This window comes from Podarcis gaigeae (assembly GCF_964106915.1).
Source record: "Podarcis gaigeae genome assembly, chromosome: 2".
Classification (NCBI taxonomy): Eukaryota; Metazoa; Chordata; class Lepidosauria; order Squamata; family Lacertidae; genus Podarcis; species Podarcis gaigeae.
Window position 1 is genome coordinate 51,603,426 of NC_139679.1, and position 72,089 is coordinate 51,675,514.

Below are 72,089 nucleotides of genomic sequence, written 5' to 3' on the forward strand. Positions count from 1 at the left end.
TACAGACTCCACTAACCCAGAAATATTACCTTGGATTAGGAACTTTGCTTCTGTATGAGAACAGAAATCATGCAGCGGTGGCGCAGAGGCAGCAGGAGGCCCCATTAGCTAAAGTGGTGCTTCAGGTTAAGAACAGTTTCAGGTTAAGAAGAGACCTCCATATTGAATTAAGTTCTTAACCCGAGGTACCACTGTACATAATTTGTGCCGCGCTTTTCTTCCCCGGAACTCAGATAGGTGTAGATGCCCTCCACCTGCATTTTAGCCTTGCAATTTGGGCATTTTCCTCCTGCTTCTTCTAAAGGTTTTCTGGATTGTATTCCTGTATGCCCAACATGAGTTTGTTCAAACTGCGGGAGGCATGGAAGACAGGAGTGCCTGGCATGCTCTGGTCCATGGGGTCATGAAGAGTCGGACACGACTAAACAACAACGCCCATTCACTTGGGCATCTAACATAATTAGACGTGTGGACCCTATGGAAAGTGTGGTGTAGTGGTTAAGAGACCAAGACCTGGGAGACCAGGGTTTAAATCCCAACCCAGCCATGAAGCTCAGACTAACCTACCCCGCAGGGTTGTTGTGGGGATTACATGAGGAGGCGGAAGAGACACGTACGCCACCCCGAATTCCATGCAGCATGAAGGCGATAAAAAGCAAACGACCAAGCCCCGCACACCTGGCACATTCCAGTTACAGTATAAGGGCTTGAACCGGTTGCTTCAGTCACTTCGAGAAGCCTCTCTTGGACTATACGCTATATTAAACTTTTCTTTCTTTCTTGTCTCCCCCTGCCCCTCCCAACCCCGTGTGTGGCGTGATGAAAACTGCGTAATTCAAAGAGTTGCCTACGGTACTTAACGGGCGGGTCTACTTTTAAGGGGGGGCAAACACAACCCGCGCCTTTCTGCGCATGCGCCAAACCAGCCGATCCCTTCCAAGCCGTTAAGATCACGCACACTTCCTGCTTGTCCTCCCTCCGGGAAACGCATGCGCAGAGAGACGCTTCTCCTCCCCTGTTTCCCAGAGTGCTCTGCGCGGTGAAGAAGCGTCGGTCGCGGGCTGGAGGCATTTTGTGTCCTGGATATCAGCAGCGAAAGAGAGAGAGAAAGAGAGCGAGAGCAAGAGAGAGACAGACAAGATGGCGGCGGCGGCCGAATGAAGCGCCAGGCGGCGGCGGCGGCAGCCGGATCCGCTCGAGCTTCTCCCTCCCTTCCCAGCCCTCAGGGCTGCCTTTCCTGAGAGGGCAGAGAGAGCGCTGACAGCCGCGGAAGCGTGTGGAGGGGGACGTCCGCTTCCTACAAAGGGGCCTGGTTGCGAACGGAGCCTCGGGGACTGGAGTCCTCCCTCCCCCCCATCCTCCATACACGTCCCCCTCTTCTTCTTCTTCCTCCCACCGACAGACCCCTCGAAATCCTGGCTTTTTCGTAGCAGGAGCTCCTTGAGGAGAAACTCGGCAGTCGAGCGCTCGACGTGTGAACAAACTCCCCCCCTCCCCGCTCGCGCTCTCCCTCGGTCGCCATGGCGAGCAGCAGCGGCTCCAAGGCCGAGTTCATCGTCGGGGGCAAATACAAGCTGGTGCGGAAAATCGGCTCGGGCTCCTTCGGGGACATATACTTGGCCATCAATATCACCAACGGGGAGGTAAGGGCCGGCGGGCGCCCGGGCCTCTTCTCCCCCCCTCTCTCCCCCCGTCGCGTCAGAGAAGAGGGGTCGCTTCTCGCTCCTCCCTCCCCCCCCCCCCGCCTGGCAGAGCATCAACTCGGGGGAAAAGCGCCAGGAAAAGCTCCCCGGACTCTCTTGCCACAAAGTCTGGCCGCCCCCACTTCGCCCTTATGTCGAGGGCCGTTTCTGACTTCTCCTTCGCCTTCTCTCCGCTTTAGTGGTTTATAGATAGTAGTGTCGGACTTTTTCCAACTTATTTCTTACGTTATTTTTTTGGGGGGGGGGGCGGAGGACACGATCGTGACAAATCATAATAAGCACCTTCACGGTGTAGGGTTTTGATTTGTATTTTTGTAATAGGGTTTCTATCCTGTCTTGGCAGTGATGAGTCTGCAATGCTTGGTTCAGTTTTGAAAATGTTCTCCCCCCCCCCCCCCCGGACTCTTTTAATCGTTAGCTTAGTAGTGTTTGTAGTACATAAAACGCCAGGCTGCCTGGTAATAGATGGATAAAGAGGCCATTTGTATTGTTTGGGGGGGATCCTTATGTGATCTGTAGAGAAACTGCACCTAAGCTCATTTCTTGCATTCACAATTACCTTGTTCAAGAGGCAATGAATGCACCTTCATCTAAGTGTTTAAACACTTTCTGGGAATAATGGATTAGTGTTAGTATCCCTAGGATGGATATTTACAGAAGCCGGCACTGTGTGGAATATGTTTGCGGAGCTTGTCACTTACCAGGATATTCCTGTGGAAGGCTTTCCCATGCCCTCAAATATGCTGTAGTGGAGAAATGCAGTCCTCTTGCTCCAATAGGATCTCTGACCCATATTCCCTCTTCACTGCAGGAAGTAGCTGTGAAGTTGGAGTCTCAGAAGGCCAGACATCCCCAGCTGCTATATGAAAGCAAACTATACAAGATTCTGCAAGGGGGAGTTGGCATCCCTCACATACGGTAAGAATTATAGCTCTTGGGAGATAAAGTAGTCATTATCTCTTTTCCCCAAAGGATGAGTGTATTTTGTTTTTCACTGCTGGAGGAAGTGATACATATATGTTGTCTGAAATAAACCTTATTATGAGTGGTGGCAAGTTGCATCCAGAAAAATATCTTGAAGGATCCTTCCCTACCAGCTGCTTGTTTCCCTTCCCCATCTCTGCACCAACAAAATTATCTAGTACTTGAGAATATGGCAGTAGTTGAAACAGGAGTACTGGTTACTCTGAGGATTGGAATAGAACAGTGGAAATGGCTGCTCCCTTTTGTGTTTTTGTTCCAACATGTCTTCCTCCTCTGCTCAGAAAATGGCGGATGTCAGTACTTAAACATTCCTAAGAAGTGGAATATATTTCGTTAATTTCCCACCTCGCTCCCATTCCCTTCTACCATCAGTATTGTATCTTGAAAGATTGGGGCTTCTGAGGACTGGGGAGGGAAGGAAGAGTGCAGAAAGTGGAAGCCCCTTACAGTTGCTGACGACATAGGCATCACTGAGCTCTTAATTACGCACTGCTGCTGAAATCACCTTCCTTCCTTTTATTCTCTTCTGAAAATGGAATTTCATTGTGAGATCTACTGGAGAGGTTCCCAGTCTTGTAATGGATGGAACTAGTAACTAGTGGGAGAGTAAATAAAGTAGCGGCTCAGTCTGCTTTTCTATTGTGAAAGTCATAAAAAGCACTTTAAAAAAACTTTATACAAAGGAAAAGATTCTGAGTCAAGACTCTTAGCAGCTCTTTGCTAGTGCTCTAAAACATCAGGCAGTACTGTTAAATACCTTGTATATTTGAAAAAAATAATCTGATTGGGTTTTGCTTACGAATAGTGTTAGTAATAAGTTTGGCAAGTGGAGAGACTACAGTAAATGGATTCAATTTAGGATGGTTATTCTACTTACCTTTTTTGAAATGGTTGGACATTCTGAACTCTTACAGTTCACTTCTGTATGTTGTACTGTGACTTCTGGCATTTGTACCTCATAATCAAAGTGAACCGTGTGTAAGCAGAAAATAAACTTAGTAAAGGCACTTCTTGTAGATATTCCAATTCAATTCTCTAAGTAGTTAAAAACTGGGTTGCAATTGTAAACCAGTAAGAAATGTTGATGTCTTAGTCATAAGAGGCTTCTGCTGCTGGAAGTTTGTGAACTACATAAACTACAATGCCATGTTGTAACCTACATAAGTCCTTTACTGAATGGATACAGAATTATTCAATGACATACTTGTATGAAGCAACTGCCCCCCCCCCCCGGATTTAATTACATTGTGCAACTGTAGGAATAAAGCTGCATTTATTACGTAATAGATTTGGCTGTTCTGCATTCTGTTGATGGAGTTTTCACTTTTGATAAGATTCTATTCAGGCCTGTGCTTAGATGCAGAGCATAATATTATTTAAATTTTTGCTGCTAAGGTTGAAAATTGGATGATCTTGCTTTGAAAGCCAGTATTTTGTTATGAAGAACTGTAGATGTCATTTAAAAACTACTGGATTGTATGAAGTTACATGTTGGTTAGTGAGGCTATTTTTTAGTTTAAATTGTTTAAATTTTACTTTTTGCTTTATTAAACCTGGCAGTTGTTTTTAAATAATAAAACATTAATGAAAGTATATTTTTAGGAAATGCAAAATATACTTTAGCCACCCAATTCCGTAAATGTATATAATGAAGTAATTGGTGACTTCTTTCAGTAAAGGAAATTGATTTGGTTGAGTGATGATAAATTATTATGAGGATATGGAATGTTTGCCGAGGCAACTGTTCTTTCATCTCAGAAGTAATCATTGAAGTTTTTGTTGTCTTCTTTGTTTGCATGTTGCTAACTACACGTGCTGGTTGTGTTTTCACATTGTAAGCTAAACTATGGCTACCTGTGCACAAGCTAATTGTGCCTACTTTTCTCCATTGTGCTTGTGTTGGGTGGAAGCAAACTATGATCCCCTGCTTAGTGTTACATCTGAATCACGGATTGTGATTCATTGGCACCAAGCAAACTGCAATGATAGGTCAAGGAATGTTCTTTGTTTACTGTGATTTGTTGGATTACCATCAGTGTTAAAAACTCAGATATGGCTAGGCACCAAATGGCTCCTTAAACCAGGGTAACAGTTTCCAAAACAGAATACCTAGTTGCAGTTTTGGGGCTAGATGCCTCAAAAGTCATATTTTTCAATACAACTATTTGGTTCCTGAAATTCATTAGGATTGTGCAGATAAAATACAATAAAGTTCTGCTGGATGTGTTGCTAGTGTATGAAAATAGTCAAGATCCAAGGATCCCCAGGCTTGCACCCCCAGTTGGTCAGGTGTCATCCTGATGCCCGGGCATCTTCATTTGGCTGCAAATGGCCGATAACCAGGTGCAAAGTGCTCCTGGCAAATTTCAAACATTGATTACCATGGCATGCACTTGTGATCATTGCATAATTCAGGGCTTGCTAATCTGTGACTCTCCAGATGTTGCTGGACATCATCCCTGACCATTGGCTATGGTGGGTAATGGAAGTTGGAGCCTGACAACAAATGAAAGGGAACAGGTTATCCACCCCATGTGTAGCTAATGGCTGAAGATGGTTCAAACTATGGTTAAAGGAAGACTGTAATTTTGAATATTGTCTGAATTGACAAAAGCATGATTTCAGTCAGTTGGCAGACCAGCAGGCCAAATGGCCAGTGCTAATTGATGTGATGTGATGTCTAAATTGACAGTTACTGTTGCTCTGCCTCCAGAGGCTGCTGCACTGTGAATATGAAGTTAAAACTATAGCTGCATGATTCTGAGAGATTAGAAAATGAAATCAAACTGGATGGTGAAGGTTAATTGAGTTGGGTATGTTTAGTCTGGAAAAGACAATTAAGAGGCAATATGGTATCTCTTCAAATACTTCCAAGGGCTGTCACATGATTGGATTGAGCCTGTTTCCTGTTGCTTCAGATAGTAGGACCCGAACCAAAGGGTTTGAATTACATGAAAGGTGATTTCAGCTAAACATTAGGAATAACTGCATGTGCAACTAGATGTTCAGATCATGGTTTGAGTTCTGCACCTGTGGTTAGCACAGTTTGACAGTGAAACAGGCTGCTCTGGAAAGTGGTGGGCTCCTTCCAGAGGCTGTACTACATGGAATGCTATAGTGTTCATCAGCTAGGGTTGAACCAGATGGCCTTTAAAAACATTGAAGTACATCACCTGGATGAATGAATTTGTGATTTATTTATTTATTTATTTATTTATTTATACCTCCATTGATTTGGTTGGCATTATGGCTCTGCTTTGTAATTTCTGATTTATTTTATTGATTATCTATCCAAAAGACTTTTACTCCGTTCTTTAGCCAAAAGTTCCCAGAGTGACTTAGAAGATCAGTAATAAGACAGCTCCGTTCCTCACATGTAAAATACATGAAGCACAAGAAAGCATATGCACTCTTAGTTTATTCTTGCAGCAAATAGTTTGTGTTGGAGAAACTGAACAGGTTTTCCAGTATGTTTTTTGTTATATTATTTTTTCAAATGATTAATTGGTTTGACGAATGATAGCTTGGATTAAAATTTAGTTGCACTTTGTTTCCAGTGAAATAACTGCGACTTAAGTCTTAACTAACATTTCATACAGTTTTCAGTAGGACCCTAATGCAACTAACTTAGACTGGTTTCAACCCAATATAACACAACACAATTTCACAAATACCAATACGTGATATCTGAAAGATGGCCTCCTGTCCAAAATTAACAGTCTTTATCAGTGACCGTATTGTATGTGGCACCACAAAGGGAGGCTAGGTTGATGGATACCCAGGACAGGGTCTTTTCTGTGCCAGCACCCAATTGTGAAACTTGCCTTCCTTGGAGGTCAGGTTGGCACCATCTTTTCCTAACTTTAGGCAAACCCTAAATACTGTTTTGCTTTGTCTGGCTTTTGATGGATTTTAAATTCAACTCTGTAGTTTTGTGGTGTTAGTTTTAACTGATGTCTTTATACTGTTTTTACAAATTATAGCTACTTGTGGGCAGAAAAGGTATTCATAAATACGTTAAAAAATTAAAAAAGTCTAAATCATAGTCTAGTAAAATCTTGTCAAACGAGATTTGTCTTTGCATCCCCCGTCATGTGTTTATGTAACATAAGAGAGTGCCTGTAGAGAACTAATATCAGAATGAAAATCATGTTAGTTTGATTATAGACACTAAACTTTGCTATTAGAAACTTTTGTCTATCCTAAAAGCAAACTGAGCTGGTTAATATTGATAGGACTTCAGCAAAAGCAGGGCCCATGATAACCAAGAGGGGAGGTATCAGTATGATCAGAGAAACCACAGGGTTTGCAGATGTACAAACAATCCATAAGGAATACAAGAGGGACAGTCCACACACATATCAACAGGGCAGTGACGGCTAAGCATGCTCACTGGCCACAGAGCATCTATGGGAGGCAATTGGAGGGGAATATAGTGGAAGAGGGTATATCTGGCTGTAACCCGAACAGGAACACTCCATACAGCAACACTCCTTTTGCAGGTCCCCCTTGTTCTGTCCTTAGGAGCATCAGGGCAGTTTCTTTCTACATACAGACTTGTTACAGGCCCTGGTTAAAAAGGCTGCACAACATGCTTTGTATGTATGAAAGAATTTCTGAAATGACCCCACCCCATCCCTTTCTGAAACCTGCTCCTAGCACTGTTTGATAAGTTGCTTTGGAAACTCTAGGAACTGACTTCCGCATAACATAAGGATTTGCATTTTATGGATTTTGTGTGTGTGTTTAAGTTGACCTTTGAATATTGGGCCCTGTTCTATGGTTATCCTATTTGCTACCACTTCATCATAAGAAACAAAACTACAGTGGTACCTCTGGTTGCAGACACGATCTGTTCCGGGGTGCCGTTTTCACGCTGAAAAGTCTGTAACCAGAGTGGGGCTTCTGTGCATGTGTAAAGTGCTATAGAGCGCTTCTGCACATGCATGTGTGCACATGCGCACGGTAAAACCCAGAAGTAAACACTTCCGGGTTTGCCATGTTCTTAACCCAAAAAAAGCAACATGATGCGTTTGCAAGAAGAGGTATGACTGCACAGAACTCTTTCAAACTGACCAGAGGGAAGGCATTAAACAGACCATTTTGACAAGGTGGAGTCATGGCATCTAACTTTTGATTGGTTTGGGTTAAGATGCATTTTCATTAGAAAAACTGTGTGCCTTTGCTTATGGCTGTTGAATGAAGGCTATCAAATATTGTCTTTTCTCTTAAAATAGGTTTGTAAACAAAACAAAACATTGGTGGGATTGGTTCTAAATCTCATATGTCCATATAATTTTGGAAAATTGTCATAAGGACAACTTGAATGAAATGTTTCAAATTCATTGACGGTGAACTAGTTCTTAAACATTTCTTAAGTGCCAGTGGCAATTTTTTAGATGGCTTGAGGACTAGGTGCCATTGTTAGAAACTCAGATATATAAGCTAGGTGCCAAGTGGCACCTTAAATCTAGGTTACTGTCATCACAACTGAATGTCTTTTCGTCAGGGGGTTGGACTAGATGACCCTGGTGGCGCTGTGGTGTAAACCACTGAGTCTCTTGGGCTTGCCGATCATAGTCGGTGGTTCAAATCCTTGTGATGGGGTGAGCTCCTGCTTCTTTGTTTAGGCTCCTGCCAACCTAGCAGTTCAAAAGCATACCAGTGCGAGTAGATAAATGGGTACCGCTGCAGTGGGAAGATAAGCAGCGTTTCCATGCGCTCTGGCACTTGTCACAGTGTTCCGTGCTCCAGAACTGGTTTAGTCATGCTGGCCACATGACCTGGAAAAGTTGTCCATGGACAAATGCCAGCTCCCTCGGCCTGAAAGCGGAGATGAGCGCCGGACCTCATAGTCGAATTCAACTGGACTTAAGTGTCCAGGGGTCCTTTACTTTGCCTTTAGTAGATGAACTTTGGGGTCCCTTCCAGGATTACAATTCTATGATCTCAACTACATTGCTTGACTGTAGCTTGTTCTTACAACAATTCACTTGTCCCATTATGCAAGAAGGAGAAACGAGCAAACTGGAAATGGAAGTGGTATTAACTATGGACTAAGGCAGAGGTTTTTAAACTCTGGTCACCAACCTGGCACCCAGAAATCTCCACGTAGTCGCAACACCACTACCAAAATGTACCTGGCTAATTTTAAACACTGCTAGGTGCCCCTGGTTTTTCTGTTCCTAGTCATACAAATATGAAATACATAGGAATGCATAAATTGAGGGGTCAAAAGTGCATCATCTCCATTTGCAGAAGTGAATAATTGGCTCCAGGAATAATTGAATCATAGAATTGGAAGGGACCCTGAGGATCATCTGGTCCAGCCCTTCAATGCAGGAATATGCAGCTGTCCCATATGGGGATTGAGCCCACAACTGTGGTGTTATCAGCACTCTAAAAAACTGAGCTAGTGCCTTGTTTAGGGGAAGGGGATAGATTGCCCAAACAGCCCAGGTGATGGAGACAGAGCATTTCTGGTCTTAAAACCTGGAATATGAAAGCTAGGAGCTAAATGGCACCTTAAACGTAGATTATGGGCTCAACAACGGAATGTCTAGGTGCGCTATTTAATAACAAGAATACAAAGCTGAAAATGAATGAACTGCAGCTAAAATATTATGTTCACTTTTCACATGGTTTGTCTTTCCCCTGCCCACCCCCCAATATTTTTAAGAGGGTCTCTTCTCCAAAGAGAGTAGCTGGAAGTGGGGAGGCAGCGAAAGTTCCTCCTTTCCTTCCACTATGCAGTTTTAATCTGAAATCTTAGGTGCAGTACTGCGCCCAGAGCTCAGAAACGGCTCATGCTAATGAAATTCCCTGTTGCAAAATGTGCCTAGAACAATGGGAGTTTTGAACACTGTGCATTTTTGCTATTCCAGATTCACCTTAGCAGAGAAGCATGCTTGCAAATTAATCATGTTTAACTTCCTCGAGTTACCCTTTTTAAAAAGAAGAAGACTATTTTGTTAAATATATGATGAGCCAGTGTGGTGTAGTGGTTAAGAACAGTGGACTTGTAATCTGGTGAATTGGGTTTGATTCCCCACTCCTCCACATGCAGTTACTGGGTGACCTTGGGCTAGTCACACTTCTCTGAAGTCTCTCAGCCTCACTCACCTCACAGAAGGAAAAGGAGATTGTTAGCCACTTTGAGACTCCTTAGGGTAGTGATAAAGCGGGATATCAAATCCAAACTCCTCCTCTTCTCTATCATGAATTTCAGGAGTAGATACATAGGGTTACATAGGTAATATAGGTATTGGTTCCAGGTGCTGATCAGACCTAAGCCTGCTTTCTTTGGCAAAGCATTCACTTAGCTTGTGAAGGTTTCACCAAGTGTTCACACTATGCCCTCTTGTCCCCGGACTTAGACTTGTATCCAAAGTAGTGCTAAGTCAGTCATTCCGTTAGTGGAAGGATTTCTGTTTTCACAGTGGAACTTTCCCCCTCTCATCTCCCCCCCCCCCCCAAAAAAAAATGTTCTGGAGTTTCCCCCAGGGTGTGTGTGCAGGAGGGGGAAGTTCTGTTGTGTAAGGCTAAATCCTTTGTTAACAGAATGAGAGCAGCTGCTCAGTGTGTTGGAGGGAGAAAAGGTTGGAAATGCATTGTCTTTTACCACTCCTTCCTTCCAAGTTAAACTATGGGCTAAAGAGCCATGATTAATATTGTTTCTCTGAATTTCAGTCAGTTCTCCATTTGATGGAATGTATAGGGAAGTTTCATGTGAACTAGTCTGTAGATGCATTGAGACAGTAGCCTGCTCTGGTTTATTACTGTGTTTTTTCCAACAGTGTCAATGACTGATACCTTATTGTGCATGCATTCTGACCCACAATTGCCTCTTGCTAGATGACTAGTTGCAATGCAGAATTTAGCAAAATGAGGTATGGCTTTACTAGCTTGCATTGCTGAAATATGTGGTTTAATTGTGCAACTACCTTCAAAGGATAGTTGTCACACCTTAGAGTTTGGGTGCGTTTTGTGTTTGACTTCTGACTTATCCTGTCTAGACTTTGTGTTATGTTAAAAGTATAAGAAAAAGTGCTTGAAGTAGTAAAGAGACCCCTGACCATTAGGTCCAGTCATGGCTGACTCTGGGGTTGCGGTGCTCATCTCACTTTATTGGCTGAGGGAGCTGGTATACAGCTTCCAGGTCATGTGGCCAGCATGACTAAGCCGCTTCTGGCGAACCAGAGCAGCACATGGAAACACTTTTTACCTTCCTGCCGGAGCGGTACCTATTTATCTACTTGCACTTTGACGTGCTTTCCAACTGCTAGGTTGGCAGGAGCAGGGATTGAGCAACGGGAGCTCACTCTGTCATGGGGATTCGAACTGCCGACCTTCTGATCAGCAAGTCCTAAGCTCTGTGATTTAACCCACAGCGCCACCCGCGTCCCGCTTGAAGTAGTACTTGAACACAAGTAAACATCACATTTTCTTTTGCTTTCAATGTTATATATATATTAAGTCGTGTTGCGTTAGGTTCATGTTTTGGCTTTTTGGCTTGCGAATGCGGCACACGTCTGGGTTTCGCCACGTGCGCAGAAGTGCTGTATTGCGCCGTGCTCTAGTTATGGACTTTTCGGGGTGCAAATGGCATCCCGGAACGGATTGAGTCCGTAACTACAGGTACCACTGTATCTGGATAATCACAATAGTTTCAAAAAATTCAGTGTTAATTTATGGTGTCAGTTGGGTACATTTTACTTTGACTAGCCCTTTCAGTGTTTTATTTAGGTAAACATGAAGTATATGTAATTGATGCATTTTAAATATAAACCCATGGTGAAATCACTATTGTCAGTCACACTTTCTGCCTGTCTGAAAGTTGCTAGAGATGCATTTAAGATGTGAGTATTGTGTAAGTTAAAACTTACTCTGCATATTATTTCCCTTATCCCATATATGGGATGCATAGCTCACTTCTGCATTTAGCTAATAACACATGCCACAAATGTAAATGTTTAAGATGTTTTAAACATTGCCTTGAATCCTGAGTTGATCTTCTATGCCCACTGACTTCATTTAGTCCCCACTGGGCTGCTCTGGGACAGCCCACCCCATTGTAGTTTTTTGTTTGTGGAAAGATTGACTCATGCCCAATCCTAGAACTGATTTATCAATTGATGTCTACAGACAGCTCTCAATTCCATCTCTTGAGACACTTAAATAGTTTATTCTTGTTAACCTGGAAGTGACCTACCCAGAGAATGTGATGGTTCATCTAACCTTTGTATACTTTAGTGCAGGGGTCAGCAACCTTATTCAGCCATGGGCCGGTCCACCGTCCCTCAGACCATGTGGTGGGCCGGACTATATTTTGAAAAAAATATATGAACAAATTCCTATGCCCCATAAATAACCCAGAGATCAATTTAAATAAAAGCACGCATTCTACTCATGTGAAAACACGCTGATTCCTGGACCATCCGCAGGCCAGACTGAGATTGCACTTGGGCCGAATCCGGCCCCCGTGCCTTAGGTTGCCTACCCCTGCTTTAGTGTCTCTACCTCTCACCTCTCTTCTCAGTCACTCCATTTCCCCCTCCCACCCAATTGTCTGTTCTCCCCTCCCCCAATTCTGTCTCAACATCATGTGCCATAGTGGTCTTATGCAGTTGTGGGAGGGGGAGTTTCTCCTCTTAAGGTTTTTTCCTGAAGAGTTTCTGAGCATCTGTAAATTTTAGACCAATATCTATCTGTAGCATCTGAAGAAGTGTGCATGCACACGAAAGCTCATACCAAGAACAAATTTGGTCTCTAAGGTGCTACTGGATGTAAAAAAAAATTATATATAAATATTTCTGTAGTATACATAATATGTCAATACCTCATGCAATTTTGCATGATACTGAGTACGTATAGGAAGTTTTGAATCATTGCTAGAAGGAATTAATAGTAATACCTGTATGAATCCCAAAGGTAATTTCCCCCTCTGCTTCTCTAGATACATGAGCATCTAAGGAGCATCTAGGGTTGAGTGTCTTCATTCCCACAAGACAAAGAGCCTCTTGGTTCCTCAAGTGCCAGCTGCTTGTGAAGGCTAACTTAAAAGTCAGTTGACTGGCTGTATCTTGCCAGTTTTCAAACATGCAGCCTTCACTTACGTATTTTCCTTCAACTGACCTATATGTTGTCTTCTGCTGGTGCCAATAATTTTATTATGCCCATCTTGATTTGTTGCTCTTTCTGTCTGTAGAAGGCAAGTTGAGATAGTGATTTCAGAAATGTTGACCTTGCTTTTATTTTTTACCCATTCATAAAGTCTGCATTGGTGTGCCTCCCTGCGTTCAGACACTATTTTACTCTTTCATAGAATTCAGCATTGCATTTCAGATTGGTATTGTATTGTGGTCTTTGCTGTGGTGTGTTCCCAGCTGTGTGCAATTTACGCTCTCCAAGTAGTTAGACTCCTCAGTTTTTAAAAAGAAATGATTGAAACTATTTTGTACACAGATTTTTAGACTATCAGTTGTCTGTTCCCATTTCTAAGTGACTCTACAGTGTGACCTTTCTGGTATACCAAATGTTGCTGTCATGGTAGTTTCTCAATTCTAGAGAGTGTTGGAGAAAGATAAAATGCCTAAATATTGTTACATATGCATCTAGGGCGCTTCCTGAAAGTGATTTCACTGTGCATATGTTGTTGCTTTCTGCAGCAGTTGAAAGGATCAGTGTTTTGATTTGGTTAAACGAAAACCACTAGATGCAATCTAACTACATTTCCATGATAATTCTAGATTTTATAGGGTCCTTAAGGAGAGATGCTCACTGTGGGTCTTCCTTACTCCTATTGTTGATGCCCATTCACTTGCATCTCTGGGCTTAGTCAGCACCATTTTCCAGAGGGGTGTGTGGGAGAGGGAGGTCAAGGTGTGCAAAGCTACTGCTCCTTTTCATTGTCTCATTGCTGGGTTTAACCTTTAAAATCAGTTTAGGGGTCCCTTATCTAAAGGACTGCCTTCACCTAAACAATCATTCTTGTTTAAGATCAACTGTGGAGACCTCTGTGACTGCCCAGACATTAAGATGGTAGGCACAAGGGATAAAGCCGCCTTGATTGTGGCCCTGCAGTTAGTAGAGCTGCCTATGAATGGGAAAGGGAGCTTTCAGTACAGGCCTTCAAACATACCTTGAGGATTTATTTCATCCAGTCTGGCCTTTTAACAATGTTTTTAATGCCACTGAGACCTTATAGTTAAGAATCTGTATTCTTTTACATATCTTAGTTCACCTTGACTTTTTTTGCTGCCTTATGAGGTCTATGCTCCCAAAGCCAGCATATAAATCCTTATGGTGTAGCTTCTGCTGTGCTAGTGAGGAGGAGGAACAGGGCCAGGAGACTCCAGGGATTGGCAAATTACCCAGCAATGCTGATCCTTGACTGCATTATGTGGCATTGTGTGTGCTTTGTAAACCATAACCGTCAGATTTTGAAATGTTGTATGGAAAAATACATCTACAAAAGTGGGATTCATTAACTATTAAGAAAACAATATTCAGAAAACAAGTATTTTCTGAAACAAGCTATGAACATTATGTTTGGTTACATTCAATCTATCCTAACCATTTCTGCTTCTTTATAGGTGGTATGGTCAAGAGAAAGATTATAATGTTCTAGTCATGGATCTTCTTGGACCCAGCCTTGAGGATCTCTTCAACTTTTGTTCTCGAAGGTTCACAATGAAAACAGTACTTATGTTAGCAGACCAGGTATGTAAATTTGCAAACATTACACAATGGATATTACAGTGCCTTAAAATGCTGTTCGTTTCATTCTTTCAAGTAGGTCAGACTGTATGACTTGTTATTACATGTACTCGAATAAATATAGAAACAAAAATGATAGAAAGAAAAAGGAATAGTGATAGTAGCAGATTATTTAGTGTATATAACACAATATTAGAATTCTAGAAACTGTTTAATGGAGCCATACAAGCAACTATATTGAGAGTTTTGCCTCATATCTTTACTTGCAGTCTTCATATTAATTTCATAAGACTGAAGTTATGCATGCATCTTTGGCTAGGAAGATCATCCAAAATAGTACAGTAGTTCACATTTCTCAGGTCAAGAGCCTATTGTAGCTATATTTCTAAATTAATTGATGGTAAACAGAAGCTGAATGAAATAGGAAATAGTAAAGCCAACATTCACAGAACGCTTCAATAAGATTCATTAGAATCAACAGATCTGCAGTATGGGCATATAATGCAGAGATTTTCAAAGGCATAGATTCTTACATTTAGAGTAAAATGGCTATTGGATAGCAATTTGTTTCTAGAATAGCTTGAACTGAGTCATCTGGAGGGCCCGCGAGCACTAGTCATTTAATATCAAAACTAACACAAGAAACGCTCAAATACTCCAGAATTGACATTTTAACAGTGTCATTTGTTCAATAACTGCTTGGAAGAAGTAGTTTGCAACATACAATGGGAGAAGTAGTTTGGATCCATAGTAGCTTCATCCATGCTGAACAGAGCAAGTGAAGTATTCCACTGCTAAAGTTAAGTGTTCTTATGGATTACTCCTATTCAGGAAATATGGACATACTGGGTTTAGTAGACAGGTGCTCATTTGTATGGAGACATGCTTTACAAGTATTACTGTGATTCTAAATCTGTTATTTTAGTATACATTTAAATTGCATGATTAAATGTCTATTGTTTTTCTTCTAAGTCATCAGCATGAATGCCATCCATACATGACGAAGCCTTTTAAACCTTTTTAGACTGTTAGGAAGAAACTCAATATCCAATCTCTGTAGAGTAGATTAGTCAGCAGGGGTTTTTGTTTGTTTGTTGGTGGTTTTACACTTGCTAACATTCAAAAGCATTACTAAACTAGTAGTCTTACTGTCTGGTTTGATTTGTATGTTGTAGGTCAGGATAACTAACCATCCCTCTCGAAGCCCATGGGCCTGCTCTTGTTACCCAAGCAGTTTTTTTCTGGACCCTCCAGCAATTATGGCAGCAGAAAAAGAAAACAGTGCTGGGATAGTTGGAAAGGTTTCAGCCCCTTTGCACACCCCAGTACCTTGATGGCAGTGCATTTTACATTTTCCCCAATCATTTGATGAACAGGAAGAGGCAATAACACCCTCCTCCCCCCCCCCAAAAAAAAACCAGAAATCTCATCTGATTTGCATGGATTAGCTGAGGACAAACCATGTGTGGTGTGTGTTTATGTGCACAAGAGGGTGAGAGTGTGTGTGGTCACACCAACTCTTGGCCACCAACATGCAGTCTTTGGGCTCATAAAGATTAGCAACAATGCAGGTAATTGCAAAAACATGCTTAGATTCATGCCTAAGATATTGTTGCTTGAAAAGCTTTGTAATCTTGGTCATTTTCCTTTTGTTCACAGATGATCAGTAGAATTGAATATGTGCATACAAAGAATTTTATACACAGAGACATTAAACCAGATAACTTCCTAATGGGTATCGGGCGTCACTGTAATAAGGTTAGTCTAATACTTTTTTGCATGAAAGAATGGAGGATGCTGAAATGGCAGTTCGTGGAAATGCTGTGCAGCTTGAATTAATTGCTTGTCATTGCTAAACATGTCAATTATTTGCTGACATCTGTCAATTATTTGGCAACAGATAGGAATTTCAATCATAGTGCTAAATGCAGAAGTGAGCTATGGCCCCAACCTTTGGCCATATTTTAATTATGGAATTTAAGGATATAAATAAATATGTTGTCTAATGGACTCATAATTGAGTATGCAAGTTCACTCTGTTCAGTGATACTGATGATTATTCAGAAACCACGAGTTGCAATAGCACCGCTTACCATAAACTGCGATTTCTTTTTCTCAACTGCATTTAGGCCAGCATGGTGAAGCCTTTACTACCAGCTACCTAGATATTAAAATTGGCTGTAACCAATCTATAGAGAAATCATTGACTTCTAATAGTAACACAAGCCTGTTGACTTAACTGCTTCCTTTGCTTTCACAAGCCTGTGAAAGTTCAAAGTGCAGTTAGTGTAGATATAGAATAACAGTCACAGACTTAAAGTACTGTAACTTTTTTTTTTTACTAGAAGGGGATGATTTATTAATTTAGCTGGAGATGCATGTCTTTGTTGGATTTTTTTCTTGACTAGACTGTGGGATTAAAATTCATTAAACTACATTGAGCTTGGACAGACAGGCAGCATTGGCAGTGCATTAAGCATGCTGTTGGATAGAAATTCTTAAGTGCAGGACAAATGTATGTGATTGATTATTTTATTGGGAGCAAGATACCCACCTGGTTCTTCATAGGCCTTCAGTGTTGACTCTTCAGATACTACTAGCTATAAAATGTTACCTTTGTTTGCCTGTATGGATGCCAACTTGGGACCATTACTTTAGAACCAAAAAACAAAACAACCACTATCACTGTTGAATTCTGTTTTAAAGGAGTTACAGTACACCAGTTAGGAACATTGGGGAGGTGGGGTGAGAAAAAACAGCAGCACTCAAAAGTAAGGTAAAATGCCTTCCTGTAATCCTATTTCTGTTAAATTTCATTTATCTCTAAATTTTGCACTCTTAACATTCTATTTCCCTAATGTAATCCAATTCTTTAACTTTCTGGCAAGAACTGGAAATATAGCAAGAACAATTAAACCAGTTAATGCAATTTTTCTTCTTCTGAGTCCCTTTCTCCACACTCTTGACAGTTGTAGTGGGCTGGTATTGTAGCTCCTTGTTTTTCTTTGAAGTGAAAGAATAGCCTGGAAAATGCTGTTGTGCTTTTATTAGGTGAGTTTGTTAGGATCATATTGGAAAATGTAAACCGCATCCCGTTTCTCATTCCCAGGGAAGCACTTGGAGTCTGTACCAAATACTTAAATGGAAAGCAGATGCCCACTATTTAACATTTCAAATAATGCTGGACATAGGAGTCTAAATCCCTTGGTTTAATCTAAGCAGAATTTAAATAAAATTTTGCTTTAGGTCTGTGTAAATAGCAGCACTCTCTCTCTTTCTCTTTTGAAATTTGGTTTTAGATATAGTATGCAGTTTTCTTCCTGTAGCAAAAATGGAGGTAAACATTTTGTCTTTCATGAATTCTTTCAAAACACACCAGTTGCCGTAGGATAGCTTGTTATGGTAATCTTGTTCCAGTAGATTTTCTTCATTATAAATGAATTTAAAATGTAGTGATTAAAATTGGAATGCTGCATTTCTCAAATTTGTTCTTAATTACATATTTAGGCGTGATTTCACTTCTAGCATAAGATCATCTCTGAGCTGTGCTAGAATAAGCCCTGCATGCTTTATAATAGTGAACTTAAGGTGACTAAATGCCTTCTACCTCTTCCTTACTGAAGATTTACTTCCTACATGTCATTTGGGGGAAGGGCAGTTTGTGGAGTCAAAGGATACTTTTGTACATGATATCCAAATTTCCTTCTTATAAAAGCCAAATGTTGCCATTGCTATCCCTTATTCAAGGCAGTGTCATTTTGAAGTGGCTCATGCTCAAAATTTAACTTGCCACATCTTCTAAATTTTTCCTGATAACATTATCTCTTCTGGAAAACTATAGTGCTTGGTGGAAGAAGGATGGCATTTGGCTACCCTATTCTTTCTCTAACGCCTCGGTGTTGCCTGTCTGCGCCAGCCATTGTTGCAATGTAAGCAATACTGTTTGATGCACTGCCACCCTCTATTGTTTGTTCAGTGTTTAGAATCTCCAGTGGGGAAGAGGAAAAGAAGCATGACTGTTAGTACTTCTCAGGACCCATCTTTCTCAGGATTAAACCAGGTCTGAAACTGTCTCCTATTCCAACCTCAATCCCAAACTCTCATGCTTTTTTGTTTTGTTTCGGAAAACATGTAGACTTGCAAAAAGCACCTTTTGTTGGCATATTATTCAGACATACTTGGCAAACATGTAACATTACTAAGACGTTTTCCTTGTGGCGCTTGTTTAAACTATAAGGTTCTTATGCTGTCTGTTAAAATGTGAACAAAGTTAAGTATCACTTAACTACTCTAATGTTCTTGTTCTTGAGAAATAGCCCTGTGTTCAAAAATGCAGCAGCAAGGAGGATGTGCTGTGAGGGAATCACATATACCTGCTTAAATGTACATGGTCTGTATCTGGATGTAGGAGGCCTCTTATCCCGTTCATTGACAGCATGATGTTTGTTTGAAAAAAATGAATTTCGGGTCTGGAAACATTCAAGACAAACTCTACTTCTTCCTTGTGTATTAGTAGCTCTGATGGTTTATTCAAATGTAGAATAAGTGACAAGGGTCATCTTGTTGCCAGTGGTACATTTAAACAGAATTATTTGATCATAGATCACTGGTAGTTTTGTATTTTTTAAAGCTTTGCTATATCCCAGAAAATGGGCACAAGGCGTCTTAAGCAGCTTTTTCATTTGCTTTTTAAGGCTGAACCTTATTCCACTTCTTTAGAGACCTAAGTTTTGAAAATGCAGTAAGTAAAATGGATTATATTTTGATGATGCCTCTTCTTGGGCTAGCATTAACATCTACTTCAAATGGATGTTATTTAGTTTCTAAAGCTACACTGTAAGCCCTGGGTGTTGTGCAATTTAAGAGTTTTAACTTCTTAGCTTGCTCTAAAATTACTTTAGTTGTTGAAAAGGGAAGGAGGAGTTGGGCCTTAAGTATGGTGCTACTCATGAATATTACTACTTATGACTAGTGATGCTTTTGTGTCAGGATGCTGGTGCTGGACAGGAAAATTTAGCTCTGGTGGGAACTTTTATTCCAGTTCAGATAGGTGATGTCGGTCTCTGGTCTGGACTGGGACCAGAGAAGTAGACAAAGTTGATTCTAATTAGGAGCCCCCGGCCTGCTACTTTCTCTACAAAATATAAAACAATAAAAACCTACACTATTTATTCATTGCCATGTCTAATTTGGCCCATAGTACTCCACTTGCAACTGAAGCAGCTTGGCTTCCACAGCCTTATTCCTTGCCTGGTAACATCCCTTTTCAACACCCTCCTCAGCTGTGGGCCACACTCAGCAGAGAGGCAAACTTTGCAAACGAGCTTCAGAAGGTTTATTGCCATGGAAGAGGGTGTGTGGAAAACAAGTCCATGTTTTTTCATTCACCTGCCTTTTGCCACTGGATCATACTCTTTCAGAAATGGTTGGGAGGGGGTGTTTTCATCTCCAGAATTGGGTGCCTCACATTATCCAAATTGCTAATGCACATTGCTTCAAAATATTGCTTCACTCTGTTAGTGAAAATTATCAGAAATGAAGGAATGTATTGCAGATGAAAAATATGCAGGGTCTTGTATTCCAGTCTGCCATGTATCAGTGCGCTAGCCTCACTAAAGATTGAGGTTCCTATGAGAGTAATTTTAAGTGAGTTCTCCCCTAAAAACTCACATGGAAATGAAGACCACCTATTTTGTGCTAGTATGGAAAGAGGCATTTTGGAAAAGCCCCAAACTGCTGTTCTGAAATAGCATCTTCATTTAGATCAAGAACATTTTTTCCCCATTGCATTTATCAGTAAAACTGTTGTCCAGAAAAGAAGTTTTAATAATAAGATTTTGATCATTTACATCAGGCACCCCCAAACTCGGCCCTCCAGCTGTTTTTGGACCACAACTCCCATCATCCCTGACCTGTCCTGTTAGCTAGGGATGGTGGGAGTTGTAGTCCCAAAACAGCTGGAGGGCTGAGTTTGGGGATGCCTGATTTACATCATAAATGCATCTCTGAAGACCCTATCTTGGTACCTGCATATCACAACATTTGAACAAGTTTTAGTGAAGCAGTCTGTCATTTATGCTAGTATTTATGCTTGTTCTCTTTAGCATTTATGCTTGTTCTCCATAGAGCCAAAGCAGTCTGTCATTTATGCTAGTAGTGAGGAGGACATTCAGAGTAGTATTTGATAACTGTGGAAATTGCAAGTTGTGACAATTACTCATTTGGGTCAGTAGTTCATTCTATATGTAGTTGCTTCCAGTTATTCATTTGTGATGGATGATTAGAGAACTTTTGTCTGCATCCGCTCATAGCTTGAAACAATTCTTAATTCTTTTTAAATGCTGCTGTCCTTATTCTTGGCTCTGTATGCCTCAATTAAACTGTGATAAGTGTAGAAACCAAGGAAAATAAATTACAAAGTATATTCGTAAAGGCATTGGCAACCTGAAAAAGACAACTGGTTTGAACTAGTTTTTTTTTGGTTTTTTTAAAGTAAAAACTTGCATATTAGAACTTAGTTTTCTATCAGGTGTTCTCTTCTGAAGAGTTTTTAGGAGAATTATTTCTCCCCATTAATCTGCTGCTTACTTGGTATAGAAGTCTGACTTAAAAACTTAGTATAATTTAAATAATTTGCACACTTTAAAAGTTAAGAATGGTTAAACATATATTGCTGCAACTGTATAGGTCTATAGGTCTTTTCTAACTTGTTCTCCATAGAGCCAAAGCTGATAAATGATTGTTACTTGATTTCTATTTTATTTTTATTTATATTTATTAAGTTTCTCTACCTCCCTTCACCTGAAGATCGTAGGGTGGTTTACAATATAAAAATACAAAAAAAATGCCATAGTAAAAAACAAAATCACCCTCGCCCCATTTAAAAGGCTATAGATTGTTTAAAAATGGGAGCAGGTGGTGCTGTGATCAAAACCACTGAGCCTCTTTGTCTTCCTGATAGGAAGGCTAGTGGTTCGAATCCGTGCAATGGGGTGAGCTCCCATTGCTCTGTCCCAGCTTCTGCCAACCTAGCAGTTCGAAAGCACACCAAAATAGATAAATAGGTACCAGTGCGACGGGAAGTTAAACGGCATTTCCGCGCACTCTGGCTTCCGTCACGGTGTTCCATTGTGCCAGAAGTGGTTTAGTCATTCTGGCCACGTGACCCGGAAAGCTGTTCATGGACAAACTCCCTCAGCCTTAAGCAAGATGAGCGCTGCACCCATAGTCACCTTTGGCTGGACTTAACCGTCCATGTGTCTTATACCTTTACTTCTACCTTTTAGATTGTTTAATTGGCCGAAGGCCCGGGAGAACAGGAATGTTTTTGCCTGGTGCCTAAATATTGAGCCTCTCTGAGGAAATCATTCTACAAGTGAGGATAAGGCCTGTAGATAAAGGGCCTTTCCTACATACTAGTCGAGATGTCTGTGATGAGATGAATCGAAGTTTCAGGAATTGCATCTTGCTTTGGTATAGAAAAGTTGGTAAGAAGTTTATCCTGTGGTAGTCAAATGTTGAATTCTACCATGGATGTATTTAACTACCGTATTTCACCACATAATGGCCACATTTGTATGCCGATTTTTCTTTTAAAAAGTGAGGGTGCAACTATTACACTGTGGCGACTTTTACACGGTGAAATAACAGTAAGAAGCAACAACATGCTATGGACTCCGGTTTCTTTAAGAGGGCAATGGTGCAGTACAAAGCAAATGGCACAGACATTGTCCTTTCCATTCGAGATCTTGCCTTCTCCCTGTGTGAAGTTCTGTCAAAAGAGGAGGCGGCTTCAGTTGTCGATTAAAGTTATTTCTTCCTGGGTTTCTCATTCCCTTTCAATGCTATTCGCTCGTGCAGAGGTGGAGGAAGGAATCAGGGATGGGCGGTGGAGGTGGTTGCTCGTCTGCTGCTTCCTCTTCTTGACTGGGGTGGCCCCGGGGTGCAAGCTCAGGTTGGTGGCAGTAACAGCAGCCTGGGCCTGGCTTTGCCTGTCCTCCTCCAGCTGGCAAGCCAACGAGGGCCCAGACTCCCACCCTCACCCCCTCAGGAGCCTGCTGTGCTGACCCTTGGCTCGCACCAGAGTTATACCCTGCTACTATTATGCGGTGAATACTTTTGGAACAAATTTTAAGGTACCCAAAAGGGTGTTGCAGCTATTATGCAGTGGTGACCATTACGCGGTGAGATATGGTAGTGGTTTTTAAAAAATTAATCCCGCTCTTCAGCAAAAAAGGTACCCAGAGCAGCTTATAAATGACTTTAAAAAGAACATAATTTCTGCCTTCAAGCTTACAGCCTAAAAAGACAAAAGAAAAGGAAAGAGTGGAAGAAACAAACAAACTTAGGTTCAAGTTGTAAGCTACTGTATAATTTTTAGTGACTGATTGGGAAAATAATAACAAAAACATAGGGAAGCAAATTGAAAAACTTGAGTAGATTAGCTGTGAGCTAATAAGTAAATGGCAAAAAAGCAAATTTATTTGAGAAACTAACGCCAGAATATAATTGAATAAAATTGTGCCTCTCTTTTTCCTAGTTCATAATTTTTTTACCTAATACCTAGGTTTGAGACCAATGACTCAGAAGTAAGCATCCAGTTCAATGGGGCTTGCTGCTAGGTAAAATACGTGTAGAATCTGCCACCTAATTCTCACTCTGTATAGTATGAAGTTTTTCCTTAGCTGATTTAGGAATATGAGTGTTCTTTGTTTGGATTAGTTATGATACATACAACAGTGCTCCTTTAAGGCTTAATTATAGCTAAACCTGATTTTGTTAGATCCAACGTTTCTAACAAATGCATTTTAAAGACATGGGTGTAGTTTCCACGCACTGGCTGGAATCCATTAAATCCATTTCTTTCTTTTTTTAAAAGTTATTCCTTATTGACTTTGGGTTGGCCAAAAAGTACCGGGACAACAGGACAAGGCAACATATACCATATAGAGAAGATAAAAATCTCACTGGCACAGCCAGATACGCCAGCATCAATGCACATCTCGGCATTGAACAGAGGTAAGGTCCAAGCAATTTCTGTAATGATGCTAGAAGCTGTAAATATTTGGGATCTTGAATAGACACAACCTAAATGAATTTTAATTTCTAGCTAAAGAAATTAGCTAAGAAATGAAGGTGGATTAAATGTTCTCAACAGTTAGTATCTTCTTGTTAAAATGATTCCCTCACAACAATTTCAGTAAACTAGGATCTGTCAAAGCCTGTTTTACAAATAAAACAATCCATTTCTTTCCATCTGGATGACACAATGTAAAATTCCCCAAAGCCAGATTCTGTTCAGTAGTTTTGGTAAAGTATTATACTGCTAGTGGTTGGGTTTCTATGTATGCCAGTTGTTTTGAATGGGGAGAGCTTGCTCTTACTATGTTTAAAACTATTTTGGTTGTTTAAATTTTAGTTGCCTAGTTCTTGCTTCTAGAAAGATGGCTGAATAATATCATCTAGGTAGATTTCCATGACTCATTGAAAATGCTAAATTCTGCTTAGAGCACATTCCTATCTTGTGGTACTATTCTGCTTCTAGACTTCTAGGTCCTCATTCCCAAAATCAAATGTAGAATCTCATTGAACCTAAACAACTAAATTTGTTTATAACTCAGGTTATGTATTGGTATGTTGGCAGTTTTATTGACTACCAGCTTCCTTTCAAACCATGCTAAGTCCTCAGGTGGCAAGTGCTTTTATACCTTTTAAGCATAAACTAAAAAAAAACAACATACACACAAAAAAAACCCTGCTTCTTCCTCCACAGTCGTCGTGATGATATGGAGTCACTAGGATACGTATTGATGTACTTTAACAGAACCAGCCTGCCGTGGCAAGGATTAAAGGTATGTCGTGAAATTTTACTTGAGGTTTATATTCTGCCCCCAATCCATCACTCCCACTAGTGTAGTAGAGAACACTGCTACACATAGTACTGTATACTTGGCTCAATTGGTAAAAAGTCCTCATAACTCCATGGTGTCAAATGTTTTCTCCACATATCTTGAATAAAACAAACACAGTATGCTTAATGCACAATAACCATATGATGTAGGCATTAGACTGCAATAAATGGCATTCAGCTACATTCAAAACTTAATACCAGATTGACCTTCATTTCCTTTGCAATATATTGTGGTAATGTGGTACCTCGGGTTAAGAACTTAATTCGTTCTGGAGGTCTGTTCTTAACCTGAAGCACCACTTCAGCTAATGGCGCCTCCTGCTGTCGCTGCGCCTCCGCTGCATGATTTCTGTTTCTGTTCTCAACCTGAAGCAAAGTTCTTAACCCCAGGTAATATTTCTGGGTTAGCAGAGTCTGTAACCTGAAGCGTATGTAACCCAAGGTACCACTGTACTTGGAGATTTCATATAAAGCCTTTTCCATCAAGGTTCTGTCCATCTGATATTTGCAGCTGTCCTTGTGTCACATATATTTATCCATGTGTCCCACAGGCTGCAACAAAGAAACAGAAATATGAAAAGATTAGTGAAAAGAAGATGTCTACTCCTGTTGAAGTTTTGTGTAAGGTGAGAGAAAAGCTGTTGTTAAGAACGTAAACTGCTTTGGCAAGGAGCTATCTTTTCATTAGTAAAGTAGCCAAGAACTCTTAGACACAATATAAGTTCTTTTCCTTGTTTTCCCACTCTTAAAAAACAAAACTTGCAATAATCCAGAACTGATGTCTTGCATTTAAGACCTACGAGAATCTTTTCTGTAAGTCACTGTTTGACTAATTCTGTTTGTAGGGTTTTCCTGCAGAATTTGCAATGTATCTGAACTACTGTCGTGGCTTGCGCTTTGAAGAGGCTCCTGACTACATGTATCTGAGGCAGTTATTCCGTATCCTTTTCAGGTCAGTTGGGCTGAGGGTACCACAAAACCTTTGAGCATAACAGTGATAAACTAGCAAGTTCTTAGAACTAGAAAAAAAGTTCTGCTGACTTTTTATCAGCTTTAACAGAAACCCGTAGCCCTCACCAGGATAGCCTTAATCTCTTCATCTGGTTGAGGATTAGCCTGTCACCAGCAGCACTGAAAGCAAATATAACATGCGTTATCTTCAAACACTGACCCAGATCAGAGTCAGTTTTTGTTTTGTTTTTTAAATTGAGTAAATGCATGAATTATCTATAAAAGATCAAATCTAGTATTTCAGCAGAAGAAACTACCTTTATTTCATTGACCACTTCAGTTAACTTGATTTGTCAAGAGCGGAAAGCCAAGCAACATTTAAAGATATATGGCTGCAATAAAACACAGTTCATGATGTCACATTTCCCAGGGCAATGGGGTTGTAAGCAAAATTTGCCCCAAATTTACAAGCTGCTGGATGAACGTAGGCCTTGTGTTTTAGAAAGAATATGGACATACTGGGAAGGGGAATGGTCCTTGTATACTAAAATGGTTTTGTATCTGAAATTTCATGTTACTACCCAAGGTTCAAGCTGGTTTGTATGTGTAGGTTGTACATTAATTACAATGTAAGCTGTCCAAACTGTTTATAAATGTTGAATTGCTCAAAATGGATTATAGCTTTAATGCAGACTATTATAATAGAAAATGACCAAGATCCCAAGTGTCACATGTGATGGTCTGCACAGTCATGCAATTTTTTTGAGTACTCCAAAAAGCTTCAGGTGGCTGCCTCAGAGCATGGATAGGTAGCCAGATGGAGGAAGGGAACTGGGTGCAGAGATCAATTATTTCCTCCCACACTAGCATGTGAAGTGCTTTACACTTCATGTATGGGGCTCTCTGGATCTTGGCCAATACTTTGTAAATGACTGCTAAGTGGCTTTCAAACTTGCTGCGAACAGATTTTTAATTATTAATCCACCTCACTACTCGATCTTCAAGTGTTTTAGAAAGCATTATTAATTTTAGGCTTCAGTAAAATTTGTCTGCTATATAATGGCAATGTAGGTATTACATTGCAGTGAATATTCTGCTTTTTCTTTTTCTGCTCACTAGGACTCTGAATCACCAATATGACTACACATTTGACTGGACAATGTTAAAGCAGAAAGCAGCACAGCAGGCAGCCTCTTCCAGTGGGCAGGGGCAGCAAGCCCAAACCCCCACAGGCAAGCAAACTGACAAATCCAAGAGTAACATGAAAGGTTAGTAGCCAAGAACCAAGTGACGTTACAGTCCAAAAATAATAAACACTAATTTGGATGTCGGTGAAGTTAAGTGTTAGATCAAGGAGGCCATTAAAAACATACATTTGGCTATTTAGTATTAAAGAAAACGGACGTCCTTGGAAAATTTGACTACTAACTTTAAACCAAGTGTCCTTGTTTTTCATATCATTTCTTTGGGGATGTTGGGTCATTTTAACCACTGCATCTTCTGCTCCCGCATTAACCCCTCTTCAAAACTGGCTTGGTGTTGGGAACATGACAAACAGTATGATCCAAAATCCTAGACCTAACACTTTTTCAGACGAAAGCCTTCTGTTTACTTTTTCTATTGGGTCAGCATTTAGAAGCTTTGGTACGGGTACCTTTATTCTTGCATCCAAAATGAAGATGGAAAAGTAGGCATGATCTCACTTGGAGTTCTGCCTAAAGCACTTGTGTGATGGATTTTTATTCCTTGGCATAGATAGTGTTAATTTTCCATCTTCAATTACAAATCCAGGCATGGATTATCCTGTGGGGTGAACTAATAAGGGAACTCTTTAATTTAAATTGAATTCTAACTGTCCATTACGTTAAGTTTTTGCTTTTATTAAAATGTGGATTCAAATGAAAACTGAATTTAATATGTTTTCAACACTGACACCTCTTAAACTGGTTTTCTATGAAGACCAAACCATGGGAGAACTTCTGTCCAAAGCTTAATAAATACAGCCCAGTACTGTATATCCTGGGCTTTTGTGGCTATAGGTGAGCCATGTCCTCTATCAGGTTGGCTTGTTACCCACAAAGGAGCTCACGCTGCTCCTTCCTAGAATGGGGGTTCCAAGATCTCTCAGGGTGATGCACTTCATGAGGCAGCTTCATGAGGTGACATCTACAGAATTGCAAATGGTGGATACCACATCTGCAGTAATTCAGGTTTAAACGGAAGGTGGACAGTAAGATAGCTAGGAGCTGAGCCTGCTGCTAACCTGTGGTGGGAATGCATAGGGTTGTACCTGTCATAGGGGACCATCATGCCAGTCCTTGAATAAAGAGTCTGAAAAACAATCCTAGTGTGGGTGGGGGGGTGGAATGCACCTATTCCAGACAAGAAAGAATGAGGTGGAGCTCACAATGCGCTGAAGGAAATAGTAGAAAATCTCTCAAATTTTATTGTGCGCTTAACACATTTGAAGCATAGCCATTCACTATTGTCTTCTGAATAAGGTGTTAAAGGGGGAAGGGGGACAATGAAGGTCTATGAGTTAGTGAAGACTTCACTCTTCTTGAGAAGCAGAGTCTCCAAAAATGCCAGAAACTGGGGTGTCTGAAGAGAAGAGAAGCCTTCAGTGAAGCAATCTGAGACAAGACTGTGATGATTGTACCTACCTGTACTTAACATGGAATAAAGTGAAGTTACCTGCTGAAATTGGTTTGCATCCTGGTATCCGTGGGGCAGACATGGTCAAAAGATAATAGAATGGAACAAAGAGGTCTGGGCCAAAGGGACTACAAGTCTTCATAGATTTGAGCATCCAGTTCTTGGCTTTAGCAGACAAACAACCTATGTTTTACCATATTCATCCACTGAGTTCACTTGAGTTGCCTTGTAAGTCCTATTTTGTAGTCTCAAGTCCTTGAATACTGCAATTTGCTCAATTCACAAATGGTAAACATTATTACTCTTACCAGCTGAACTTGAATTACTACTTTTCATAAAATGGAAAAAATAGTCTGTCCAGTAATAAGCAAATGCTTCTAAAAAGTCTGCTTAATCTTAAAGTAGATAATCTTGATCAGTGCCTTTACACGAGGAGAGGGAGACAAGACAGCAGAAAGCACTAATTTCGCATTTCTCCACCAAGTACAAATAATTCTGTAGGGCCAGAGGAATGTGAGTTGAACAAAACTTGAGATTGCTGGCTATTTTGTTATTCTGAGGTGGGGCAGAGGAGTGGATGCAACACAGAGAAGAAACTCAAGGCAGGTAGGGAAAGGACAGCTTTGTTTGCTCTTCTTAGCATCTAGGGTTGGTCACAATTAGCTGTTACACGACTTTCTGGCAAATAGAAGGCTCTTATTGGAAAATAAATTCTTCCAGTGTTAAACAAAATAATCAGGGGGGAGGTGTATTAAATGGAAACAGTGGGACAAAGAAGCAAGGCCTGGTTTTCAGAATGAAATGTTGTAAGAAATGCTTCTCAAGAAGAAATGACTTCAAATGATGTGGACCTATGTGAACACTCTGGATCAACTGGTTAGTAAACATTTTTGCACTTTTCTTATTTATTGTACCCACATATTGCTGTGCTAATATAAGCAGAGCATATTGGGGTGGATTGTTTTGGAGTTTCAATGTACAATTAATTACTGAATTTATGGGAATATGTTACTTGCACTCTTGCTGCTGCTGTAGGACTTCTCATATTATTGATCGGCATAAGCAAATACTCTGGTTGAAGATTGTGCAACACTTGTTATGCCATAGTGAAAAAAAATCACTATTTAATTTGCTTTTGAGAGAGCTGACACATTGTTAAATATGAGCTTATATTTGGCTTTTTCCTTGTAAATATTTTGAAGTGACATCCACAGCAGACCAAGCCTCTGAATAAGAACATTGTTGTCCTAAAGGATGGTCACATCCCGTATTCATAGCAAACATTCCTTGTTTTAGAGCAAAACAGCTCCGCAGAATGTAATAGTTTCCCATAAACACAATTCCTACGTGCTTTAAGCATATCCCAGCTCTATGGACGTGTGTGTGTGTGTGTGTGTGTGTGTGTGTGTGTGTTTTAAAGAATGGGTCTGGCAAATTTTACAATTAAAGCAAGTGTACTCAATTACAGAAGTTGACTTTTCATTGTTTTTGTTTCAGGGTCCATATAAGAGGTTATAACTATCCGTTTGCAACATCTACAGCTTCATAGTCATCTGCTGGTGCCACCAAAACCAGCAGTGCTGCAACTTAAATACATATTGGACAATAAACTGCATGCTTCAAACAAGATATCTTCATCCAATTGGAACCATGGATGATTTCATAATAGTAGTTGATGAAAAATGCTCTGTTTGTTAGTGCAACTAACCCTTTTGTGGGTGATCAGAATAAAATCTTTATTGGCACAGGTCAGTAATTATGACCAGGCTTTTATTTCATAAGTCAAAATAACCATTGCTGAAAAGTTACTGAATATGAGTGTGAGTAGTATGCAAAAAAAAAAATAAACAAACAAAAAAACAAGATTGGAAACTTGCTAGCTTGTCTTACTGGGTGGAGCAGCATAATGATTCAGCAAAAAGCTCTTTAGCTGAAAGCAGATGTTGGATTTATTTTTCAGACTATCTGATGTTAGGAACTCAACTTGGGAGAGGCAGGGGTGAAAACTTAAGAGTTTGCAGCAGCCAGAAGCAATTCTGCAAATGTACAGTGCATAAGATCTGCATGATGGAAGAAACATGAAATGCCACAGGTTTTATTTAATGGATCTTTTAGCCTACTGGAAATAAGCCACATTGAATACAGTAGGGCTTCTGAGCAAATATGCATAGATTCAGGCTGTTGATGAAAGAGAAGAGTGTCTGAGATGAAGAAAACACTGAAATTTCAAAATACTTCTACAGCCAACTTGCTTTGACTTAATGAAGAGAGCAGGTGGATTTAAACTAATTCTTCCCCAAGATACAGCTGACGTCAGCTGCTCTGACCTGTTGCACAGTTTGTTTATGAACTGGCCTATTCTAATGAACGTTTTGAAGAAAACAATTACCACACAGATGGAATTAGCAATTTTTCATCATTTCCTGAAGGAAAAAAAGGTAGACTGATTGGAATCTTGAAATCTAATTCATCACTTGTGTTACACAAAGATTACTGATGCTGTCAAAAATTTGGAAAGAAGACCATGATCTTGAAGAAAAATGTGCCAACAGAATTCAGTTGCAATATAAATCAAGCATTAAATTAACTTAATCTTCCTTGCCTATATTTTAACCCTGAATGCGGGTTAGATGCCTGACTGATGAATAAGACATTGGGACATAAGCTTTCTTCAGTAAACTCGCCTGTAATCTCAGCGCTAGAGGTTGGCTATTCAAGGTACATACCTGTTCCTTAACTTTTTAAAAGAAGGCCACTCCAGTGAACTGGTGAAAGCTTTTGTTAAGCATCTGGAGACACAAGTCCCCCCTCCCCAAGAACTAAACCAGCTTTTCACAGCAAAGCCGCCTCAGCAGGTAGAGAGAGTGCTATTGGCTTCATTTGAAATTCGGCAGTCAAAGATGAAAAATGAACTAGGAAATGAAAAAGCAATTTTTTCTTTGTTCCAGTCTATAAATAAGTTGATGGTTTTTATTTGAAGGACATTGTAAATAGGAAATTATACACTATTTGAGTTTGTATTTTAATAAAATAATAGTCTTGGTTTTTTATGTTATCTTTAAACATTGTAAGCAAAGAGTTAATCTAAGCCACTTATTAAAAAGTATAATATGGAAAGTTTCATATCTACCTATATAGTTTTGAAGGTTCTGTTTAGTTCAATATTGCTTAGTTCATCACAGCCACAGACTTGTGGTTTACTGTAATTTTAGAATGAAAGGATTCCGTTAATATATTTAGATAGTGGAATTGTCACAATTGTCAGTTTACCTTCGTCCAGGTACATAGAAAGGCAGTGCAAGAAGTAGTTTTATGCTTGTATTCAACTTTGCATTGTGTATTCAGATGAAATTTCTATCAAACCCAACTCCTAAAACACCTTGACACTACTGTGGCCATGAAGAGTTGGCTTTGACAGTATTTTTTCATCTTGTTTTGCTTTGTTTCTTGACTAGTAATTGTTTCGACTGGTAAACTTCCATCTCCAAAATACCACTGCAGACTGGAGCTGAATCCCCTTAATGTAACAAAATGTATGCACCTTTGGAGGAGTATTTAGTATCACTTCTGATTTTGCTAGTATTTAGTTTGGCTCAGTACCCTCTGTAGAACAATATGAATGTAGCCAGACAAAGATGGTCATGGAAACATAGGAAGCCTGGTTTGCTAAACAAAAAACCTTTTTGTCTATGGGGACATCAGTATCCTAGATACAAAATCTTAGATACTGTGTTTGCGTTTAACCCCTTTTAGGTCCTATACAATAGCCACTCCGATGTGATTTGAAAGTAGCTGGTTTACCTCCAAGAAATTTGTAGGGTTTAATAAAGGTTATACACTATAACTGGAGTATGTCTCATAAGTTCAGTTCAGGCTAGAAAGTGAGTCAGTATATTCTGTGTGAATATCCACCACTAAGTATATTTAAGCAACCAGTTGAGGTGCAGGGAAGCTTTTTCTAGGTAGAACTAAGGAAACTTGCTTGAAAGTATTGCTCAGTTGAGAAGGGAAACTGAGATTTTCTTCTTGAGGAAAAGCTAAGTGCAGCAGGAGCAAAGTAAAGGCTGTGCTGAAGTAATGTGTTAAGAGCTATCAGAGTAAGAAAGCTAATAGAATTGTAGCGTCTAATAACACAATAACAAGCTCTTCTCTCAATATTACCTTTCTAGACAGTTTTCTTTTTGTGGGTGAGAAAGGGGGGATTCTGAATGTGAACAGTAAGGGGAGGGGTATTGAAGGGTGACATCACTTTAACTGCAACATCTCATGATGACATGCACATGTACAGTTATAGAAATTGCATGTTTTCTAATTTCAACTCAGACTGTGCTCTTCAATGGAGGTGTTCACACAGTTAGCAGTAAGCCAGTGATGTGCATACCACTGGGAGTCAGCCTTAATTTGGACATAAATATTGTGCTACCTGCTGCTTTGGTGATTACTTAGTAGGCTTCCCTTTGTTTTTCACATTGGTAGTAATGGGAAAGGCAGTGGCAATGCACTTGGGCAAGGAGCAGTTGGAACACTAGTTCTTGTGTTGCAATATCATTGAAAATCTGAAACTTGGGGGTGGGGGGCGACTTTCTGGAAAAGGTAAAATCTTTAAATGAAGGCTTCTATGTACTAAACCACTACCAGACTCTGATGCTTAAAAGATCTAATGTATGGTGTTTTCTACCATATTTAACTTATTAAATGTCTGTGTCTGCAGTATACATATACTGCTAATTCCATAGTATTCAAGGCCAGGCCCAGTGAGTGGTAATGATGAATTTAGGTTACTCCTGTATATTTACATTTCAGTGGAGGTTTTTTCTTCTTCCCTTTCAGTAACCTTAATTATAGTACAGACAAGAGGTCGCCTCCTTAATTTCAAAATAGAAACCCAGTGGGCCAATTGCTAAGTTTTGGTCAGCATTATACTATCAATTTAAACTTGTAATTGAAAACTGGAAGACTGTCACCTGAACTAAATAAAGCTTTTTTCTTTTTTCTTTGATACCACTGGGCTTGTGCCTCTGCAGTTTTTCCTCACTGAGTGAAGATGACAAACTACTGTATATATTTAATGCCAGTGTGCCTGGAGCTAGTGGTCTATAGTCTCTAACTGCATAATGTCTAGTCAAGCATGGGTTATTGCAGAACAATGAGTCGTACAAGTGATGTTGACTCTTATCCTGTACCCTCTACTATCCACAGGAGCATAGAAATATTACTTGAAAGCTTTTACTGCAGAGTAAATGCTTTTCTCCTAATGTTAGTACATATAGATGCTTTTGTTCAGAATAGCTTTTGCCTTAATTATTATTTTTGGTTTCAGATTAGCGCAGAGTTCAAGTTTTGTCTTACGTATAATCAACACATTTAAGGTAATTTCATTAATAAAACAATTTTGAAATGTTTTCGTACACTTAAGTAGATTTTTGTTTTTAATGCGGTTTGTCAAGTCTTGAGTTACTTTAGTTGTGTTAATTTCTGAACAACGGAAAGCACATTCTCAAAAAACAAATGTCATAGCTGTGTAACTGTCTTGGTGATGGTTCCTCCAGCAGATTCTGTCAAACTTAATTCTGAAGAGCGGAGTTAAACCCAGAGTATTAAAATTGTAAATTGAAACCATTTAACTTATTTCTGAGGGAAGACTTCTATCAGTACTGCTATTAATACCTACGTATCTCATATCCCTTGTATCATACCTGACCTCTAATGCTAAGGCCTATGAACTGGCTGCATATTTTAAAATGCACACCAGCTATATTTGTTATGCAAAGGGTGTTTGTTTTTTAGTCCTTTGAAGTTTAGTAGTTTAATATCGAGGACAGTCAGAATTAAATGACTAATTTAGACCAACAGACAGTGGGCTTGTGGGTTGCTGCCAACTTTCTGATTAATAGTGACTTCAGGTGTGCAACATGCAAATGTGTAGAAGAGTAGAGAGGGCAAATGATAGAAAACCTGAAAACTTCCAATCTCTACTCAGACTAAAAGTTTTGTAGGTGGTAGTCTTGAAAGCCATGAAACGATTGCCCCAAATCTTCTGACCTAGATTATAAGAATATTTACTTTCTGCAGAGGTGAAAGGAATTCTAGTGTGTCATTAGTCTATCTTACTTGTTGCACAATCCCAGAAGGGAATAGAGCATATTAAAAGCTAGTTCCAAAGATCTCCACAAACAATCAGGAGATTTTTCCACCCACACATGGCTGTTAACGATTTTCCTATTGGGTTTCAGCTCCCCAAATAAATATTAGCACAGTAGATCATCTCCTGAACATAGAAAAGTTTCTCAGAAGCTGTGAGGAGGAGCCCAAGACATGCTTATGATTAAAGAAGCTATAAGTTTAAGGAATGAATAGAAAAACTGCCAACACTGAAGAAATTGGGAATGGGGTAGTTAACTATGGCTTACATTAAGACATCTTAACTTAAAATGGATTTTAGTAATTTTTAAATTGTGAATCTACTGGTAAAATGTGACTGTTTATAAGTTCTGCTAGAATACTACCTGAATAAAAGAGAAGGTTATAGTTGCACACTTTAAAATTATCATGCTGAATTCCAGACTATCTAGGAAATACTGAGCTAAAAATTCATTTAAGAAGTTCTTCCATCACATAACCTTTGTGGCTGCATACTAAAATGAAGAGTTATTGGAGATTAAACATCATACTGGTTCATGGATGTTGGCACAGTGTCCTTAACTTTGAAAATTGCCACTGAATCCACCTATGTAGTTGTAGGTTTGAAAATCTATTTCTGAGTGGTTTACAATCTTCATATATTACTCAAGATCTGTAATGGAAGTTGGGAGAACAAATTTCCACCTGTGAGAAAAAACCTTACCAGCAATTTCCAGTCAGTTGTATTTTACTGGACGGTCCTTTTCTGCACTTGTCCTGATCATGTCCTTGCCTGGTTATACAGACTATTGGGAGTTTCTTTGACAACTGCTTCTCAGCCTATGAAGCAGGATGCTATGGTGGGTCACCAAAGCAGGCAGTTCTGTTTTGCTGATACTGAAGCTCTATAGCAACAGGACACAACATTGCATTCAGAAGCAGAAAAATTCTCTCCCCCAGGAAAGCAGCTAGCATGGGGACGACCGGTTCTCCAAACCCAGGGAGAAAAAAATAGCCATAGGAAGTACGTTTCCCACTCAGTCCCAGTAAGGAATGGGGGAGAGAAAATGTAGAGGTTACTGGCTGCTAAAATGTAATTCAGGAATAGCTTGAAAGAAGTTGCCTCTGAGTAGAACACAAATCCACCTCATTCCAAATAAGAAAAGGCTCACCAAAAAACTTTCAAGGCCTATTTGTGTGCTACTGAATATTTGTCCATGGATATATATATTTGTTTGAAATGAATGTGAGATAAAGTCCTTCCCAAAACCTTTGTTTTTCAGTAACAGAGTTTGCTGTGCCTTCTGTGTGAGAAGTCTCTGCCCCCCCCCCCAACCTCCTCTTGTTTTCTAGAGGAATCTGTTTCTATAATTTATTGTCCTTTTAAAACCCATACTACTGCTGATTGGTCTCATAATTCACCCTGCTTTTGCACTACCACCCCATCCCTTTCTCTGGAAAAGGAAAGGTGGTTTTTCACTTCCCTCATAGAAGCTGTGTTGTCAGTGTTTTGTGTTTTGTGTTTGAGTCCCATCAACTGCTAAAATGTAGGTATTCATTCTCTGGCATACCAGCAGTACAAACAGTGGTTATGAAGGGAGCTTGTGAATGAAGGGAAACAGTGTATATAGCTTATTTTTATAAAACGATTGCTGCTTCAATGTCAATGGAGATAGAAATAGAGATGGAGGAAAAATTGGTTTTAAATGGATTTATACGTGGAAATTGTTTGTTCCAACCTAATTGAGCTTTGCCTGCATCAGGTAGTCTCAGGTATTGAACGCTTGCCTATGTCTGAGCCACATATCCATTAACAGTTATTTTTAAAGCCTAATTATACGCAGAATTATACACACAAAAACGTATATTGTAATTGCAATGCACACAAGTCCTATGTGGTTTCATATTTCTGCAGCATAATTTTATTTATTATCACATGTATTCTTATACAGCTATATGCATTGTTGTATGTATCTCTGTGTTGGTTACTTTAGGAAACCTTGAGCATGTATGTGTATAATAATGCGTATAATATATGTGAGTTGTTCATATTTTTAGTGGAACTGATAAAAAAGTAACTCATCATCAAGAATAAGCTTAGCATCAGTGTTTTCATAAAAATCCTTCCCTGGTCTGATATTAGAGTTTGTCTACTCTTGATGGATTCCTTCATATATTTGGATTGGGTAGATTCCTTATGGAAGCTGCAGGGCATTTAAATAGATGTAAACAATTTGGATTTAGAATAAATGTGATTTAGTAAACATTACTGGGTTTATACGCAGAATTAAGTTTCATAACATCCTAACTTGAACAGCTGCAGTCAAACAAAACTTTGCATCATTTAGCAGTATTGCAACGTAATTGTAAGGACTATTAAGCCTAACCTAATGCTGCTAAATGTTCATCAGCAGTCTGCAACTGCCATTCTGTGCTGGTAATCCCAGTAGGGTTTCTTAAAATTTGAGAAGCCACAAAGCTACATTAAATGAGAAATCACTATTAAATAAAACTCTTAAATGGGTTGCTTGTGGCCAGACTAAAATTTCTTTATTTGAAACGTTTGTCGAGTACGTTGATGCGACATACCTTCCCTTTCATTCAGAAAAGAGATCTCTCTGACTCAGCTCATTGGCAAGGACCAGACTGTACATTCCTTCTGAAAGAATGGATGCTGCTGGAAATTGCTGGATAAATGTGTATATGAATGGTAGAAAAGCAAAAGCATTGTTCACTTTTGTTTTGCTGCGGGCACACACCGTGGCTTGATTTTACAGTAATCTGTACTGGTTATGTTTTATTGCAGATGTTGGCTGTTTAAGCAAGTCTCTCAATCCTGGTTGCAGGTGGCAACCATCCTTTGAGTCTCTTTCTTAGACCCACATTTTGGATTATTTGTAGTTGTGCACAGCAAGATCTATATAGCCGCAGTTTCAAACACAGATAAAATAATTATCTCAAGTGACAATGTTTTTCTTATGTAGAGAGCAAGTACTTGTAAGTTTCCAGCTTTTGTACCCACTTCCCTGGGAGGAAGCCCTATTGAACTCAGTGGGACATGCTTTTGAGTTGACATGCATAGGATTGCATCATAAGCCGTGTACCGGCTGCTCTTAATTCTACAGTCTGTTCCCTTGCACATTCATGAATCAGGGCTGCAAGCTTCGTTCAATGGATAGGCAGCAACTTGAATCAGTTGGACTTGAGTTAAGAATATGCTAGTTATTTCAAGGGCCACTTTTTGTTAATGTAGAATATGAGAGAAGGCCACTTCTAGTGGCCTTTCTAACAGACCAGCTTCCGGTATCCTAAACATGCAACTCTATTAAAATATAATTGGCTAAAAGAAAAGTGGTTAATGAGCTAAAACTTAATTGTAAGCAGCCCTAGCATGAATGTATCAAGAAATATCATACTTCACTAATGGTGGTTGGATTATGAATAGCGATGATGCGTTGCTAAGACTGGCGGCCAATAGTAGCATTGCCTTAAGGAAAATGTGAATTATTGCATGCCTTTCTCTTGGTGTACAAGTAGGACTCTTTTTACATGGGGCAAGGCTGCTATCAAACAAACTCAATCAAGCACGGATTTAAGTCTGTAATTTTGAATTGAGTAGCATTTTCCTTCGAAGGCCATAATGTTTGTTTAAAGCCTCCCACTCAAGTGGCTGTTTTTTATTTCCAAATATCAAAGTGTTCTGTTTGCCTTCCAGGTTTTTGAGCATGAAGAAGAGAACAGATGAAGCAGAGCAGAATGGAGCAGGATCTATCACTCCCCAAATCCTAGGAATTTTAGTTCATAAACACACTTGCCGGTGGTTGTGGGCAACCATCTACTTGATGTAAAGAACTTAATTTCAGTATAAACTGGCTCTGGGCAGCGCCGTTGATGCTGCAGCTTTGAGTTGTAGCAGCTGTAATTGTGAATATTTCTGAGATAGTGAAACATGGTGTCCAGTTTTCTATTGCATTTTTTCAAGTGGAAAAGTTTAACTGAATGGTTGACACACAAGTGGTGGAAAGAATTGTGCATATGCCAATTTTTGTAACCTTTTTACTTTGAACTACACTGCTTATGAGATCTCATTGTTTTGGAAGAATGGCATGAACAAGTCTTCAGGAACAGTTGTGGTAAATTGTAAATGCTCACAATTGTGCACTCTTTCTGGGTATTCCTCCCTGGTTTTGAAAGCTGTACACTTAAAACATTCTTAAAATTGCTGGTGTCTTGAGTGACATAAGCCAGCTGACAATGGTAGTAACCAAAGATTCCAGTTTTTAAGCATATGAAAGACTCTGCCTGCTTACCTGTGCTAGAAGTAACAGCATCTAAAGTGAAGACTTAAGAGAAACTTAGCGACTACTAGATTATCTTTAGGACTCTGCATTAACTCTATAATGTTCTTGGTATAAAAGGAGAAACAGCATATTTGTCACAAATTTAGTTAACATCTTACAACTGAAACTTGTATGTAAGTTGTTTAGATAAATGTAATCACTGTAAACATCTATATGAACGAATTTTGTTTTTATTTTGGAAACGGGAGCTTTTTTGTTTACAAGTTCATTAAAAACTAAACTGTTTCTGTAAGGAAATGAGGTTTTTTTTAATTTGCCTTGATAATTTGCAATCTAAATTAGACACCACCCTTTTTTAAAATGGGCAACTACAAGGCCATTTGTTAAAGCAAAAGTCCTATTTCTTAATCATTTTAGATCTAGTGTTGTAACTCTTCCTCACTTTTGTTTTTCAATAAATTTTGTATTTTTTTTCTTGATGGGGAGGGGCGCTCTTGCATTTTTATAATCTGTTGCATCGATACCCAGCCCACTGTAACAAGAGACTGGATAAAAATAAAGGCATCTTTTCAGACCCATCACAGCAGCTCACAAGCCTTGCCGTTGTCTTGCATTGGCTGGACTAATTTGCAAAAGTAGCTTTGAAGATTTAAAATGGAAGTGTGTGGAGGATTTTAAAAGAAGGAATTTTCTTTTCAAGTTCTTGTGAAGTGGATATGACCAGATTTACTCTTGTTCTCAGGCAGCATCTCGGTGTGCAGTGTTCACATGGGTTACTGCCTTAGGCTATCCTCACTCTAATCCAGCTAAAAGATACTCTTACTGCTGGTGATTCGTCTAACAGTGTAACTTATTCCTTTATAGCATGTCAGAATAAATTTTAAAAGTTGTCTGAAAATTCTGCCAGATGCCTATTGTGTACATGGTTTTTATGACTTTCGGACCTGTTACATGTTTGGGTTGCAGTGCATATTATGCGGGACACTGAAGCTCTTGAAGAGTTGTTTTTCCACAAATTGAATTTTCAGGTATTTTATGGTCATGTGAACAAGAACATTTTCAAGATGCATAGTCTACTTTTAAGAACAATTTGTGGAATGTTATGTACAGGTATGGTACATGCAGGTTAGCTCAGTTAAGTGAGTTGGGCATTTTACCTTCCCTTTTAAAAAAAGGCAGACTGAACAAAAGCTCCTTAATTGCTCAAGAATTAAGAAATGATTGAAATGGGTTATACTGCAGAGACCATGGGTAATGTATGGCACGTCTAGCTTTGTGATGCATTTTTCAATCTCTCTAGGGAATGATAGAAAACCAGTAGAATAGCAGATAAAAGTTCAACTTCAAAAACAGTTGACTTGTTTAGCTACAGCTATCACCTGATTGAAGAAATCTTAGTCTGTTTGCTTAACTTTCACTGAATAAATTAGAACAAATTTGTATATAAGTAGCATTAACACCATCATTTTTTAAGTTTACATTCAGCCTTCAATCTGAAGATTTGCAAAGAGGTGCATAGCAATATATTAAATTCACAAACCAGTACAGGAACCATAGAACAGATATCAAAACAAAATATCAAGAAATAGAAATTCTGACAATCAAGCAGTAATCCAAATCCACAAGTCAGGGCAAATAAATGTCGTACATAATGCCTAAAATAGGGGACAGTGCCATATCTCTGGTGAGGCAGTTCACACCTGGAGTGCCACAACAGAGAAGACCCTGCAGGGCCTCTCCTGCAGATCCTTCCTGCTATCCTGTACTTTAATAGTACTTGTGCCCTAAACCAAAGCCAGCACCTTAAATTGGGCTGATAGCAAACAGGCAGACCATGCCGATCCTTAAGGAAGGATCCTGCTTCAGGATCCTGCAGGATCCTGCTTCGCTGCAGTTTCTGGACTATTTTCAAGGGTAGCACCACACAGAGAACACCACAGTAGTCTATTTGAGAGGATGCATGTAGTACTACTGTAGCTAAAAAGAACTGTAGCTAGGCATAGGTGTTCCTTGGCACTTGCGCCACCTGGGCCTCAAGGTAACATTGACCCCAAGACCCTTCTCTAAGCAAGGATTGCAACTCCATCCAGAACAGGCAATCTTCCCAAACAGTTAGTCTTGCCAGGGTTTAGCTTCAGTTTATTGGCCTTCATCCAGCCCATTGCCTCCAGGCATCTGTCCAGCACCTGAATCAGCCTCTTCTGATTCAGATGAAGTAGAGAGATAAGGTCGTGTGTCATTGGCATGCTAATGCCATTTTACTTCCAAATTTCCAGATAACAGCTTCCAAGAGATAGTAAAGAGCATGGGGACAGACTTGTGCCCTGCCAGATTCCACAGCATAACTGCCAGGGGACAGAGCAAGAGTCTCCCAGTGCTACTCTTGAATATTAGTTCTGCAGTTAAGAGCAGATGCACTATAATATGGTGCCTCTGACTCGCAACCCACAGAGGTGATTCAGGAGCATACTATGGTTAATGGTATCAAATGGCCATGGAGAGTAAGAGAACCAGCAGGATTGCCCCTTTTCTGATAAAGGTCATGTGAGATGACCAAGGCCATTTCAGAGCTGAAATAATTTTTAAAGCCAGACTGAAATGGGGCAGAAGCTGGCAAGTCGTCACCCTCTCAATCACTTGCCCCAAAAAGACATTTGTGGCTAGGTAATTATAATATTTGTATCCCGGCCAAGGCCAGGCTCAGAGCAGCTAACATAAAAACAACACAATAAGCACAAAAACAGACACCAATTAATTAAAATACATCTTAAAATATTAATAAAGTTTTATTTGATAATTTTTTATTTGCAGTTACCCAATACCTCCAGCTCCAATGAGGGTCTCTTGAGAAGAGGCCTCACCACTGCCTTTTTGAGGACTGAGTATGGCCTTCCTAAGTGAAGTATTAACTACTTCCTGGACCTCACTCAATAAGGCCCTCCCAACTAGCTTTTATTTGCTATGGTGGACAAGGGTAGAGGTGGTAGGCTTGGACACCTATCAGCACCTTGCCCTCGGGCCACAACAACTGAAACTCACCCTAAAATCCTGGCAAGCCTCTGCCAGACTAGCTTTCTACCAGAGCAGTCCTTTTTCTAAAGGAACAATTTTTAAAAAGATGCCTCTTCTAAAATTACTCTTGTTCAAATAGGCACCCCTCGTAACCATAATTTTTGTGTCAAAAGGATGGATGTATCTCTTAAGATGGCGCCTATTGTCAACACTGAGAAAAAGTTTACATAAAATGGGCAATTAATTGTGGGCATCTTTTAGGTCAGTTGGCTAAATGTTGCAACCCTGCTTTGAACCAAGAATTCTGAACAATGAAGTGTGCAGATAAAACTGTTCACTAAGCCTAATACTGGTGCCTTAATTGCTATCTGTAATAAAGGCCAAGAAGTGCAGAATGTTGAATTAAACTTTCAAAATCTAGGCTATGAATTTTTAACGGGTTGTGTTGCCACATTGTTACAGGAATCTACCGGTAATAAGAAATTATTTAGCAACATGGCAGGTCTTTTCAGGCTCCCCCTCCTCCATTTACTTATTTATTTTTAAACAACTGTAACAAACATATAAAGGTCTTTTCAAGCTACCTTTTAACACAGATGGAGCAGCAAGGCTAGAGGTTCCCCAAGCACTTGCCTTACAATAAAATATTAAAAGTATGCCAGAAGCTGCTCTTGATACATACTAAGAAAATAATTCCTTAACAATTCACATCAAGACCATATAGCTAACAATCACCTTTTCATTACAGCCTTTCTGTCCGCAGTGGTCAGAATTGCAGTTTGGTGGTCATGTTGGAACTGGGCTTTTCTTAGCATTGATAATAAGATTCTGTTAGAGTCTTCAGGAATTTGAGTTGAGTTCAACTTTTCTTTCAAATGTTTCTGGGCTACTAAGTGAATAGAGATTGCTGAAAACCCGTCAGCTAACTTTATTCTAGGATTGGTTCCACTGCTGGGTGTTAAACTAGCTTTGTACTGAAGTAATATTGTTCAGAGGTTCTATACTCTCCATGTCATCCTGTTTTCAAGTAAACACTGTTTAAAACTTTCCTAAATGTGTATGTTGCATATGTTCTGAAGTGACACGGAGCTCTTGCAGCAAGAATTTTTCACATGCCTGTCTTTGAGGAAATCATCCTGAAAGCGAAAGTTCATTGCTCTGGTTGTGTAGATGCCTCTACAAGCACTCAAGGCCAAGTCTTCCATTTTTTGTGTGTGCATCCTCTTCTTAATTTGCCATTAATTCTCTTCATTTTATTCTGCTGTGCAGGAGTTATTTTTTCTATTTGTTCAATGGGTCTACTCTTGCAACCTAGGTCTGTGTTTGAGCAGATTCATCAGCCCTTTAGGATTTTTTTTATATTAAAAAAATACTAAATAGAGGAGAGTCTTTGCAAGAATTTACAAGTGCCTCAGAATGGGGCACGACATGTTAAAGTAGTTGAAGTTCAATTTGAATTCTTGATTGCCCTGAGATGCACTGTTCTGCCAGTAAAAGGCCAAGAGCAGAGTGTTAGAATTCTAGACTTGGTTAATCAAACCTTTTGGAAATATAGAAATATTTTTATTTTCCCCGATATACAATAAACAAGCTCTTTTTTCTGAATTAAATCATCCTTTAAAAATATGCTGCTCTTTAAATAAAAAAACAATAACACCTTGACATCCTAGGAGTTTTGTTTCTGTTTGTGGTCCATAGTGGTATTTTAAATGGGGAGCTTCAAACCCTATCCTATTGTGCTGAGTCTGGATTCCACTATTGTTCAGTTATCTTGGATCTTAACTGCTTAGAAGCAGCTCTTGCTTCTGGTGAGTGAAATTTGCACTGCTGTGGAGGTAAGTGCTATTAAGAGAAGTATCTGTTGTCTTAATTTGCAGAACATGAGCTGGGAAATATATGTTGAACCATTTCTAATGAATTTCAAAGTTAGTTTTGGCCTTTATCAGAAAATATGGGGATATTCTTATTTTTCACCCCCAAGGAAGGGCATTCAAAATATGTTGGAAATAGCCATCTTCAGGTGTTAACTTCATGGAGGAGCCTGAGAGATCATAAGCCAGCTCAACCTTGATGTCATGTGATCAGAGTGGCCATCCGTAGGTTGGAAATCCTATGTGCAATGAAGGTGGTCCCCTTCAGATTCAGCCTATTGATCTTCAGCTTAACTGTGTGGCTCACTTGTGTGGCATCTTTGGAGTAGAGGTAGCCCTGCATTTTCCCACAAGCCCCTGGAAGTGGGTGTCTGAAGACAGGTAAGATGAAGCTCCCACTGAAGGAGCAACAATTTCATTGTGCTTTCAGTGTGGGAAAAACAATCCAAGCTTTTAAAAAGGCTGGTATTCATTGTTGCTGTGTAAAATTACACTGGGCAACAATTTTTTACTTTTTGAATGTTGTCTAGATTTCTACAACTGATTTAGGGTATTTTCGCACTGCTGAATCAGGAAACGGCATCCGTTTCTCTCCATCAGGTCAGGTTTACTGTAAACTGAATGGTGAGCATTGATAAAGGTAAGTACATGTAAATTGCATGTTGCTTCACAATTTTTCAAACTTCAGGGCTTGAACTTCTGTTTCTTGGAACTCCTGGAATGCTCAGCGGCAGGGAGGTCTCTCTTCAGAGTCCAACAGTAGTCAGCCATCATGACAGCATCCCAGTGACCCTGATACCTGGTCTCCATCTCTTTCATGTCCTGATGGAATCTCTCCCCCTGCTCGTCACTCATTGAACCCAGGTTCTCAGGAAACCGGTCCATATGTGAAAATAGGTAGTGCATCTTGACGCTCATGTTGCAGCCCAGGCTTCTGAAATCAGTCAGCATGTTGTTGACAAGTTCTGCGTAGTTTCTGGCCTTATTGTTGCCAAGAAAGATCTTCACTACCAGAACAAATGCCTTCCACGCTTCCAGTTCCACTTCGTTCATTGAGTTTCCGAACTCTGGATTTCTGATGAGCTGATGGATCTGAGAACCATCAAAGATGCCAGCTTTCAGCTTCTCCATGGTCAATCCTGGAAAAGCCTGGCACAAGTAAGTGAAGCAGTCACCATCCTTGTCCAGAGCCTTGGTGAACTGCTTGATTAAACCGAGCTTGATGTGCAGCGGTGGGAAGAGTATTCTGTCTCTGTCCACCAGAGGGTCGTTGATGACGTTCCTTTCTTTGCAAGGCACCAGTTCCTCCCACACAGGCCAGTCCTTCTTCGTGTAATGCTGAGCACGGTCCCTACTATCCCACATGCACAGGAAACATGGGTACTTGGTGAAGCCAGACTGTTGTCCCAACAAAAAGTTCACCATCTTCAGGTCAACACAAATAAACCACTTATGCTGATCATAACCAATTTTCTCCAGCACATACTTCACCGCTTCATAGTTCTCCTTCAGTGTACTCGAGTGAGCCAGGGGTATAGAGGCAAACTGGTTCCCGTTGTGTAGCAGAACACATTTCAGTGATCCCTTGCTGCTGTCAATGAACAGTCTCCAATCTTTGGGTTCGTACTGTGGCACTCCAAGCTTGAGCAGAAGCTGCGCAATATCTGCACAGTACACCAAGTCCTTCTCTTCCGAGAAAAACCGGAGGTACTCTTGATGCCTGTTGTGGAAGAAGCTGATGCGAGCACTGTCAGATAGGAGGTTTTTTTCCTTCAATCTGGATGTCAACAGTTCGGCAGAGTCCTTTGACAAGCTGAGGTTGCAAACTAGATCATTCAACTCCTTTTGGGAAAATGGATGTGGAGCATCATCTTCCAAGAACCACTTCTTCATGTCCTTCAACACTGGAGGCATCTTCGTCACTAATGTCAGGAAGTTCTCCAAAGATAGGCACTGGAATTTCATCACAATGAGCTACAGGACGACGTGCTGATTGAAGATCAGGATACTTCGTGGGGTGACTGCCCCATTAACTTAGTTTTGATCCCCCAACTTTATGCTTTGCCGCACCAATTTATGGAAGATTTCGAGGTTTTATGACTTCAAACCGATCCCTTTTCGACATAATCACCCAGAACTATCGGACCTGAATACTTCTTGTCATTAAAATAATCATTTCAAATAAAAACAATTATTCAACATGGCATTTTACCCCCACCAGCTTCTTCTAAAATGCTCCACACAAGCGTACATGTGAACAAAAATGTAAAAAAATGACATGGCCATAGCTCAAAAACTTGACCTGATTGAGCAAAACCAATGTGATTTTTGGTTTCAGCGCATCAGATTCGTCCTAAATCAACTGAAAAAAATGCAGACAACAAATTTGTTGTTGACCAGTGTTATCACTGGTACATAAGCTTTGGTCCAAGCAATGGCCTAAACTGAATTAATGTGAAAATTATAGGTCTTTTAAAAAATGTCCTTAATGAGCTTGTTTGCTGTGGCTATTGCTAATGTCTAGTTTTTGGTTTTTTTGAATGATTTTGGTCTGTCTCTGTTAAGGAGATGTCCCAGAGTTACATAGGACGACTGTGCTCTGTTATTTTTAAGGGTTACATGTAGAAGGTTGAAGTGTAGCACCTAAGAGAAAACAAAATAAAATAACTATATTTGCTGGTGTGGGTGGGGGAATATATACAAATACTCCAGGATAGTATTTCATTAAAATGAGTGCTGTTCTGTTATGAAATACAACAAAGAGCAATGTGATGCAATATGTAGAAGTCCTTTTTAAAAACTTCAGCATTCAATGTTTTTGCATGCTTTTTGTTCTGTTTTGTTTGACGGCTAGTAGGAATATCTAGGAGGCTGAAATGGACTTATTCAATTTGCCCATCTGTTCCTTAAACAGCAGAAGCATCATCTTGGAACAGGAAAGGTGCGGGAGACAAGTTCTTGACCAAAGTGAAACAATTTGGTAAAACGTCTGTCTTGAAGCGCTTATTGTGCTCTGGAATTGGATGGTCCTGTTCATATTTTGAAAAGCTTGCTTTAAAATTCATTGTCCTGTTACCTTAATTCTGTTTTTCTTAAATGCCAGCATCACTGGCATTTAGGGACTCGGTGGAAAGCCAGGGATTTCTTCTGAAGGTGCTTAGAAAGCTTCAGGAAGCTGATAACATTAAAAAATTCATTGTGGAAGTGCTGGAAGTGCACTTTGCTTGCCACTTAATGCAAAGTGCCAATCTGGTTTTCATTTAAGGCCTACAAACTTATAAATTATTGATCATAAATTCTAATTCCTAAAAGCCCGTTTTCATTTTTCATTTTTTTCTTTTTAAAGAAAAGAGCACTTCCCTTTATGCACAGTATACCTGGTGGTTGGGCTAGGCAGTAGCAGTGAAGTCTTAAACACATGGCTACAATTTACAAGTGTTAGAGCATGTGGGGTATAGCATTATACAGTTAGTTAAGAGATATTGAGCTATACTGAGCTCTAGGAGGATGAACTGGAAGCCATACCTAGATCGCAAAGTGGCTAATAATGGCCGATTCACATGTTTCCTGGATTGTACCACTTCAAAATGTGAGGTAGATATGGGTTGTACTACTTTCATATGGGAAGAAATTTTAAACTCAGTCAAACCAGTAGTTAGTCTAGCTCAGTATTGTGTACATGAACTGGGAACAGTTTTTCAGGGTTTGCTAGCCTTACCTGGAGATGACAGCAATTGAACCTCTGTTATATGCAGAACATTGACTCTTCTACTGAACTATTGTCCTTTATATAAATAATAAATTGTTGTTGTTGTTATTTCCTGAAAACTAGAAGGCTAAAACCACCTCCTAGTGTGCTTTTGATGGGATACCTTTGCCCCGATCATTCACTAATGAGGTCACCCACCTCCAGAAGAGCTATATCAGATGCTTCATAAAAATTGGCTCATAAGATTTTCTAAAGACATGTTTGTTTGACAGAGGGGTACAAGCAACCTTTATTTTTCTGGATACTTCTCTTTTCCATCGGTGATAAAGTGGCTTACAAGATAATTGAAGCAACATTAAAAAGACACACAGAACAGTTCACTCAGCCAAGTAAAAGCACAGCACTTTTCTTTTTTATGTAGAGTATCAGATCGTAACATATGCAACAGTAATATGTAGTAATGAAATGGGCACATCTTAACAGCTCTGTGAAAGGCTGCCAGCGATTGGGTTGAGGTGAGAAGGCAATTTGTGGTTTGGCCACCGCTGCAGAAAAGGTAGGTCTCTTGTACTTACTTGCCAAACATTTGGTGGTAGAACAGAGCATAACTGCTAATGGATTTTGAAACATGGGAAGGTCCATATGGAAGAAAACCGCCTGCATGATATTATGGTCTCAAATCATTTAAGGCAGAACATGCCAAGAGTGGCATGTGGAGCATCAGTCTGACCTGTGGCTGTCTCGGCTCTGCACTCTGACACAGCAGTAAGGTTTAACCCCTGCCCAAATAACCCGTTTGTGTGAATGGGTCCATTTTTCTTACCCTATTGTGTGGAACAGGGTTAATGCTGTGTTGCTGGCTGCAATGAAAATCCTCTAACGTGGCAAGTTCCCATCTGCACTGGGTGGTTGGCAGGAAGGTAAGGGGGGAAAGGGAGCTGTAAGTCCAGGGGAAAGGGGTAATGGGCCTGCTTTTAGCATTGACGCTGCCTATTGCTGGCTCCAGCTTCACCCACTATTGGCCTGAGAGAATGCCAGCCATGACATGTTCTTGTTTAGGGTTTAATTTTCACTGGAAATTCTGTACTTCTACCCTGAAAACTTCTGATTTAATATTTTTATTTTACAAACTGGTCAGTGGATCTACTAATGGTCTGTTTGGATGGTTTGTGGAAAGGCAACAGTAAATTTTATAAGACAGGTTAAGAAGGCTCTGGCTTAAGCCTTTGATTTCATGGTACAATGTTGGTGCAGTCTTATCAATTTTCCCGTTTAAAATTCCTCAGTAACATGGCCAATTCTCTTCACAGGACCGGGTTTTAATGACAGAGCTAGAGCTAAAGGAAAATGTTATTAAAATATGAGATATATGTGCTTTGATATGTAGAACAAAAATAACTTTTTTAAGCGGTCCACTGAGATCCCTCACGATTTTCAATTGGTTTGTGAGGGAATAAAATTTTGAGAACCTCTGCATTAGGTGATAGCTGTAAGCAGGTGCCAAAAACTTTTTAGTGAGATAAATTATTTCAGTGAGGAACCTTTCCCACCTGGGCCGCCCAATTCCACAGAAATGTTTTATTCAGTGTCTTCATGCATTGTTCCTAAATTTGCATGCTTCAATGCTGTGTGAATCCACCCTGAGAATTATCCCAATCAATTCCTCTTCCTTGGGAATGCTGGGAATTATACCTCAGCAACTCTCAGCACCCTTAACAAATTACAGCTCCCAAGATTATAAGCGGGGGGGGGGGGGGAGCTTTGAATGCATAGTGCTGGTGGAGCTGTTTGTACTAAAGCCACAGCAGTAAGGCCAGGCTGGTTTGTGGCGGGGAGTGGTCATCTAAGCTATTAACCTAGATTGTATTTTAAAGTAAGTATCTGGCTGCCAGTAAGTAGCATTGGTGGTGCTCTTCTATTTATGTATGTATGTATGTATGTTGGGCAGTGGGTTCGATTCCAGAACTGAAATAGCTGTCTCCTATATATTCCTGCCATTTCATCCTTCAAGAGGGGAAAGGGGTTCAGCAACTGGGCAACTTGTAAAAATGGAGCACGCTATCCTTGTGGTTGCTGGGAAACTGGTCAACATAGCAAGGAATAACTCTTAGGGGCAGGGAGATTGTGTTGCACTCTCCCTGCAGTTGGTGCCCAGCTGTTTCACCATCATATATTCCTTCTTAATTGCTTTGGGAAGCTGAGGGAGGGAGGGAAGAGGTCACTGGACTTGGCTCTTCCCACCATCAGTGTCTGGGTGTTTGTTTTACGCTCAACCACAATCCCTGTCTGCATTCAGCAAGGGCACAGGAGGTTCGCCTGTTAAGCAACATGGAAGCAGGCAGATTGCAGAGATACATAAAACAGAAAAAATCAGACCTTACTGTCGTTGCTGGCATTCTCTTGATTATTTGAAATTCCACCAACACTTTTCTGAGCCTTTTCTCTGAAGTGCCGCTCTCCCTTAAGCGTAAGCTGCCTTGCGGGGTTTTAAGCACTGCTATAAATGCTATTGGCAGGATTTTGGAATGAAGAGGGTTGCGGTTTGATTCCAAAGACTTGTTAAGGGAACGATGCTGGGAGGGTGTGTGTGTGTGTGTGTGTGTGTGTGTGTTAGAAAGAGTTCCTGTTTCTCCTGCCCTCATCCCTTTGGGCCTAGTTGGTTGGTCTGTCTCTCATGTTGGACTGGAGTCTGGAGGCTTTTTTTCTTCTGTTAGAAACTGGCAGCCATCCTCTTGGCACCAGCTTATGGAACGGGAGCGAGGAAACGAAGACTTCCCTTGTTTTTGCTGCAATTTAGGGAGTGATTTTGCACAGCTTGTTTTTAGATTTATAAATGACACCCACCAGGTGGTGAGGACCCTTTTTCCCAGCAAAGAATGCAAAGCATTTGGAAAGGGCAATGAAGGGTTATTGGGAAGAAACCTTCCGACCTTCACCAGCTCTTTCCAAGAAGGAACTGTCCCTAGACTAAGATTCACGATGCCAACTGTTGCCAGTTAGAGGTGGCGGAAACAATCTCTGTTCTCACAGCAGAACTGAGTCAGCAGTTTGGGCTGCTTTGTACTCTTTGTTTCCTAGCAATTCAAGGGAGAAGCCTGATGTTCCAGGGAAATAGTTGTATCATATCTAGGAGAGATACGTGTTGCTTTGTTTTCAGTGATGGAGTTCATTGCTGCTCAGTAGACAACTTCCTAGTGCACATGGCATGCTGACATTTGGCTAAAGTTGCTTTTTTTCCAATATTCAGAGTTGTTTGGCAATTCCAGCTGGAAAACTCAATGCTAGAAAAAATGTTTTTTCCCTTCTCTGGTGTTTCCAATCCAGCTCCCAACGAAACCATGGATTGGATCCTGACTTAGTCATACTTGAAGTACCAATATGTCTTAAAAGTTAAGTCATGCTTAGCTAAAGATTAGTATACTCATGGCTAAGTCTGGATCCAGCCTTAAAGTTTGAGATATCTATGCAGGAAATGTTTGTGCTCTCAAAATGTTTCCTTCACCTTCCATTCCCACATTTCTTCTTTGTTTCAGCTTTCCAAATTTGTTCCTGTGTGCTCACCTTGGTGTGCTTTCCCTTTCCTAAGCATTTCTCTCAGGGTGTGGGTTCAGGTTTGCTTTATAAGAACGCTGAATACATGCTGCCACCCATACACACTCCAGTTGATTGTGATGTGATATGCAGAAAAGGGGGGCCACACCCTGAGATGTCTCCATGGGATCGTGAAGTTGGAGTTGTGCAAGTCTGGAAACACCTCACCTCCCGCACCCAGAAACAATCGAGTCATGTGTTCATATACTGAATGAGTGGAGATACATAAATTCAGCCATGCAACTATTTTTGTCAAAGGTCTAGTACAAGGGTGGAGAAACTTGGGACCCTCCAAATACCACTGGGCTCCCAACAGCCCCAAACAGCAAAGATACTAGTCAAGGATGATGAGAGTTCCAACCACATCTGGAGGGCCAGATGTTTCCTGTCCTTGGACTATGGATATGGAGTGGCTTTGAAAGCGGGTATGATGAGGGATTGGTCAGCTTGCCCTAACAAGCTTGGGATGCTATGTGATGGCTAGTACCTAGAAACAGGAAATAGCATGCTAATTGAGGACAGGATGCTGGACAGACTGTATCAGTTTTGAGATGATTATCCGTGATTCATCACACACAAACTATTTGGGACAGAGATAGCCAAAGAAGGCTTCAGGCATCACAAAGAGAATGGCAGCTGCTTTGTGCTGCTTGCCTTCTGTACTTCTCAGTCCCATTCATGATAGAGCTTCCACATTTCCTCTCATCAAGAGTCACACAAGATCCTAATGTGGAGACCACTTGTGCAACTTCCTCTGGAAGAGATAGATGTATTTTGGTTGTTGATGGACAAACACAGACAGGAAGCCCAAATAGGAAAGGCTGCTTCATCCCCATGCCTCGACCCACGTTAAGGTCCATGGAACTACAGTTATCATGGGTGATACGATCCCATGGATACATTCTGGGACATGATATGATTTCATAACTCCTGAGCAAAAAGTGATATTTTTACTTTCCCAAAGTCTCCTGTGGGGTTGGTGTTCCAAAAGCAAACAGTAAGTTTAGCATAGGCTTGAGCCTAAAGCCCCAATTCTACAGGAAAAACTTGTAGCTGCTTCATTTGAAAGCTCACTGCTTTTCATAATGTTCCATTTGAAAAGGGATGGTTAAATACGAAAACTGCACAATAAGAGGTTTTTGCTTTTAATAATGTCAAGTCTCTGTATACATTTATCTCAAGTTTTGGAAAGGATTTAAACTATTAACATGCAGTTTTCTTCCCTGTATTCCAGGTTTGTTAGTAAGAACAAGAGCAGAGCTAGCCTTACTATTAGGCAAAGTGAGATGTCTTCTTTGGGCAGCTGGCTTTGGATGCCATGAAAGACCAGCAAAAGATTGGCAAGATGCATTTGTGGGATTTTTCTGCCTCTAGTGCCAAAATAACTGGCCTTGTGCACCATGTACATTGACTTGTGGGGCAGTCATTTGCTGATCATTCTTAGGCAGCAAAATAACCTGAGCTGGTCAGGAGCGTTGTGTCTAGAAGGGCTGGCCAGACAAAGCTTTATGATGCTGTCAAGGATAACTTGGGGGGCTCGTCTTCTATCTGTGGTGGTACTGCACTGATGGTTAAAATGATACTCAGCAATAAATCCTATCCCATGCTTGCTTGAACTATTTACTCAGCGGTAAATTCCACTGAATCCTGCAGAACTTAAAATGTGGTTAGGATTTGGATAGAACTTTGAACTATAGAATTAAGCAAAGATTAGTCTTGAGTCTTGTATAGGACGCACTGTTTCATAAACTGGATGCAACATGAAAAAAGGATTCGTACTGGATATTTATAATGCCTGTGTCACTATCTGTCTCCTATTGGGGATAATGTTGGCCTACCTCAGGGCTTTTAGGATTACTTTGATGCATGTGAAATAGTTTGAACATTGGAAGTGTGACATAAATGCTAATTTCATATTTCTGTGTGTCTGTTCAGGTGTCCACCTAGGTATACCAGGTGTTTGCAGGAGAGGGTGGGGGCTGCGCCCTTGTCATCTTCTGTCACAATCATCTTCAGCTCAACTGTAAAGCCTCCTTGTGCTTCAGATTGTTGCTCCCTACTTGGCTGTAGGCATTGCTGACCCCTCTTCAGGAAAAGCAAGATGAGAGGATTAGCTGTTCTGTCTGTTCTTCTGGGCAGCTGCCATTTTTGATATAGATGAGCAAGCAAGCCCAGATAAAAACTTATTACCTTTATAAAAGGTAATACAAATAGCCAATGTCTATAGAAGACTTCCCTGTCTTTCCCACGGCAGTGCCAAAATCTTACCCCATTCCTGCGCCTCAATGTCCCTTGACCAGTTCCTAATGCAATCTGTCCACTTCCTGTTTTCCTTGTAAACAAGTGCTGCTGCTTTTAGCAACATTGCAACACCAGAAATGTAGCCAGCTTGGCTCTGCATATGCTGGACTTCCTAGTTATAAGCTGCTTCGGGTTTTTGTTTTTAAGCTATTAATCTGTGGTGGTGCCGTAAACCTAAGTTTGGGCACAACACCTGCTTTGGTGGTTCTGTAAGTATGGAAAAGGGAGCTGCTGGATCAGGCCAATGGCCTCCTGATCTGTCAGTGGCCACCCAGATGCCTGTGGGAAACCTACAAGCAGGACAAGAGCACAAGAGCCCTCTCCTCTCCTGCAACTTCCAGCATTTGCAATTCAGAAGCATTCCTGCCTCTGTGGAGGCAGAGCCCAGTCATTATGGCTAGTAGCCTTTGATGGCCTTCCTCTCAATGGATTTGTCAAATGTTCCTATCACTCCTAAGCAGGCTACACTGCATAGAAGAGACTACCTTACACCTAGTCAGACCACTTGCCCATCTCGCTCAGTGCCAGCTGTGGCTCTCCTTGCCCTGCTTAGAGATCCCAGGGATGAAACCTGGACCTTCTGCATGCACCAGCACACCTACCCATGTGTGCCTCCCTCTATAACCGCGTGACCCAGTTCATTCACAGATACATGAGGTCCTTTCATAGGAGCTGCTTATGATGCAGGACCAGCCTACACAATTTGGCCAAGTCATTTCTCTGAGCTGGCTGCCTTCAAGTCCAATGAGTGTGTGAAGGAAACTTTTTGAGAACTAGGTTATCATGATGGAGTTAGTTCTGTGGAAGGGCACCCTCTTTTGGTTTGGGCCTCGCACTGTTGCATTCCTAGTTGATATTTCAAGGTTGTATTTGCCAGCTTTTAGCTGTAGTCCATTTAGGGTATGGTATGAGAATGCAAGACGTCAGGGTGTGACTTGGAGAGAGAGCACATTCTTGGCAGGAGCATATTATGACTACCTCTTGTTTGGAATCCTCCTCCTCCTGTGTCTCTCAGCAAACTTGCCACTCAGTCTAGCTTAGGCACCATCTAGGCCTTCATTGACTTAACCACAAGCAGTCCATAATAGCTTGCTAAAGCAATGAGGATATAAGGATACACAATACACATGTATATGACAGCCTGAGATCACAATCAGATAGCAAGCATGGCCATCCTCTGGACATGTGGTCCTCTCAGATCTTCCAGATCCCATCAGCCTCAGCCAGAATGGCCATTGGCCAGGGGTGGTGAGAATTGTACTCCAGCAACATCAGGAGAGCTTCGTCACCCTTGCTCTGACCTGACTTGAAGCAATGGGTTCCCTTATGATCGTAGATTGTGGCCTCTGCAAAAGAGGGAACAATTAAAGGGATTTGAAAACATGTGGAAAGCATGCCGCAATGTAGAGAGTGTGCACTTTGTAGGACTGTGAAGTAACTGTGGTAAAGAGGAAATTTTCAAGTTGTAATCACTACTCCACAGCAGCAACACATGGTTATTTCCCTTTCTGTAACCCTCTTGAGGTGTTGCTTGTCCGAAGGGGGTAAATGTAGTGAAAGGGGCAGAGGTGTTCAGCACCCAACATTATACAGCTCCTTCTACTCCTACTGTTGTCTGAACTTTGGAGGTGGGGAGCCTGCCCTGGGCCATGAAAGGCTTTGACTATGAGCTGCCTTGCACAGGCTGGAGGACTTGCCCACCCCCTCTGCAAAACATCAAGTAGATTTCTGCATGGCCTGCCACTAATCCAAAGCAATTTGTCTATCCTGCCCTCCTCCTCCATTTTGAATAGGAGCTCCAACTCAAATCCCATTGCAAGCTATTTATTTTCATGGTACAGAAGGTGTCTCTCAGGTCCTGGAGAAACACCGTGAAAAGAGAATTTTTTCTCCATAGCTATCCACCCTTTCCCTTATAACTCATCACCAAACTCTTGACTTGCTTCTTATTGTTTTATGAATCTCAACCAACCGTAACTAATTTTAAGGGGTGTGTGGGTGTGGAAATGATATTATTGTTCCTGTTGTTTAATCCAAGGATGGAGGAGCCATGGTCCTTCAGATGTTGTTGAGCTCCAGCTCCAATCAGTCCCAGCCAGCAAGGCCAATGAGAAGGGATGTTGGGATTTGTCATCTGGCAACATCTGGGGGGGGGGCAGACACAGCTTCCCCATCCCTATTTTAAGTGTTCTTTCTTGGGGACATTAATACTCTTTCTCACACACATCCCCAGAGTTAGTAAGCCATAGTAAACAGGTATATTGTGTGATTATAAAAGCAGGAGTGGAAGGTTCAGAAGCCTTTGGCACCAATAGGAACAAACATTTCTACTGAATTTCACATGCATCAGTATTTGAGAGGGATTTTCCAAGCGTTGTCATCCTTGCCCTGCCTTGTGGATTTTAATCTCTATGGTTTAAATTAATTATTTATTTCAATAGGTCAACAGTTGCTTGGCACTGCTCAACCAGTTGAACCACTTATTTCTAGACTACCACCTGTCTACAGTTGTTGTGAGTCTTCTCTCCCCCCCCACTTCATAACTATGACTACAATAAAGGGGAAACAATTGTCAGTGCTTTTCTGCACAAGTGTTTTGCTGTCTTGAGTATGAATCTTGGCAACCTAGGATCCCTTTCTGATATATCAGGTTTATATCCCCCTCCTCCATTTTTTTGCAGTAGGTTTCTCCCCAGAGAAGAGCTGGTGTGTTAATATTGAATCTTCCTTGTATGTGCAATGCAAGGTGGCTTCACACACGATTTTTCAGAAGGGAGTTGGTCGTGGGTTATGTTTTAATGCCCAAGTGTTCCAGCTGTATTGAGTGTCATGTCATCAAGCGTTAACCCTTCCTAACAGTAGCATCTATCCCCCCTCCCCCCCCGTAAGTCAAATCTTACACAAGGAGCTGGGCAGCTCATGGTTTTCTCTAGCCCACCAAGTGGGAAAGGTATGACTGAGCTGGCCTTGGTTGCAAGCCCAAGCAAGATACCTGTTCTGAGAAGCTAAGGAGAGGCTTTGGTCATTGGCTAGGCCTCCTTAGGGAATCATCCTACATAACATATAAGAATGCTTTGAGCTGATGAGGTGAATGAGGGGCAATCCTGCATTTGCACAACTGGGTGCTGTTCATCAAAATGCAGAAGACTCAAAGCTGGATATCTAAATGGAAAACCACCTGGGGAAGTGAAAGCAGGCAGGGAGGCACCAGAAGCGCTGAGCCCTGTTTTCTGCCAGCTTCCAGCCGCCTAGCCAGAGATCCGGTACAGCCTTATCTGACAGCAAAGAGGGACTGTTTGCTCTGCAAATAGAATAAACCAGCTAAGTGTCAAAATGAGGGTCCAAGGATCATGTGGAGTGTTGGAGTAGATGTACAGATGCCAATGGGAAATCTGGCCTGTATGCCTGTTTGCAATAATTTTAAAGGAGACAAAAATATATTTCCTCCATCCTTATTTTCTCCATGCACTGGAGCCAACTCCAGGGGGCCATGGCTGCTTCGACACCCACAACAGTATACTTGTGGGGCTGGGCCCCCACAAAGTCAGTGGGCAAAGTGCAGCCCTTTGTTTCAGGCACCCACAATCTTTGGCGCGAGATGGCATCTATGTCTCCATGCATGCACCCAAGGGGTGGCCTACTTCAGTATTAACTTACTGTACATGCCCAAATTCTTGCACATGAGCTGTAAGCTGCCAAAGTGCCAAGTGGACCCTTTAGTGGCATGCAGGGATGAAGCATTTTAAGAACTTTGCTGTGAACATGAACACAGAACAGCCAAGCAAGCTATGCTAGGCTGCCAGTCGGAGTCGGAGCCTCCTCACTGGTCTGCGCCCTCAGGCGCCCTCAAGGTCCTCAGGATTGTGTTGTGTATACACTACACAGCAGCAAACACAGGATTACCCAGCAAGTGAGGCATCCAATTGGAACCAATGTCAGGCCTGTGGGACACAGCCTACAAGGACATGCTCGTTCCATTTGCACATGATATTCTAGGCATGTGTCTAGAGATACATAATGTGTGAGGAAGCCTAGACTTCCTGAGGAATGTTTTCTTGAGGCTTAAAACATTTTCTAATTGGAGGTTGAAGAATTTATTGGCGCGTGCATTTGCTACTCAAAAGCTGGAGTGTTAAGCATTATTCTTCAGCAGAGGGTTCCTATTCCGTGAGTGTTCAGAGAAGAAGTGGAGAACCTTTTCTCAACATTACCTCATAAGCCACCTTCCAGGGGCTGTGTACCAGTGGTGGGTGTGGCCAAAGCGAGTGTGTTCACACACACACACACACACACACACACACACCTCCATCCTCCATCCAGGTAAATAAGGGATCGCCACAGATTAAGGGCACATTCTGGGCAGGTAAAATCACAAGCTTGCCGGATGGGACAATTCCCCTCCCCCATGTGCTCTTCTGGGGGTTCTCCCACCTCCATTTCAGGATGGGGGGGAAGCCCCACTGTGCTAGCAGATGTCCTTACACAGGGCTTCTGTTGATGGGATGCATTAGGTGAATCCTTCCCAGAGAGTCCACTCTTGCCCCTGTAGATGTGTCGTGACTCATGACTCCCCTGTGTGTAGACTTACTTGCTGCGCAAACACTTATACTATTTTCTAACTGGAAGAGAGCTGTGGTCCTTGGGGGAGCCTAGCAGCAGAGGCTGTGGCACTTATTCGCAGCTGGAGCCTTCTAAGGTCAGGTGGACTGCTATTCAGGTTTCATACCAAGCATACTAAAACATTGAATGGTGAAATGAATCCGCCTCTGGGCTGACTCTGGGCTTGAGGGAATCACCCCCTGACTCCACTGCTTACATTCCAAGATCCTTGAAATCATAAGCTGGCACCCCGCACTGGAGGCCCAAGAACAGAATGAGGAAGTGGGCAAGGCTGCATTGGAAGAAAGGTGCTACAGAAGAGGAGGGGAACATTTCACCCTTCCCCCTCTTTTTTTTGCGAAGGCTGCATGAATGTACGCTGTTGGAGGGCGGCCTGCTGGCTCCTGTGGCTCTCTGAGCTTGCCTGGCGCACAAAGGGAGAGAGGAGCGCCCCAGAGGTCTATGGTGTACATTTGGCTAAAAGCTTGTAGCAACAGCCCTAGAGACTGTTTCCAATACACTCCGAGCAGATGGATCGGAGAAAGGGCAATTAGGCTATAATTCTCTGCTTAATTGTATGCCTTGCGCTTTTCCACTGTAAGGTAGGGGGAGGGAGGCGAGAGCAGCTGAGGGAGCCAAGCTGAGCGCTTAGAAAGGACCTTGCCTTTGCCCAAACACACAATAATCCCTCTGACCCAGCTCCCTCCCACTTCATACAAACTGAACTCGACTCCACTTGCCAAATTATTTACTCCAGGGTTGGTTGGTTTTATTGTTGCAAATGCTTGACTCCCAGGATGTGTGTGTTTTCCCTCCTCCAGTCTCCTAACATTCATAGCTAGTTAAAGGAGCAAAGTTCAGCATTGCATGCAAAAGGTAAAAAAGAAGAAGCTATGGGGCAGGAAAGAGGTGGGGGAAGCACTCCCTCCCCCTGTGGGATCAATTGCAGGGCGAGTTCTAAAAGGCCAGGGACATTTAGCTTCCCGAAAGCATGATTGATGTATATAGTCTGTAGGGGGAAAGGCTTTTGGCCTCGGCTGTATGTATAGAAATGTTCAAGTCCTGCCTGCCTCCAACCCACTCAGAGTAACCTGATGCAGCAGTGAACAGGCCTCCATCCCTCCCTTGTTGCCCTGGACGCCTTTCATAGCTGCTGGAATTCCACACACAGCAAGTCACGTTAGAGAGAGAACCCCTTCTCCCCACAGAAATTGCCTCCTCTGCCCACCTGCTGAAGGCACAGGATCCCCATCGTTCTCTGCACATGCCCACTTTCAACTCAGAACCTGTTGTTAGTACTTGGCTGCATAAGGACCTTGTGGGCCTAGCTGTCACGGCCTCTGGGTGGGACAAGATTTTCAGCTGGTGCAGAATCCTGTTGCCTTCCTATTGGAGGGTTGGGTGGCCCCAGCTGCACTCTTGAACACTTTGCCTCCTCATCACTTTCCTAACAGCAAAAAGTGGTTGGTTGATTTTCTAAAGCAGATTTGTTGCACTAGGCAACAGAGCACTTTAATCACTTTACCCAGGGAGAGATAAAAATCCATTTTTCCTTTTTACCAGACACTAGATATCTGTGTTCTATAAAAGAAATGTGGTGGCATTGTTCTTCTCATGACTCTGTAGTGATATATATCATGCTCTGTCTTCAATATGAGTAAGGATCAGGAGTTCAAATGGTTGTTCATTTGATATTTCGAATATATAAGCCAAGAATGTGGAACAAGCATTGGGCAAGGGATCACATCATGAGGATACAGTGTGCTCCAAAAGTGATGGCTGGAGGTTATTGCCTTGCCTAGCTATTGCCTTGGGTATCCTGACTGGATGTGACTCTGATGTCCTCGTGACTGACATTGTGCAGCCGCTACTATCTTCTGTAGCATCTGCCAGATTCCGTGGAAACTGCTGTCAATGCAGAATGGAGGAAGAACCCCTGGGGTCCTAACTAAGGCAAACACAGGGAAGTCTGCTCCTTCTCAATTGCCCTTTGTGGAGAAATGCGCTTCTTAAGTTTTGTAAGGGGCAAGGAAAGCAGGGAAAGGTTCTGCTGCCCCCCCCCCATGATGAGGGTTTAGGACCCATTTGTCTGTCCTCAACTCCCAAACTACTGGGAGGTAGGGATCAGGGAGAAATTAATTTCAAATGAATGTTCCAAAACAGTAGGCGAACTGAAACACAGCCACCTATCAAAATTCACACTTCTGCACATTTTGCAGGCAACTAGTGTTTACAAAACGAACGTACTAGGGTAAAGTATGACTATAAAATACATAAATTAATCAAAATAACATGAAAAATGTATTACATTAGAGAAAATTGCTTTGCAAAAAAAGTGCAGATTGGGTAAAATATTATACAAAAATGTGTATGTTATGAGAAATTTGCACTAAAATGCAAAAGAGGGTTTAAAATAATAACAATAATTGCAAACTAATGTTGAAGTGTACAGAACTGAACTCGAGAGTAACTGGGAGAAACTGAAATGGACAGAATCATTCTTCCCTATGGGAGAAATGCAAAATGCCACAAGTGTTGGGCTGACCCACTCCAAGATAGCTTGGATGACGAATACCCAGCAGATTTGCAAAGGGTCCATACTTTGACCGAACCCCCATTTCTGTTGTGCAAGAAGGTTGCTGGCAAGAGAGCCTGCTGCCGTGCTGTTGACTGTGCCAGGCATGCTTGGGCAATGCCTCGCTCCCCAGGGTGCAGCTTTTTAGCCTGCCTGTCTCCCTTTTCCTCCTCCCTGCCTGGCACAGGCGTGCCCTGCTGATAGAAAGCCCTGCCAGGCAGGAGAGGAATCAGGGGAACACCCTGCCTTTCATGCCTTCTGCTGTGAAGGAGGAACGAGTTCAGAGGAATGAGTATGCCAATATGCAAAAGGTGGTGCCCCGCACTGCCAGCTCATACACTTTAATCTTGATTTCCATCCTTTTGTGGGCTTGTAGAAACCTGAAGTTCCACATGAAATTAAGAGCTTCAGATTCCATTTTAAAAATGCTTTTGGTTCTCACAGATGCAGAGAAAAAGGATTAAAAGTGGGATTAAAAGCAAGTGACCTAAATGCTCAGAACACAAAATGCATTTTAAAAAAAATCCTTTATCTATTTTATTCTTAAAGATAATCATCTGAATTTTTAAAAAGCCATTTCATTTATACAGACAGACAAACAGAGAGGGAGAGAGGAATGATGGCTAGGAGATAAGACTGTAGACCTTTTGCTTGGAGTGAATGAAGTGAGGTATTATGGGACACATCACCCTTCCCCAATGTGGTGCCCATGCTGGCTGAGGCTGATGAGATTTGTAGTCCAAAACTCCAGGACGGCAAGAGTTTGAGGAAGGCTGGAATACATTGAAAATGGTAGAGCAGGTTAATATAGTAAAAGAAAGAGGACTAGTCTTTATTTCCATTTTTAAATTTTAGATTCTATGGGGTGGTTTTTAATATATATATTGGGAGAGATTCTCCAACATCAGTTTAGCCAGGTGGGGAGAAACGGCATTGCATCCTGCCCCTTCTGTGCCCCCCTGTTTGCAAATGTCTCCCCCTGTGCTCCGCTTCTCGTTCCTAAGCCCCATCTGGCAGCATGCATTCTCATTCATGCGCACAACGCAGGCCTGGCAAAATAAGCTTGTGGCAATTCAGCATTTGCATGGTTTCCCTGAAATGCTGATTCAGCCCATGTGGAGGAAAGGGGGGAAAGGTGGTGAGAAACATGCCATTCTGCTGGATTGTCATTCCTCTGCTTTGTCTTTGTGCTGCGATGGGTGAAGGGCAGGCAGATGAACCTCTCCAGGGCAAATGCTCGCCTCTTGCGCAGAAGGGCAGGGCATGCGACACACATACCAGCTCCGCAGGCATGTCCTTCCTAATCAAGAACAGCTTGTTGCATTATCCGCCCCCTGACCACCCCTTGACGTTGCCTCTAAGATGGTTTGCTGCTTAAATTTAACCGAAGGCGGGTTTGAGATCACAGACAGTAGGTAGCATCACATATGTGCAGTTCTCATTTGTGTTGCAAAGGGCTCTGTTGTTGTTTTGAGGCGGGGTTTGGTCACATACCAACAAATTCAGGCAGTGCAATTCTAGTTGATTGGGAGGTCTTGCACAAACGACTCTCCTTCCCAAAATATCAGACTTCTTGCAATAAGGGAAATGGCAGAGAAGTGCGCTAGAAATGCAGTGCCCCTAATCTCCAGGATGAATGACAAGTAGTTAGCTTCATCTGCTCCTCTGCAAGTAAGTCAGGATGGGTGCTCAATAACATGAGTTTGAGAGTGCTCAGAGTATCCAGGCATTTTGTCTTAGGACAGCATTTATATTGCTGAACATCACATTTTCAAAACACTCCAAACCAGAATATTTTGCTGCTAGGAAAATACTATTCCCATCCACCCTTCCCCAACCTGGTGCAACCAGTTACAATTGGGAGTGCTGCAGGGAATGTGACTGAACAAGTATCACAAGCACCTATTGGACTGTGCCTGTACCATCACTGCCTTTGCTTATTTTTAAAGAACTGCTTGAAGGCCACACAACCCTCAGCTGTATCATGCATATACTGATGTGCTCACATAGTGCAAGCGTCCACGCAAAGGGCACCCCCCGTTTTAAGCAGGGAGCGGTCATTCCTGGTAAGCATGAGCATGGCTATCCCTACCTTCACAGAAATGGTGGACCAGTTTTGCCTAGCTGCTTTCTGACACACCCATTTTGTGGAGATGGGATATTATGCTATTGGCAGCAGATCTGGGTTAATATTTAGTATGGGTAGCACTTAAAGATTCTGGATCTGATTGAGCAAGCGGTCTGATTCTATCAGAAATATATTCCCCAGTGTTCAAAGGCACTCCCCTCCCAATGTAAATGTGCAGATGAATGCAGCTTCAGTTACACTTGCATCCTATTCATTTCAGCTAGCATATCTCATTGATTTCAGTTGGTTTTTAAGGATAATGATCTTTCTCTGGATTGAGAGAAATCTGTTTCTGGTGGTGGTGGTGGTGGTTTTGATTATCTTAAAATCTCTATAACTGACCCTGAATCTTTCTTACAATGAGGAATATTACCAGTCCAAACCCACTCAATAAACTGCTAGATGAGATCATACAAAGAGGAAAAAAAATATTCCACAAAATCATGGAGAAGGTAAGATGATGATTCATTTCATTTCTATACCACTTTATATTTTTAAGAAAAATCTCAAAGCGGTTCACAGCACATTAAAACATAAATAAAACAATCCAAAATAACACATTACTGAAGAAAGTCAAATATAAAGTATACAGACAAAGCAACACAATTAACAGAAGCTAAAATATTATCTTAAAAATATCCAAATAAAACATTACAAAGGTCAACTACAGAATACATATTTAACACAAACAAAGTTAACAAAAAAATCTTAGACATTTCAAAAGAAAGCATATCTGTGTGCAATGGCAGGTTCCATGCATGTATGTGTCTTGAAGAAAGCAGGCATCCTTTGCAACATCCAAACATCCCCTGATATTCATTTGGGGGGCTGGGAGTTGCAGCATTCCTGCACTTGCTGCAGGAAATGGGGACATGAGAGAGAGCTCAACCAAGGCTAATTGCCACAATGTGCCCTTCCTCTATTGGCATTTACAATCAGTAGCGGCAAAGACCTCTAGCACAATTGCACCATGTTAACTTCCCATTGGACACTGGTACAGATTGCTGCAGAGAGTGACCTTTGTGTATTGCACCAAGCATTTCTCCTCTTGATAAGTGCTGACGGTGTAATGCATATCTCCCCCCCCCCCCCGCTGCTTCATGAGGTTGGCCATGCATAAAGTGGATTTATGCCAAGAATGTTGGTGCTTTGGGGTGGATGGATCACTGCGCCACCAACCTCAGTCTCCATTCAGCCAGTCCCCACCTGCATGACTTCTTACTTACAGCCTTCCCACGGGGTGGTCCTGGCTGCCCACCTCCTCCTTCTTAGGCTGTTTTGCCCTTATAGGGCAGGGAGGAAGAGAGTGCTAAGCTCCGCCTGTCATCTGTGTCGGCTCCATCTCCTGTTGTCCTCCCTGCCCTACCATGCCCAGTGGGCAGCAGATACCACTGAATTAATGTGCATCCTCCGTGGAAGACTCTCCACAGTAATGCTGGCTATGGTTCTTTTCCTTGACACCTGCACACGGGGGCCATGCTCCATTGTTTGAAGCTGCTATTGCAGCTATACTTGGCTGCCTTCTCTGTGGGCCTTTCCACACTTCACTATTTATAGTGGAATAGCTGCTGAAGGGATTTTTATTTTTTTTAAGCGGGGGATGGCATGTTGCCACAAAATGCCCACATCCTTCAACTAGTATTCCAGAATAATGTTTCCAAACCCCCACTTTTTCTGCTACTGCAAAAAACAAAAACAAAAAACACAACAACAACAAAAAACGATGTTTGTGAAAATTTAGAAAGGATCATCAATATTTTCATTTGGGTGGCACGTGTCATCCTGCATCATCTCGCCTTTGGTGTGGAGGGGGTCGCTTGGAAGATGCCTGTTTTGCATCACTTCCCTCTGGCTGGTGTGAGCTGCTAGGGTGTGAGCTCAGTTCAGAGACAGCTATGGCACTGAGTCAAGTATTGCCCATGACAACAAAGCTTAGCTGCAGACAAAATCCCACCTCAGTAACCAGGTTAGCCATATCTCAGGCAGACATGTAGCACCTCTTCTAATCTATTCTCCCACTAGATTAGAATTTCAGAATACTAGGCATTATATATCCCTCCCCCCCCAAAAAAAAAATGCCACAAAGGGGCTCATAACTCTGGCATTTGCTGATACAAGGGCATGTTAAGAATCTGATGACAACTAGATAACTTTTCTCACTTTGGGCACAACCCATCATTAGTGTGGAAAGGAAGACCCTCACACTCACTCTCTTATAGCAACAACGTGAGTAGCAGTGCGTTCAGATTCACTCTTAAAAGCATTGGCTCAAACAGCAACTATGCCACTATGAATGCCAAGTGTGCAAGGCCCGTGTGTTGCCAAGAAGGACCACACCAGCCGCCTCAGTGCTTCTGCAGCTACGACTGTTGCTCTTAGTATCTCTACCAAATAGAAAAACGAGAGTTCCAGATGCAGGAAGAAAGCCTTGCCGAAGTGCTGAGCACTGGCATATACATCAGCTTGTGAGAGGCAGAAAGTTGTCTGGAAGGAACGCTAGGAAGTGGAGCTAGTCCTAGGAGGCTGCAGAGGGTGAAGGCTTGTGTCTGCTTTTGCGCCTGTTTACTCTGATAACCACGGGTGCAATTCCTTCTGTGCCGAGCGCATAGCCTTCTGAGCCGTGTAGATACCAGGTTGTCACTGGAAGGTTGTGGCCTCTTTGGGGGAGCTATGACATGGAGCAGAACCAAATATCACACTTGAAGGGTCATTCCGGATATTTTTCATGCTCGTACCCAAATGGAACCCAAATTTAGCTGCACACAGGGGTGGAGTTTGGGTTACATTTTAGTACCAGCTGACGGCAGTACACCCCATTTGCCGATCAGTGGCCTGTGTGACTAATGCAGCTCTTTTTGTTGTGTATTAAACCATCCCTAATGACAGAGCCTTGCATCTGGACGAAGTGATGTGGGGGTAGCAATGTTTGGTGACTAGAGAGGCATGTATCCAATGCTTCACTTGGACTGGCCTCTTCCTCAGCATCATCATATCCTTGCAGACAAAAGAGCCAGACTGAGGAGGGATGACGTGTGCCTCTGACGGACAGAGAAAGAACAAGAGACAGAGATGGTTGGTGCACTTCTAACTTGGAGCTCATAGACTCATCCTTCTGCCCCAGCAAGAACCTCAAGCGGTGCAGTCAGCAAATGTACACTTTTCCTGGCACTGACTCATTCCTCTCCCTCCTGGCAGCTGATGTGGGCTTGACTCACTGGAGCGACTCAGTTTCTGAGGCTAGTCGCGGCTTGCTCTTCCTTTCGCTTTCCCCCTTGCCTGTCCCCCACCCCTGTCAGATTCTGCCCTTGGTCGGTGTCCCACTGCCTCATTCCAGGCGGATTCCTTGCGCTTTGCTTGCTCCGCTGAGCAGCCTCTCTCTCAGGCCCAAGAGGGCAAAGGGGGACAAGCGGAGATTAATGGTAAGCTGATTGCTGCAGCCAGTTAGGGAAATGCTGAGGAGATTGTTTGACCATCATCGCTCCCAGCTGCCGGCCAAGTCACATGACACCAGGCCTTACCAGAGAGCTGAAGGTGGGATTAGATACGTCAGTGTCAGATCAGAGATGTGGGGATTGATGAGAGCCAGACATGAATGCTTCCATCAACCGGGCTCTTCTGCCTCAGCCTTCCTGCCAAGGAGTTTTTTGTCCCTGCCCAATGCAGCACACAAACATCCCCGTTCACAAGTCAAGGACACAAACTATGGTGAAATCACAGAGACTTAAAAGTGCAGAGACCCTCAAAAAGCAGTGGCAGCTAAGCCTGGGGCCATTGCACTGCAGTTTGCTTTGCTTTGCTTTGTGCGGTGCAGGAAGCAAAGTTATTGGTGTTGAGATCCAGGAAGCTGAAGCAGTACATTTGTGTGAATAAAACATGGCTGGCAAAGCTGTTCCCGCTGCTAATCACTTCATAAAGGGAGGCTTTCCAAAGCTGTATGATCAGGCCCAGTAAGCTTTCTGTTGGATGAATTGTCCTGTCATTTCTTTCTCATAAGAACACAGGAAACTGCTTCTTATCATTGGGTCTATATAACTCAATATTGTTGACAGTGTTTGGCAGTGGCTCTCCAGGGTTTTCCCGACCTGGAATTACCAAGGGATTAAACCCATTGCCTTCTGTATGCTCTGCTTCTGAGCAACAGCCTTTCCTTGTCCATCTTTCACTTGGGTTTTCCTTTCTTTCCTTTTTTAAAAAAAACCATTTATTAGAATTAATTTCTTTTACTTCCATGGAAACGAACTCCAGGCTGATGGCCCTATTATTCAGTTGCAGTGAAAACCAATAAAAGAGAGGAGGAAGCAGATGTTGTTTTTGTAAATGCAGGCTCAGCAAGATAAAGATTGCTTCCAAGTAGGGCCCTCCTAGTGGCCACCATTTGCTGCTTTCCCCATTTGCTGCTGAATGTTAAAAAAAGAGAAAAGAATAGGGGGAGCAATACACTGTTCCCTGCTGGCAAAGGTTTTTGCTTTTACACTATTTCCAAATGAGAGATTTTGGTTAGTATTGTCTTTGAATCTGTTGATCTGTTTGGTATTGGTTTCTCTTTTCTTTCAGAAATTATAAGTTGCTTTGAGACTATATATATATAATGTAGCAATAATTAAATAGGCAGCACATTCCTTTTCTTTCTTATAATATTTTTCATATGACATGCCCTCTCTCCATGCCAGTGGAACATGATGGGATCCAGCCAGGCTCCCTCAGGTTGACCTCCTCTTCTTCCCTGCTTCTTATCCTCTGCCAAGTTCTGCTTCTTTGAAGTGCAAGTCTACAGCCACACACCCAGTAGTTCTTCTTCTTCTTCTTCTTCTTCTTCTTCTTCTTCTTCTTCTTCTTCTTCTTCTTCTTCGTTTTAAGGCAGAACCATAAAATTTTGAAATATTTAGCTACATCCCCCCCAACATCTAATTCCACTGCTTGTTCAAGATGGAGCCTCATTCACTTGTCCTTGGATGAAATTCTACCTCCAGGTGTTGCTTGCTGTAATCCAGTCTTCCTCAACTTGGTGCCCTTCAGATACTGTTGGGCTACAACTCCCATCAGCCTCAGCCAGCACAGCCAATAGCCAGGGATGATGGGATTTGTAGTCCAGCTGGCTGCTCCTGCTTCACAGAGTTGCCCATGTGATCTAGAGGAGAAGGAGGAGAATGCAAAGAGGTGTGGCTGCTCCTGAATTGCTGAATTGCCCAAACACCTCTGCCCTCCGTGGTTTATCTCACAGATCCCTACTCTTGCCTCCAAAAAAAGAAGAAGAAAAAAGGATCACAGAGGCCTCTCTTTAAGCCCAGATTGGTGGCTTCTGCTTCCCAAACGAATGCAGCTTCTCATTCTTCCTTTCCTGGCAGACCTGCTACCTCCGCGGTGATTCAGTTTCATCTCTAAAAGAAACAGCAGGATGGCTTGGGGTTGGCAGGTGTGGCCTCCATCTGCAATCTTGGGCATGACTCATCTTGCCGAACTGGCAAAGGGTGACGAATGTGAATGCCCCTTGCCAGGTGGCACATTCGGAGAAGGGGGTGTGTGCACTCCCGGTGGGATCACAGCCACAGTGTGGCAGGAAGAACACTGAATGGCGCACCGCAAACCTGCTTCCTCATGCAGGCCTCCCCCCCCATCCCTGCTTCTCTGCTCTGTTTGTGTGTGGTGTGTGTGCTTCTGCAGCCTCAGCATGTCGGAGCATCCATGTGTCAAGGAACAAAGAGGGGAGAAAGAACATGAAAGAGTAGGGCAGGCCCAGCAGAGTGAAAGAGAGAGATTTGCAGAGCCAGAGGCAACCTTCTCTCCTAGATAGAAGAGACGACTGAGAAGCTAGAGAGGGTTTCCATCTGAGCCACAGAGAGGGCAGCACAATGAAAGCATATTGATTGGGGATAATGAGAAGATTGAGGAAGCAGATCGTAAACTAACAGGATATTAAAAGAGACCGAGGCGAAAGCCTATTCAAAAACCCCACGCCTTTTCTTGAAAGAGCATGAGCACATCATATATAGCTTGAGGGTGTAGCCGGGATCAGCAAAAATGGACAAAGGGTAAATACATGGATTTAAAGCCTCAAGTGGCTATTTTAGCAGGGGGGCAAGAAAGGACACAAGCTTGTATCATTGTATAATAGATGCAATGCTTTGCTTCCCATGGTTGGGTCCCAAATTTGGGCCTAGAATCGAAACATTTCCTCCCATTCTTTCCGGATCTGTGGTGGAACTGTTAAGCATTACAGTATTTAGAGGCTGGACATATATGGCAAACTCAGAGATCACACGAATTTCTAGGATGCATACATGCAAAACCAAAGAAACAAACAAATGTTTTCCGTTTGTAAGGAAACTGTGACAAATGAAGACAATGTTCTCAAACTTTCTGCCCTGCACAGCAGCCCCCGATGGAAAGAACTTGTTCACACACTTGTACGCGTGAACGGCTCTCCCAAATTGAGGGTATTTGTCTGCATCTAACAAACCTAACAGGGTACATAAGCCCCATTTCCCAGGGCTAAAGCCAAATTCTAGCTATTGAAGATTAGGGGATGAGCTATGTGTGGGTGGCAGATTATAATATTGCATTTCCCGTGCTGCTTCTGCCTCCACATCAGCTGACGCAAACATGTTATCAGATGCATCCACAAGGGGAGAGACTCTTTCAAGCCTGTTTATTCCTTTGTGGGAAGATCTTTTCTGGGTCTCCAGTGCTCACTGGAATCCTGGTCACTTTTACCTGTTCCAGGAAACAAATATATTCGATGCTGTTGCAAAACGCTGCCCACCTTGCTGAGGGCCCAAATTTCACAACTGTGCAGAAGCTCTTGTTTTGCGACCCACGTGGCAAGTGGCTCTCTCCAGCTTTGGTCCTGCCACCAACAGGGTTTCCAGTATCTGGGGAAGCCTCCTTGCAAAGAAGTACAGCCAGTGCTTTTAAAAAAAATGTTTAGGGGTACTCATATTGTTTTCGGAAGTGTGCTTTTCTCCCCTAACCTTACCCCCTGTCCTAAAGGAGATTCATATTGTATGCTATTTCCCACCTCCCACTGAGCTCTGCTTGCAGTTATTAATATTTTTGAGCACCCTGAGACTGTGCAGGAAGGGTCCCACCAACACCACGGTCCCTAAAATTTGAACCAGATCCCAGAATGCAAGCGATAGTAGAAATTCCCCACCTCCCACTGGGCTAGGCTTGAGGTATGTTCCAGGGCCATGAGACTGTGTAAGCACAGGAGGAGTGCCACCATTTTTTGCAGTCCGTCAGATTTGATTGCACTGCCTGAGAAACCAAATATCCATCCTCCAAGGAGACACAAACACCTGGCACCGTAAGTGGAGCTCGGTTTGAGGTGTGTGAAGGGAAGCGTTGCTGGGCGTTTCTAGTTGAAACATACCATCTGCCGACATGAAAGGGCATTATTAACCCTCCCTGTGCAGCCGTTCCTCGCCTGGCTGCTGATCCTTTCAAAGGAGATGATTAAACCCCCATTCCAGTTATTAGCTAGCTATTAACAGCTACCTGACTGCAACACAGCAATAATGGGCCTGGAAGGATTCCAGGCCAACAAGGAGCCTTATTATTTCTTTGGTGTCTCAGCATCAGCAGGAGTGGTGGGCAGAAGTAAGCTCTGGGGGCTAGGAGGGAAGGCTGTGCTGATTGACTGGGTGGGGAGGGGCAGTAAACAGGCAATGTCTTCCTCTGCCCCACAAATCAAACTTCAGCCTGGCCAGCGTTAGCAAAGAAGGGTTGTGGCCATATCTGCCCCCTGAAAAGCTTTGAAGCAGAGAGAAAGAGAGAGAGAGAGAGAGAGAGAGAGAGAGAGAGAGAGAGAGAGAGTACAACAGCCACTCCCTCACCACCCACCCATCAACATCATAATTTATTACTTATACCCCGCCCATGTGACTAGGTTGCCACAGCCACTCTGGGCAGCATCCAACATATTAAAAACACAGCAAAACATCAAATCTTAAAAACTTCCTGCTACAGGGCTGCCTACAGATGTCTTCTAAAAGCCATGTTGTTGTTTATCTCTTCAACATCGGATGGGAAGGCGCCACTACTGAGAAGGCCCTCTGCCTGGTTCCCTGTAACCTCACTTCTCCTGATGAGAGAACTGCCAGAAGGCTGTTGGAGCTGGACCTCCATGTCTGGGCTGAATAATGGCAGTGGAGACACTCCTTCAGGTATACAGGACTGAGGCCGTTTAGGGCTTCAAAGGTCAGCACCAACACTTTGAATTGTGCTTGGAAACGTACTGGGAGCCAATGTAGGTCTTTCAGGACCGGTGTTATATGGTCCTGGCAGCCACTCCCCGTCACCAGTCTAGCTGCAGCATTCTGGATTAGTTGTAGTTTCTGAGTCACCTTCAAAGGTAGCCCCACGTAGAGTGCACTTTCCCACTTGCCCACCTACCTTTGACTACCTTCTGGCCAGGAAACCCAAGCTGGCATGACTTGCAGGATTTATTTGGACTGACAAATGTATTTTGCTTTCCTCTTAGGAGAATATTTGTGTGGGGGTGGACTATGTTTAATGGAGCAGGAAGCAAAAGAGTTAGTGGGATATCCATTATTGGGTTTTAATTGTAACCTGCCCTGGGACCTTAGAGTGATGGGGCACATATATATAATAATAATAATTCCCAGAAGCCCGTTCCATGGCTTCTGCTCCATCTTGCTTGAAGTCAACCCTGCCCCCGTTTCTGTGAAGATGCACAGAGACCCACCTCCTGGAACCTGGATGAAACAGGTGCAACTCTACAATCTGTATAGGAGGGAGAAGGGGAAGCAGCTTGGAGTGAGGCCTTGTTGAGCCTGATTTTGTTTTAGAGAGATCCTGCCCCGGTAAATATATGTGGATCCTGGAAACTCCTTTGGGCCTGACTCACCCTTTCCCACAGGTGCCTCTCCTTCTCCCGCCCTCCCACACACTGGCTTAGTTTCTGCTCTACTTGCCCCACCCTCAGGGACAGTCACTTTGGAGACAGTCACACTCAGCGAGGCAGGGAGTGGGTAGGAATGCCCTGACGGGCTTCCACGCAAGGGTGCATTGTGGGATTGGTGCTGCTCACGCATGCCACTTTTTTTTTTTGCAGTGTCCTCATGACATTTGTTGGCCAGTCCTTATCCCCCACCCCAATTTAATCCAAATTCACCCTTTGCACTGAAAATCCAATACAGTGGTACCTTGGTTCTCAAATGTAATCCATTCTGGAAGTCTGTTTGACTTCCAAAAAGTTTGAAAACCAAGGCCCAGCTTCTGATTTGTGCAGGTGCCCCGGAAACAATAGTTGACAGCTGCATCAGACGTTCAGCCTCTAAAAATGTTCAAAAACCGGAACCCTTACTTCCAGGTTTTTGGTGTTTGGGAGCCGAAATGTTTGAGTACCAAGGCGTTTGAGACCCAAGGTACCACTGTAAATATATTTTAACAATGCTACCAGTGACCTGTTTGTGATATTAAGCCTCTGTTTGGAGAATCCAAAGGGAACATTGGTGAAGTGCATAGGCGCCGACTATTTATATTATGCTTTGTAAAATCACAAAATTATGTTGGTATTTTTTATTTTCCTTGTTTGACGATAGTTACCTTTTAAAATACATTCAGTAATGAGTTAAAACAAAGCCACTCCCGATCTAGAGAGGGGGTGGGGTTGCGGGCTCTCGACTCATCAACAATCTCGCGGGGCTGGCGTCAGCCCCGCGAGAAGCGGGAATTCCCCCTAGCTCATTAATATTCACTGCCCACGGCGGCAGCCAATCGGCTGCCGCAAAGGGCGGGCCCTCACAGGTTCACTTAAGGTCGGGGCAGCCCGGGGCTCGCCCCTTTCGTTCCCCCAGCAGCAGCGGTTTGGAGGTCTTGGCCCCCCCCCCAATATTTTTTATAAGTCGGTATGGGCCCCCCCAATATTTTTTATAAGTCGGCGCCCCTGGTGAAGTGTGACTAGAGGCAGTGGTCAAGCAGGCCTTATAAGGTGAGGCAT

At 41.9% G+C, this 72,089-nt stretch overlaps 1 protein-coding gene and 1 long non-coding RNA gene across 19 annotated transcripts; one reads left to right on the top strand and one right to left on the bottom strand.

Moving 5' to 3' along the window:
• Nucleotides 1-903: 903 nt before the first annotated feature.
• On the top strand, nucleotides 904-42,402 carry CSNK1A1 (casein kinase 1 alpha 1; the record flags this gene model as incomplete). 18 transcript variants are annotated; one of them, XR_014559381.1, is made up of 13 exons in its annotated part: nucleotides 1,018-1,643; nucleotides 2,515-2,621; nucleotides 14,282-14,408; nucleotides 16,065-16,163; nucleotides 18,382-18,465; nucleotides 23,284-23,423; nucleotides 24,178-24,256; nucleotides 24,867-24,941; nucleotides 25,161-25,267; nucleotides 26,386-26,534; nucleotides 29,419-29,669; nucleotides 33,242-33,290; nucleotides 37,757-42,402. XR_014559381.1 is itself a non-coding variant. In XM_083719550.1 (12 exons), exons 1-11 carry the CDS (start codon nucleotides 1,521-1,523, stop codon nucleotides 33,244-33,246), a joined length of 1,059 nt encoding a protein of 352 aa, XP_083575676.1. In that variant the 5' UTR covers nucleotides 961-1,520. The 18 variants fall into 18 exon arrangements, 15 of the variants coding, with proteins under 15 accessions (XP_083575679.1, XP_083575678.1, XP_083575677.1 ...); XR_014559382.1 differs by having other exon boundaries at nucleotides 1,027-1,643; nucleotides 26,386-26,498; XR_014559380.1 differs by lacking the exon at nucleotides 18,382-18,465 and having other exon boundaries at nucleotides 904-1,643.
• Nucleotides 39,570-55,483, bottom strand: LOC310835299. Its single transcript, XR_014559524.1, has 2 exons — nucleotides 45,635-55,483; nucleotides 39,570-43,718 (listed from the first exon to the last, which is right to left on the bottom strand). It is a non-coding gene; the product is annotated as an uncharacterized lncRNA (long non-coding RNA).
• Nucleotides 55,484-72,089: the final 16,606 nt, after the last annotated feature.